The sequence below is a fragment of the Apium graveolens genome, chromosome 10, assembly GCF_009905375.1.
Source record: "Apium graveolens cultivar Ventura chromosome 10, ASM990537v1, whole genome shotgun sequence".
Lineage (NCBI taxonomy): Eukaryota > Viridiplantae > Streptophyta > Magnoliopsida > Apiales > Apiaceae > Apium > Apium graveolens.
The window spans coordinates 216,064,263-216,136,351 of record NC_133656.1 but is presented as its reverse complement, the minus strand read 5'-3'; the positions used below and the strand labels follow the sequence as shown (position 1 = coordinate 216,136,351).

The window sequence follows — 72,089 nt, the reverse complement described above, 5'->3', positions numbered from 1 at the left end:
TATGCTAGCATGGCAAGTTCTAAACCCTTAATTTCACTTTTGCTTCATTAAAGATTAACACACTATCTTATAAGTTCGCGACGCTCGTAAGATGAATAAGCGCAACCAAAACTAGGTTATCATACAATCACCACACACTAAGGCATCGAAATAAATTAACTAAAGAAATCCATAAATAAATCCGTTAGAACCCCACGATAACGATTAGCCCATGATCGGACTCATCATCAACATGGGTTCCGATGAAAGCATGGTATAGTACACGTAGTCTTTATACTTAATAAAATCAAGTACGAAATAATAGTAAAGGTTCACGAATAAGAAAACTAGCATCCAAAGTTACAACTTAAAATAAAGAATCCCAAGAATAAACTAGATGTTCTTCGCCTTGGTTGATTTTGCGCTCTACGGTCTTCTTACGCCTTCTCCTTAAGCTATGGTACGTCTCCTTATAAAAAACGAGCATAAGTTATGTTTATATAGCAGCCCACGCAAAGTAGAAGTCTTCTAGATCAAAATTTCATGAGAAACAGGATTTTATGAATTCGACCTGGCGCGGCCGCATGCTTGACCAGCGCGGGCGAGCTGCATCTCTGGACTCCTGGCGTGGCCGCGCGCTATCACAGCGCGGGCGCGCCGTCTCTCTGGAAAAAATGTTGACTTTTTCTTTTCTTGCTGATTTGAGTTGGTCTTTTCACAAGCTTTTATTCTAGACACCATCCTAACACCTTATTAGTACTAAAACCATGCTAATTCACCTGGTTACCTGGTAAATGCCTGAAATGCAAAAACACTACAAAAACATGTTAAAAACACTAACAACTTGAGTGCAAAACATTAATCCAAAGCTTTACGGAGCGCAATAAAATGTCATAAATGTCACTCAATATACCCCCAAACTTGAATCAATGCTTGTCCTTAAGCATAAAGAAACTCAAAGAACAAGAAATAAAAATGCATGAATGCAAACTATATGAATGCAACGATCCCCATAGAATAATTAAACCAATCAACAAGCAACATCTCAACAAATGTCGTTATTCACACAAAGATCAATCAAACCCTACAAACCAACTTACAAGCCAGAAACGTACGTGTGTGCAACTGCTTACAGATATACTACCGCAACTAGATCAATAATCATGACTCACTACTCATCAAAGCAATCGCAAGGTTATAAATAGAATAAAAGCTAGACTCAAAATAACTTATAACACTTCAATTCTTATATCGGATGTTTACATGGATTCACACTTGTTAGGTCTCAATATGTTTATAGAAGGGGGGTTGAATACAAACAATACCGTTTAATCGAATAAAATGCGGAATAAAAAAGTGAAACAAAATTCAAGTTAAATAAAACTATTATTAAACTTGAAAGGTGTTACAACAACGGTATCGTTTACAAGGGATTAATCTCAAATAAATTATTCCAAATCTAGAATAAATTCGACATGAACTTTTTCTATTTTTGTAATAAAAAGGATCAAATGCTAAATGCAATTTGAGATTAAGTTCTAGGGATTTTGATCCGCTAGATAGTTACACAAGAATAAGAAAATGATTTCTAGTGGTTAAGATTTAATAATAAGTACTAGAAATGAATGTCCTGAGATATTGCAGTTGAGAATAATAAGTTCACTGCTTTCTGTTTTTCTTTCTGTGTTCTTGAGTAGTTGGCTGTATTCATTTCTTTCTGTTGAAAATCAGCTGCTGTTGTTAAGTAAACAAAACAATCCACTTGATCCAGAAAGACTTTCGGCAAGACAATTCATTTGAACTAGAAAGACTTTCGGCAAGACAATCCATTTGAACTAGAAAGACTTTCGGCAAGACAATCCATTTGAACTGGCAAGACAATCAAATGAATTGGCATGACTTTCAGTATGACTATTGATTGTCATACCGATTGTCTTGCTAATACAAAAGATAGTCTTGCTGAATTAATATAGAATATTAATTCAAAATCAATTCTGAAAATACATAATATTAATTTAGAATTAATTAATCAATTAATTCAATTAATCAATAAATTAATCTTTGCAGATATAATTTATTTTCTTAATTAAATTATATGACTTAATTAATTAATAGAGAATTAATACTACTCTTGAACAGTAACCATTCTTCTGAAAATCTTCTGATAATTATGAATCAATTCCACACTTCAATGTTGACACTCGATGTACTGTCTGGTTCATGAGTGACTAACTTCTGTGACGTTTCTTCATGCCTTGACTTTGATACTCTTGATTTTCTTCAGACTAAATCCTTGTAATTAATTAATACCCTGACGAGATCTCTGTCACTTGATTAAATCCACAATCTTGATTTATATCACTGAGGCTTAATCCATTTCTTGAGCTTCTTCCAGTGAATCAAGTCCTCAAGACTGTAGATGAACAATGTTACTTAATCCTTTGACATATGTTACTTTGAGAGATCTCTCTGACGATAGAACCGCTATTTACTTGTTACATCCTTATTTGAGTTGAGTTAAATCCTCGAATAAACAAATAGGCTATGACATATGTCTTTCAATCTCCCCCTATTTGTTTGTTAGACAATAACAATAAATACCTAGAGGATAACTCAACTAACAAATAAGAAAAAGATATAAACAGTATTGCAAAGTAAATAGCAGAAAAGTTCTGGATTATATTTAACATTTTCCAGATTCCAAAAGAAATGTACAAGTGAATACAAGATAGATGTTCCTCTAGACTGAACATGTAACTACATTAGTCTATCTTGATTCATAAAGCCCTAATCATATTACATTAAGTTTTGAGCTTATTGAATTCAGTTGTCTTCTCTTCCGAATTCACCTTCTTCCAAATCTTCAAGCAACTCCTTGTCAAAGACACGATCCTTTTCAGAAGTGAAGCTGGCTGGCCTGACTGGTTGAACTCCAACTGACTTTAGCTTATTCCTGAACTGATCGTACCTTTTAATATTCTTTTCACAATAAGCTTGAATCAGATCAGCTGCTTGAGTTTTCAACATGGATGAATATCCAGCAGTTCTTAAGTGATGTTCCATCCAGACAAGATGCTTAGCTGAGTAGTCTTTAAGAGATTGTGAATCGAGCTGGAAGATTTGAAGACAGTCAGACTTAAAGAATCTTACCTGATGAGGATTATTGACCACTTGAGGACTAGCCCTGCTGGCAAACTCTTTGAGCCTTTCTCGAAGAACTTCATTCAATTCTGAGCTTCTTTTGACTTTGTTGAGAAGAACCCAAATCTCTGATAAAGAACGATTCTCAAACAGATGAAGTGATACTTTGAAAGATCCTTCGCTCTGACAATATACAAATATGCTCATTTCATTTAGAGATCTGTCAAAGGCAGCTGTGATCCTTGAGACTTCAGTCTTTATAGCATTCATGTACACGTCATTGTTTGGATTAGAGATCTCCAGCTTGTCCAGAAGATGTAGAAACTGCCTATCATTGTTTGTGCTCAGCTGAGGCATATCAAGTACTCTCCTAGCTTCATCCCATTTCTCACCAATCTTCAGTCTGACATCTCTTCCCCTTTCTTTAGCTTTAATGTCATGAAGACGTTGCTTTTGAAGAGTTTCTGTTCTTTGGATGTCTTTCCTCGTGTCAATAATCTGGAACACCTTTTTGAGTTCAGCTTCTTTTCTTTTCAACTCTGATTGCTTCTGCTGAAACTCTTTCTCAAAAACAGGATCCACTTGCGCTTCCTCTTCCCATTCTCCAAAATCACTTTCCTCCCCAGCTTCAAAAAAACCATCTTTATCTTCCAAGACTGATTCAGTGGGAACGTCATAAATATCAAAGTCATCTTGTTCTCCACTGTAGTAGACATCATCAGGCTTGCCTGTGCCTCCAGCAGAAGAATATTTTTCTTTTCCCTTTCCACTTCTCCCTTTCTTCTCCCCCTTAGTTGAGGAATCCTCTACAGACTTTCCCTTAGATCCTCCATGACCTCCATCACCTCCAGAGCCTGAGCCTCCACCAGACGTCCCTTCAAAGAAAGTCCTTTGTTCTTCATTAAGGCAGAGAGAATTTTCGATCAGGAAGTACAAGTGCTTCATCCCTTCATTCAGATGTTCCATACCCATCTCTATCTTCAGAAATCTGGAGGAATCCAGTGAATGATTCATTTCAACCAAGTCTTCAAGAGAAGTCATTCTTGTATGGAGAGAGCAGAAGTTTGAAATGTCTTCAGCTGATAACGTTGGAGATGCCTGGATTGAGTTAAGCTTTGGTACAACAGATGTCTTCAAATCTGATATTTCAGTCCTGATGAGAGCCAGCTGATTATTGACAGAGGTGGAAGAAGAAGACCGTTCAACCACTTATGCTTTGAATGATTGAGCCTCAGCTTGACTTTTTGCAAGTTGTTCTTTCAGTTCAGCAATTTGAGCTAACAGATTTTCAGTGTTTGTGTCTGTGTGTGCGCTCACCTGAATATCTCTCCTGTTTGATTCACTCAACTCACGTGCTTGTGTATCTCTCAATATAATTGCTCGTGAGGAGTCTTCCTGATGCTGATCTTCTGTACCTGCATTTAAAATCACCCTAGCCTCTTCAAGAGAGGTCAGTGGTGGTGCAATGGGAATTCGCGAGTCCCGATCCTCAGTCAAACCTATCTTTTCATATGAAATAGATGTCTGAATTGCTTCAGGGATAGATTGACCGAGTTGCCCTCCACTTTCTCCAGATAAATCTGCGAGTGGAGAATCCCGTGAGGGAGCCAGAGGTGTTGGATCTGGGAGGGGAGAAAATGACTCTATTAACGGTGGCTGAGAGTCAGATTTTCCCTCAGAAGCATGTGACTGCTCTTCTGCCGTAACTATGGCAGGCACTGTAACCGACTCAATGTGCACTCCTCGCTCCGTGTCCTGAGTATCATCTATTGGTCTGTTTGCTTCCATTGTGAGTAATGGAAGTGTGCTTGACTCAGTACAAGATGTCATGGCCCTATGGCGAATTTCAATAGATTCATCCTGTTGAGAGAATGTCTCTAATAACTGTCCATTGGCCATTTCAAAGTCCATGTCCTGTTGGGAGGACAAGGATGGGCTTTCAGATGCCTCAGTAAATGTTCTTCTTTTCTTGGGTGGAGGCAGAGCTGAGGGTTCATTCACATCCAACAACATACTACTTCCTACTAATCTTCTAGGCAACATTTTAGACAATGGGGGAGAAGTTGAGATAGGTTGTGACTCTGTGTTTGGCTCTATGACCTGGGATTGAAGTTGTGGTTCTACAACTTCATGGTCAGCCCTATCAACCACTGGGGGTCTTTCAACAGAAGGAGGAATAGTTTGAGTTTGAGGAATTATTACCTGCAGAGGAAGAGCATCTGATGTTTGAGCCTGGGTGGTTTGAACCACTGGAGGTTGAGCTTGCTGTTCATGACCGGGAAGATTGAAGATAGGTAAAGGAATATAAGTGGCCATGAAAGCAGATACAAGTACTGGAACTTGCATGAATTTGAAGGTTGTGTCTTGGCGAGTGTAAATCTTTTTGCTTACTGGAGGGGTTTCGGTTACTGAAGAGTTAGCAAAAAGGGCTTTATGCTCAGGTGAGAGAAGATGTTCTGCTATGAGCATGAGAAAATGAGCGTAGTAGCACGAAACCCTACGATTAGTAGAATGATCACGTAAAGCAGTAGTGAGACGTCTCAGAAGAATGGGTAAAATTAGTTTGCCAAAATTGATCCTTTGATTGAAAACAACTGCAAGACTAATATACTGAAGAGTGGAAGTGATGTTGTGAAAGTTGGATTTAGTGCAGTTGGCAAACACTTTAGAAAGTGTATCGAAGAAAATGTCCCATTCAGAAACCAAATTGGATTTAGACAACTTGGTTAAGTTAATCACCCCCTGATAGTGAATAGCATGGAAAAAGTTTGAAATATCATTTTCAGAGGGCAAATTACAGAAATTGTCCAATGGAAAATTTAACGCTCGATTGACGACTGTTTCATCAACCACATACTGTGTGTTTGCCACGGTAAATGAAAAAGATTTAAAATCATCGACCACAGTAGAGGTTGTGCAAATCAGTCTGAGCAGATCGACATTTAAAATCACATTTGATTTAATAGCAGAGCTAACAATCGAATGGTCATTTAAAAATCTAATCCACGGCTTAAATTTTTCCACATCACATTTATCTGGATTAAAATAACCAACAAGATATGCGAAACAATTTGGAAATTGAGAGCCATTTAAAAATTATAATAAGACACACACTTTCAGAATTTTAAGAGTAATATTAAGAAAATTCGAATTAAGTAAATTAATTTAATAATTCGAATTAAATCAATTATATCCGAAAAATTTAGAAAGTAATGTATCTCGTTAATGTTCTTAACTCACAAAAGCAGATATGCAAAATCACAAGACACAAAACCAAATTGAAATACACAAAAAAAACTGATTTTGGGGAAAAATCGAATTGAAGTATAAAAACAAAAAAATGGGCAGCACTTATGTATGTATATACGTGTATGTATATATAACAGGAGTGAAGTTTTGTTTGCTGAGTAAAAACTCGAGCAAGAAGTATCAATGGAGGCGGTTTTGATCTGTTCGAAATTAGAGAGAGAGAGTGAAATAAGAGAGAAAAAACTGTTGGAATTTGAAAAACAAGAGAACTGAATGATTTTATAAAACAAAAAAAACGTTAAGTAGACAACTAGTATGACAATCGAGGAAAGTCATACCGATTGTCTTCCCGATTGTCATACCAGGCAATTTGAGAAAACAAAAAATAGTAATAATATAACTGGTATGACAATCTGATAGTCATACCGATTGTCATACCAGTATAAAATAAAAACAAATATAAATTTTATTACTGGCATGACAATCAATAGTCATACCGATTGTCTTGCCAGTTATAAAATTAAACTGAATTAAAATTAAACACATATATGTACCAGAATGATTTTCAGCAAGACAATTGAAATTGTCTTGCCGATTGTCATTCTAGTATAAATTAAACTTATGCACAGACATAATACTGGAATGACTTTCAACAAGACAATTGATTGTCTTGCCGATTATCATTGCAGATATAAAAGACATACAAACACAGAGATATATAATAACCAGTTATAGAAAACTGAAATAAAGACTGATATAAAATAATAAAAATAATAATAAAAATAAAATTGCAGAGAATATTTACAAAATTAAAATATTTCAGAGATAATTATATTTTCAGTCCAAAAATAGTTTTCTTTTGAATTTTAGCAAATAAAATTCATAGAAAAATATTTTTATAGAAAATAAGATATTATGAGACATTAAAATTAACAAGTTGAATAAATAAATAAGATAAGATAATAAAAATTACATAGAAATAAGCAAGAAATTATGGAAAATATGAAAAAATAAATTTGCAAATGAATTTTTCATTTATGAAAAATTCATTTGTAAATTCACTCAAGAACAGATTTCAGATATTCACAAGTTTAATCACTAAAGCTATTCAACATACCCAATTTACCAACTAATTTGGTAAATGTGGATTCATCAAGAGGTTTAGTGAAAATATCTGCTATTTGTTCTTCTGGTGGAACAAAAAATAGTTCAACAGTACCATTCATGACGTGCTCTCTAATAAAATGATACCTGATGTCAATGTGCTTGGTCCTTGTATGCTGCACAGGGTTGTTGGTGATGGCTATTGTACTTGTATTTTCACATTGAATAGGTATTTTGTTCAATACAGAGCCATAGTCCCGTAGTTGATTCCTAATCCACAAGATCTGAGCACAGCAGCTTCCAGCAGCAATATATTCAGCCTCGGCCGTTAAATTTGAAACTGTTTGCTGTTTCTTGCTGTACCATGAGACTAGTCTGCTACCTAGGAATTGACAACTCCCTGAGGTGCTTTTTCTATCAACAACACTTCCAGCGTAATCTGAATCTGTATATCCAACAAGGTTAAAACTAGATTCTTTAGGGTACCAAATACCTAGATTTGGTGTTCCCTTAAGATATCTCAAGATTCGTTTAACAGCAACGAGATGAATATCTCTAGGATCCACTTGGAACCTTGCACATAAGCATGTAACATACATAATATCTGGTCTACTTGCAGTAAGATAGAGTAACGAGCCAATCATACCTATGTAGCTTGTGACATCTACCTTAATGGAGTTTTCACATGGTCCAAGCTTGACAGCTGTAGTTGACGGAGTCCTTGCTGATGCAGAATCCTCTAGATTGTACTTTTTGAGGAGTTCCTTGAGATACTTGGATTGACAAATAAAAGTTCCATCTAACCTTTGATTTACTTGTAATCCAAGAAAGAACTTCAGCTCTCCCATCATGCTCATTTCAAATTTGCATTTTCTCGGAGACTGTTTGAGTCCATAGATAGCCTTGAAAAGAAAGTAGACAAAATCCAAATGATCTGGATCTTCGAAACCAGGAGGTTGCTCTACATATACCTCTTCATCCAGCTTTCCATTCAGAAAGGCACTCTTGACATCCATTTGATAAACTTTAAAGTTAGAGAATGCTGCAAATGCCAGAAATATCCTGATGGCCTCTAGTCTGGCCACTGGAGCATAGGTTTTATCATAATCAATGCCTTCAGCTTGAGAATACCCTTTAGCTACCAGTCTTGCTTTATTTCTTGTAACCACACCATCTTCATCTAGTTTATTCCTGAATACCCACCGAGTACCAACAGCTTTCTTGTGTGTAGGTCTAGGTACCAGTTTCCAGACTTGTTGATATTCAAACTGATTGAGTTCATCTTGCATAGCAATCACCCAATATGGATCAGTCAGTGCTTCCTCAATCTTCTTAGGTTCCATCTCAGAAAGAAATCCTGAGAACAGACACTCATTTTGAGTAGCACGTCTAGTTCTGACTCCAACATCTGGATCACCAATAATCAACTCAAAAGGATGAGCTTTATTCCAGACAGTCTGTCTTGGAAGATTTGATCTTGATGATTCGCCTTGAAATTCATTGGGATGTTGTGTCCTACTAGTTGATCCTTCAGCATCTCCCCCTGAGTTGTTGCCATGTTAACTTGAAGATTCTTCGTCAGTTGCAGTGGTATCTCCATTGTTGCCAAAGTTTCCATCACCATTACCTTGAGTATCATCATGATTAACAGGTTCTTCACCAGCAACAACCTAGGTTCTTGATCATATTCTGATTCTGAATCTGACATATCATCAAACTTCAGTTTCTCAGAAGGATCTTCAGTTTGGATACTAGGGAGTTTAGTGTCATCAAATGTAACATTGACACTTTCAGTTACTTTGAGTTGATCAATGATATACACCCTGTATGATCTTCTTCCATATCCAACAAAAATACCCTCATATGCCTTTGCCTCGAATTTACCACGACGATCATCTCCATCCTTGAGCACGAAGCATCTGGCACCAAATACATGAAAGTATTTGATAGAAGGTTTATGTTCATTCATAATCTCATAAGGAGTTTTCATGAAGTCTTTGTTGATTAGAGTTCGATTCTGAGTATAACATGCAGTATTGACAGCTTCAGCCCAAAAGTACATTGGAAGACCTGATTCACTTAACATCGTTCTTGCAGCTTCAATCAATGTACGATTCTTCCTTTCTACCACTCCATTTTGCTGAGGGGTTCTAGGAGCTGAAAATTGTCTTGTAATCCCTTTGTCTATACAGAATCCATTGAGAAGTGAATTCTTGAATTCTGTTCCATTATCTGACCTTATTGCTCTAACAGGGACATTAGAATCTAACTCGATCAACTTGATATGATCAATCACAACTTGTGGTGTTTCATCCTTGGAGTGAAGGAATAAAACCCACGTATACTTGGAATAGTCATCAACTATCACAAGACAGTAACACTTCTTTGACATAGAAAGAACATTAACTGGTCCAAATAAATCCATGTGCAATAATTGCAGAACACCAGTTATGGAGGATGTGTCAGTGCCTTTGTGACTTGCTTTCTTTGACTTTCCTTTCTGGCAAGCCTCACATAGTCCTTCTGGGGAGAATTCCAGCTGAGGCAGACCTCTGACCAATTCTCTTTTGACAAGAGAATTCATTGTTTTGAAATTGAGATGAGAAAGTCTCTTATGCCATAGCCAACTCTCATCTGACGATGCCTTTGCATAGAAACAATTGACTTCAGGATTGCTTCCAGAGTTCATATCAGCTACGAACAGATTTCCTTTCCGGATTCCCATCAAGGAGGGTTTTTCATTTTTCTTGTGCAGAATCTGACACTTCAGCTTGTCGAATAAAACATTGTAGCCGTTGTCACAGAACTGACTAATACTAAGCAGATTGTGTTCGAGTCCTTGCACAACATACACATTTTCAATTATAACATTTCCAGCTAGCAAACAGCCATATCCCTCAGTTAAACCTTTGTTGTTATCTCCAAAGGTAACCACTGGGCCAGCTTTCTCAACCACATTTGATAATAGGGCTCTATCTCCGGTCATATGTCTTGACGATCCGTTGTCAAGAATCCACACTACCGGTTGTACCTGTTTAATGCCCTGCAATACAAATGGATTAGACCTTCTTCGGAACCCAAGCTTGGTTGCGTCCGACATACTTGTAAAATTGGTCTTTATCAGGCAAAACAACATTCTTAACTTTAATGTTCTCAACTTTCTCAATGACTGGACATTTGACCTTGTGAACAGCCTTGACAAATTTCTGTTTAGGCTTAGGCACAAATGTCTCCTTTCTAGCTTTAGGAGGACTAGCAGTCCTAGACCTATCATGCTTCCTATTATTCACATGCTGACGAGGAGTAGTCTTATCATTAGAAACATGCTTACCATTAAAATAAGCATACATCAAATTAAAAGCACAAGACATACAATCAGGAACACCACATGCTTTATGAGAGGGATTAACAATAGGCAACTTATGCATGGTAGACATGGCATTTGTGTTTTCCAACTCATGTGTGTCTGAGTTAGTCTCAGTTGCTTTCACAACTTTGACTGGAACCTTTGACACACTTGACTTGGAAACAGCTTTCTCATTAGCAAGATCTTCAGCACGGATTTCTTCTTGAATAATAAATGAGGTCTCATCAAATGGTTCAACAATTGATTCTTTATAGCGGGGTTCATCAACACCCTTAAGCACATGTGGTACTTCCCTACCTTTAGCACATACATGAGGAGGGGAGTTTATGCCTAATTTTCCAATAGCAACATTGTAATCATAACTTATTCCAGATGTTTGATTAACAGCTTGCTTATTGTAAAACTCTTTGGACTTCGAACAAGAATTAAAGTAAGCTTTAACCTTAGCCTCAAGACCGGTGATCTTGTCTTTGAGAATAGTTTCGAGTTGTCTATAACAGTCAACTCTATTCTCTAGAAAAGATACTTGTTCTTTTAATTTATCTTGATTAATGTGCACAAGTCTTAATTTATTGACCTCTTTCTCAAGGTCTTTGATTTGTTGATTTAACATTTCATTATCACGACGAGCACAATCTAAGGAACCTCCTAGATGATAAACTAATTCAACATCAGTAAATTTTACCTCTTTTCTTGACGATGAGGTGTTTACATCACTAGCCATGAGAGCAAGATTCCCAACTTCTTCATCTTCACTGTCAGTATCATCCCAGCTTCTTCCCTTTGCCAGGTAAGCCCTTTCAGATTTACTCTTCTGATTAGAATCATAAGAGTTCTTCCTAACTTGTTTTGGCTTCCTGCATTCTGTGGCAAAGTGTCCCAACTCATTGCAGTTGAAGCATCGAATGGTGCTTCGATCAACCATCCCTGTTTTGTACCCACCACTGCTGGTGTTAGAGGATGAAGATCCACCTTTCTGGAATCTATTGTAGTTGGACTTATACTTGAACTTGGGATTCCTCTTGAATCAGACATTGGAGAATCTCTTGACAATCAGGGCCATTGACTCATCTTCCAATTGCTCCAGTTCTTCCAAGGAATAAAAATCATCTCCTGATTGATTTGTAGTAGGAGGATCAAATTCTGCTACTATCACATTTTCTTCAACCTTGGAAGACTGTACCATTCTTTCTGACTGTTGAGATTGTTGTTGATATTGTGGTTGTTGTTGTTGTTCTTTAGCTACTAGAGCAGTAAACGTGCTGACCACTCTTCCTTTCCTGTAGACTTCCTTCTGCTGAATCTGCTCCAACTCATAAGTCTTTAACACACCATAGAGCCTTTCCAAAGAAATCTCACTCATATCTCTTGCTTCTCTTATGACAGTGATTCTATGTTCGAGATGAGTTGGCAGTGTTAAAAGTAACTTTTTGTTGACCTCCCTGATGGAATAATATTTACCATTAATGTTCAGGTTGTTGATCAATGCATTGTACCTCTCAAATACTTCAGTGATTCCTTCTCCTAGATTGGATTTAAAGTATTCATACTCAGAGGTTAGGATTTCTAACTTGTTCTCCCTAACTTCCTCTGTGCCTTCATTAATCACCTCAATAGTTTCCCAGATGTGTTTGGAATCTTTACAGTTCATCACATGTCTATTCATCAAGGGATCAAGAGAATCTACTAAAATTAATTGAAGGCTAGCATCCAGGGAGGCTTCTTCTTTTTCAGCAGGAGAAAAATCCTCAGGATCTTTCACATAAGTTCTAGCTTTGGTAATAACCACATCATTTTCTATTACCTCTGGTTCAATAACCATCGGAATTTTTGGACCCTTCTTTAACACTTCCAGATATTTGGAATTTACAACTTGTAAAAACAATAACATCTTCTTCTTCTTCCACATAACATAATTTTCTTTATCGAATAGTGGTATTTTAACGGTTCCTACTTTTTGTGTAGTCATTATGAATTTTTGAGTAAATAAAAATTCAAGGAGTGAAAGAATCACAAAAGTCTAGGATCTTGATTTGTTCGTTAATCAGAAGGCTCTGATACCAATTGTTAGGTCTCAATATGTTTGTAGAAGGGGGTTTGTATACAAACAATACCGTTTAATCGAATAAAATACGGAATAATAAAGTGAAACAAAATTCAAGTTAAATAAAACTATTATTAAACTTGAAAGGTGTTACAACAACGGTATCGTTTACAAGGGATTAATCTCAAATAAATTATTCCAAATCTAGAATAAATTCGACATGAACTTTTTCTATTTTTGTAATAAAAAGGATCAAATGCTAAATGCAATTTGAGATTAAGTTCTAGGGATTTTGATCCGCTAGATAGTTACACAAGAACAAGAAAATGATTTCTAGTGGTTAAGATTTAACAATAAATACTAGAAATGAATGTCCTGAGATATTGCAGTTGAGAATAATAAGTTCACTGCTTTCTGTTTTTCTTTCTGTGTTCTTGAGTAGTTGGCTGTATTCATTTCTTTCTGTTGAAAATCAGCTGCTGTTGTTAAGTAAACAAAACAATCCACTTGATCCAGAAAGACTTTCGGCAAGACAATTCATTTAAACTAGAAAGACTTTCGGCAAGACAATCCATTTGAACTAGAAAGACTTTCGGCAAGACAATCCATTTGAACTGTCAAGACAATCAAATGAACTGGCATGACTTTCGGTATGACTATTGATTGTCATACCGATTATCTTGCTAATACAAAAGATAGTCTTGCTGAATTAATATAGAATATTAATTCAAAATCAATTCTGAAAATACATAATATTAATTCAGAATTAATTAATCAATTAATTCAATTAATCAATAAATTAATCTTTGCAGATATAATTTATTTTCTTAATTAAATTATACGACTTAATTAATTAATAGAGAATTAATACTACTCTTGAACAACAACCATTCTTCTGAAAATCTTCTGATAATTATGAATCAATTCCACACTTCAATGTTGACACTCGATGTACTGTCTGGTTCATGAGTGACTAACTTCCGTGACGTTTCTTCATGCCTTGACTTTGATACTCTTGATTTTCTTCAGACTAAATCCTTGTAATTAATTGATACCCTGACGAGATCTCTGTCACTTGATTAAATCCACAATCTTGATTTATATCACTGAGGCTTGATCAATTTCTTGAGCTTCTTCCAGTGAATCAAGTCCTCAAGACTGTAGATGAACAATGTTACTTAATCCTTTGACATATGTTACTTTGAGAGATCTCTCTGACGATAGAACCACTATTTACTTGTTACATCCTTATTTGAGTTGAGTTAAATCCTTGAATAAACAAATAGGCTATGACATATGCCTTTCAACACTTTTATTCACAACACAAAATAACACAAATATGCTTATTTGATCGTGCAATGAGTGATGTCCACAAAAGACTTATACAATAATACCCATGTAGCGATTGCTAGGTTAGTGGATCCCAGAATATAAAAAGCCTTAGGTCACTAGGCACAAAGTCCCCTAAGAACTTAATAACTAGAGAATTAAATAGCCCACTCATAATCAATTAGGCATAAACACATATATATTTTTTTTCCTTTTTTTTCTTTTTTTCACAAATTTCTGAACGAGAGTGTTTCGCCCCATCTCGTTCAACCCTAGACTACTTATATAAAATGAGATGGCTACTAGCCATTTGACACCTGGCCACAACAACTAGCAATGAAATCCAATTTTCTCCAATTTTTAAATATCCATGTTAATTTATTATTAAGAGAATATCCTAAATTCTAAATATAAACAAGCGATTAAACCTCGACAAATAAATAAACCATGACCATGATCTAGCCCTCAAGCAACCTATAAGACTTAGTGAAATTTTATTGCTTCTAGCATGCAAATCAACTCGATAAGACTTAACATTACTAAATACGACATCACTATACTAGCATCAATATCACCAATCAATCGGCAAAATCATCTACGAGATCATGTTAATGTTATTATGCAAATGCATGAAAATATATGAACAAACTATCATAAAAACTACAAATAATAAAAATAAAACACAACAAAAAAACTACTACACATGGCAAACATGCAACTATATGAACTAAATTAGCAAGAATATGCAACTACATGTGACTCATACAAAACACATAAATCCTTAACTACTACCCCCAAACTTAAAATATTCATTATCCTCAGTGAAGGTAATAGCAAGGAATCAGACATACCTAATCGGAATCAGGATCATCACTCTCAAGGGGTGGAGTGTCTGGAGGTGGATACACCAAGTCCTCACCGAATACTGGCCACTGGATGTCAACTCTTGTGGCTCTGAAAGCAGTCCCCAACGCCTGGGTGAGGTCATGTGCAAACCTGCTATGGATGTCATGCATCGCATCCATCCTCCTAGCTAGATGCCTATACTGCGTCGTACTCAAACCAGCACTGCCCTGTGCTTCCTCCTGCTGCTGCTACTGCTGTTGCGATCCCGAAGGACCAGCCTCCTCTCCCAACTGAGCTCTCCATGCTGCTCGACGAGCCTGCGAAGTCCCACCAGCATAAGTCTGATCCACTGGCCTTCCACCTGGCAGATGTTCATAAAAATAACCGAGCCCCTTAGGATCGAGCTTCCCACCATACCACTTTGTCATGTTCAACAATATTGAACTATCAATCGGAGCACTAGGGAGCTGCAACTACTCTTGTGCGGGCCAACGAACACCAACTGCCACGCACAACTTCGTCACAATGGACGTATAGGGTATCGAACCCGTAGTACTCCCTCACAAGAACCTCAGAATACCCTGATGGATCACCATCCCAAGATCTACATTATCCCCCTTAGAATACCCCACAACAACCGTGCACGCTCCACAGTAATCTCATGCACATGAGAAGATGGCATGATATTAGCACAAATAAAAGAATTCCATGCACGTGCAAACCTGTTCATGCACGAAGCAGGGAACGTGGTATACTCGTTTGTGCCCTTCTTGAACTTTCAATGCGTCTCAGGCACGCACAGGGTAGCAAAAATCAAATCCAAGTTAAACTCCTCTAGAGTCTTCTCATTCCAGTTCTCCTGCTCCTCTTTCTTCTCTGGCCGCTCAATCACCATTTGAATCGCCTCAACACTGAAGTCCACCGCCATCCCCCTCACCACAATGAACCCGTTCTTATCCGTCTTAGCATTAGCATAAAACTCACGCACCACACTCATGGGCACAACAACGGGTGTCTCGCAGAAAACCACCCAGCACATCTCCAAGATCATCTCCAACAACTTACCATCTTTCCTCGATGGCAGAAAACCACGTTCCTTGGCTATAGGCTTCGAAAGCAGCCTCACATACTTGGCCTCAGCCTCAGGAGTCAGAAGTCTAGGCCTCACACTACCTGCACTCAAAGAATCGGTGGTGCTACTGCTTACTTAAGTTCACTGTCTTTTTGGTGCCATTGAGATTGAGAGAGTTTGAGAGAATAGAATTTTGTAAGAGAGATTGTGTGTTTGAGAGTTTTGAGAAGTGATGGAGAAGTTTGTGTATAAGTGTATGTATATATAGGAGATTGGGAGAGAATTAGTTATGGAAAAGAAGTTGGAATTGATTATGGGAATAATGGGAATAATGGATTTGATTTGGAGGGAGAAATTTGGGATGTGGAAGAGTAAAAATCGGGGGGGGGGGGGAATTGATTTTGTATTAAAACCCCGATTTTTTCTTCAAAAACCGACTTAGATTTTTTTTTCTAAATCAGGGAATCAGCACGGTCACACGCTAGATCAGCGTGGGCGCGCTCAGTTACTGCCATTTCAGCGCGGCTGCGCGCTAGATCAGCGGGCGCGCCCAATTTCTGGAATTTCTGCGCGGCCGCGCGCTAGATCAGCGCGGGCGCATCGTGCTACTGAAGTTGGCCCTGGATATTTTTGTTTTTCTGATTTTTTTGTGTTTTTCTCTTTTCTTTCTGCTTCCTCTATTTACTAATGTACAACATATTGGGTTGCCTCCCAAGAAGCGCTTGGTTTACGTCGTTAGCTTGACGTATAATCTCGAGATCAAGTAGACAATAAAATGGAACTAACCAACTCATGATTTGTCATATCCCCATAGTAGTGCTTCAACCTTTGACCATTTATTTTAAATGCTTGGCCCAGATCATTCACAAAAATCTCCACAGCTCCATGCGGAAACATAGTTTTGATTATGAAAGGCCCTGACCACCTCGACTTCAATTTTCCAGGAAAAAGACGGAGATGAGAGTTAAACAATATAACTTGTTATCCCGGCACAAATGACTTGAGCACTAGAACCCTATCGTGCCACCTCTTGACTTTCTCCTTGTATATTTTGTTGTTTTCATACGCTTAAAGCTGAAATTCGTCAAGTTCATTCAATTGAAGCATCCTCTTCTTACCAGCTGCATCCAAATCAAGGTTCAACTTCTTCAAATCCCAATACGCTTTATGCTCGAGCTCCACAGGCAAATGACACCCCTTACCATAAACCAACTGAAATGACGACATTCCCAATGGAGTCTTGTATACTGTTCTATACGCCCAAACAGCTTCATCAAGCTTCAAAGACCAATCATTCCTTGATGGACACATAACTTTCTCTAAGATATGCTTGATCTCCCTGTTAGACACCTCTGATTGACCATTAATCTGAGAATGGTAAGCTGTTGCAATGCGATGATTCACATAATACCTTTGCATCATGGCAGTGAATTTGCAATTGCAAAATTGCAATCCCTCATCACTGATTATGACTCTAGTAGTCCCAAATTTTGTGAATATCTGCTTATGAAGAAAATTAAGCACCACATTCGCATCATTTGTTGGAAAAGCCTTGACTTCCACCCATTTCGACACATAATCGACCGCCAACAAGATATACTGATTATTGCAAGATGAGACAAACGGCCCCATGAAGTTGATTCCCCAAATATTGAAGACTTCCACCTCGAGAAGCACATTAAGAGGCATCTCATCCCTCTTGGACATATTACCCACATACTAGCATAGATCACACTTCAAAACAAAGTGATGCGCATCCTTAAACAATGTAGGCCAGAAGAATCCCGCTTGAAGGACAAGAGCCACTGTCTTCTCTCCACCATAGTGACCTCCATAAACAGTTGAATGACAGTCTTGCAAGATCCCCCCCCCCGTTTCGCTGTACGGAATACATCTCCTGATGATTTAGCCAGCTCCTTGCCTAAACAGATATGGTTCATCCCACATGTACCACTTCACTTTATGAAGAAACTTCTTCCTTTGAGCGTACGACAAGTCGGGAGGCATGCTATTACTCACAAGGTAGTTCACAATGTCTGTAAACCACGGTTCTTCATCTTACACTCCAAACAGCTGCTCATCGGGAAAAGACTCATTTATCAATGTCTTATCCAGTGAAGTTGCACTCAGATCTTCCAAACGAGAGAGATGATCATCGACTTGATTCTCAGTACCTTTTCTGTCCTTGATCTCCCACTCAAATTCCTGAATCAAAAGAACCCATATAATTAATCTAGGATTCGAGTCCTTCTTCGAGACGAGATATCGAATTGCAGCGTGATCAGTGAAAACTGTCACCTTCGTTCCAAGCAGATAAGATCGAAACTTCTCAAAACCGTAGACAATAGCTAGAAGTTATTTCTCAGTAGTAGTATAATTCAGTTGAGCACCATTTAGGGTCTTACTAGCATAGTAGACCATATGAAATATGTTGTTCTTTCTCTGCCCAGGAACTGCTCCAACTGCATAGTCACTTGTATCGCACATCATCTCAAAAGGTTCATTCCAATCAGGTGCAGTTATGACAAGTGCCGTGATTAAACTCTTCTTCAAGAACTCAAAATAAGCTAGACACTCGTCATCAAACTTGAACGGAATATCCTTCTCCAGAAGATTGCACAAAGGTTTAGAAATTTTTGAGAAGTCCTTGATGAACCGCCTGTAGAAACCCGCATGACCAAGAAAATTGCGAACTCCCTTAACATAAATTGGTGGAAGAAGATTTTCGATGACCCCCACTTTGGATTTGTCCACCTCAAGACCCTTAATAGAGACCTTGTGCCCAAAAATAATGCCATGTCGCACCATAAAGTGACATTTCTCCCAGTTGAGAACCAAGTTGGTCCCAACACACCTTTTAAGAACGTCGCCAAGATTCTGCAAGTACTCATCAAACGAATCACCAAACACAGAGAAGTCGTCCATAAATACCTCCACATTCTGACCAATCATGTCAGAGAAGATAGCCATCATACATCTCTAAAATATGGTAGGTGCCCCACATAAAGCAAAAGAAACCCTTTTAAAGGAGAAAGTACCAAATGGACAAGTGAAAATAGTCTTCTCCTGATCTTCCGGAGTAATACAAATTTGATTATAGCCCGAATAGCCATCCAGAAGACAGTAGTACTCATGCCCAACCAATCTGTCAAGCATCTGATCAATAAACGACAAAGGGAAATGATCTTTTCTCGTGGCCTTGTTCAGCTTCCTGTAATCCATGCAAACTCTCCACCTCGTGACTGTTCGAGTAGGAATGAACTCATTCTTGTCATTAGCAACAACTATGATACCCCATTTCTTTGGTACACACTGAACTAGACTCACCCAAGAACTGTCAGAAATGGGATAGATGATCCCTGCATCCAGCCACTTAAGAATCTCCTTCTTCACAACTTCCTCCATGATAGGATTGAGCCTTCTTCATTGCTCAACAATAGGCTTGCTACCTTCCTCTAGAAGAATTTTATGCATACAATAAGAAGGGTTAACTCCCTTATATATCTGTTATCGTTCGTCCAATTGTCGATTTGAACTCTCTCAGAATTCTTAAGAGTTTTTCCTCATCACTACCTAAAAGGTCAGATGCAATAATAACAGGCAAAATAGATGCATCACCTAAAAAATCATACCTTAAGTGTTCATGTAATGGTTTAAGCTCAAGTGTAGGAGTTTCCTCAATAGATGGTTTGAGGCGCTTAGGAGATTTGTTCAGCTCCTCCATTTCAAGAGATTCAAAAGGCATATCCATCTTCTTCTTCTAGGGAGAAGCATTTAGATATTGTAACTACTCATCACCTTCATCATCTTTGCTATCAGAATTCCTCAACAAGGCCTTTTCTAAGGCATCAGACCTTAGCAATGGATCAAGTTCTGAAGTAACCACATAATCGACCAACCCCACCTTTAAGCACTCCTCATTTTCCGTAGAGAATTTCATAGCATTGAACACATTAAAAATTACATCCTGATCCAGCACTCTCATGGTAAGCTCACCCTTCTGCACATCAATCAAGGTTCGGCCAGTCGCCAAGAAAGATCTTCCCAAGATTATGGGAATCTTTTAATCCTCCTCGAAATCAAGAATTACAAAATCCGCAGGAAAGATGAGTTTATCCACCTTGACCAAAACATCCTCAACAATGCCTCATGGATAAGTAATAGAACGATCAGCCAACTACAAAGTCATATAAGTAGGCTTTGGATCTGGTAAGTCCAACTTCTTGAAGATTGAAATAGGCATCAGATTGATGCTAGCTCCCAAGTCACATTAACATTTGTCAAATGACACTTTTCCAATGGTGCAAGGAATAGTGAAGCTTTCAGGATCTTTAAGCATTGGAGGCAACTTCTGTTGCAGCACAGCACTACATTCCTCCGTGAGAGCGACTAAATCATCGAGCTTCACCTTCCGAGAGAGAATAACTTTCATAAACTTCGCATAACTAGGGATCTGCTCAAGAGCTTAAGTGAAAGGTATGTTGATGTGAAGTTTCTTGAACACCTTCAGAAACTTCTCAAAGTGCTTATCCAACTTTTTCTTCCGCAGTCTCTTAGGGAAGGGATGTGGAGGATAGATCTGTTTCTCCTCTGTATTACCCTCAGGAGGAGTGTGTTCAACAGTAGTCTTCTTTGGTTCCACTTCAGCTTCCTTTTGCACTTCTTCCTTAGCTACAGCTTCTTCGTCCGAAACTTGAGAGTGTTCAGGATTTGTAACCTTCCCAGACCTTAATGTAATTGCCTTTACCTGCTCCTTTGCTTCCTTCTTTCCTAGTATTTCAGTGTCACTAGGAAGTGTATCAGGTTGACAATTTAACAAGGCATTGGCAATTTGTACAATTTGATTTTCCAAGCTCTTGATAGAAACCGCTTGACTCTTACACATGAGCCTCAACTCCTCCAATTCAGATTTTTCATTCGACTGTTACAGCTGGAGTTATTGCCTTGGTGCATATTACGGTTGCTGAAAATCAGGGGGGGTTGTATTGCTTTGCTGGATACTGCTGGTAAGGCTGCTGAACCGCATTCTGAGTGTTACTCCAACTAAAGTTAGGATAATTGCGATTGTTAGGATGATAGGTGGTTGGTACAGGTTGTTGCGACCTCTAAAAGTTACTCACGAACCGATTTGATTCAATAGAATCGACACATTGATCAGTCTCATGGGCATCAACACAAAGCTCACAGACACTAGTGATCTGATTAACTCCATAATTAGACAGAGAATCCACCTTTATCGTCAAAGCCTTAAGTTGAGAAACTATAGCAGTTGCTGCATTTTAACTCCAAAATTCCTGCTACCTTACCCTGAGATAGTCGCTGAGTAGGATTCTGGTATTCATTAGTAGCCATCAGTTCAATTAATTCATAAGCTTCATCGTAGCTTTTAGCCCACAAGGCTCCTCCTGATGCTGCATCAAGTATGGGTCTAGTAGTAGCACCCAAACCATTATAGAAATAGTTAATGATCATCCAGTCAGGCATCCCAAGATGATGACACTTCCTAAGCATCTCCTTTTATCGATCCCAAGCCTCGCATAAAGATTCTCCAGATTGCTGAGCAAATTGAGTAAGTGTGTTTCTGATTACAGCAGTCTTCGCCATGGGAAATAATTTGGTTAAGAACTTCTGAGCAAGATCCTCCCATTTGGTGATAGACCCTGGTGGTAAAGAATGTAACCAGCACTTAGCTTTATCCCGCAGAGAGAATGGGAAAAGCCTAAACTTAATAGCATCTTCTGAAACTCCATTGAACTTCAATGTGTCGCAGATCTTGATGAAATCTCTGATGTGCATGTTGGGGTCTTCTATCGGAGAACCCCCAAACTGAACTGAGTTTTGTATCATCTGAATCATGCTCGACTTGATCTCAAAGGTATTAGCTGAGATGGCTGGTCAAACAATGCTAGACTGAATATCATCAATCTTCGGTTGAGAGTAGTCCATCAAAGCCTTTAGATTTGCTTCTGGTTCTCCCATTGCAACAAGAGCTTCTTCTTCCTTCTCAACTAAGATTTCTTCTTCAACTTTCTCCTCGACTACAACCTCTTCATCAGCTTGATCCAGTGTCCTCTTACGAGACCGATAACGCGTATGCATACACGCTCGCTAGAGTACCTGAAACACGACAAGGAATTAAGTAAGTAACAATGTCCGAGTCACTGAACTTTAACGACCAATGATGACAAACACATAAACTAAAAATTAACACCGATATCCCCGGCAGCGGCACCAAAAACTTGTTAGGGCTAAAACATGCGCTAATATTCACGCAAGTATACGCGATCAAAGTAATATAAAATAAATTCTAGCTCGTTCCCACGGGGTTTAGGTTCAGGTTAATTTCAATCAATGTATTTATGCAACACTAGTATGATTATTATCCAATGCTAAGACGAGTAACAATTTGTGGTTGTTTATACAATGATTAACTAAGAGATTATACTAAAGAACATAAACTAAGAGATTAAAGAGAATTGATTAATATATGACACATACATGGGATTCTAACTTCATTAAATACTTCATTTATTAGCCTTTTCATTCGTAACATTAGCATGTAATGGTGATGACACTAATCGGATAAAATGAAACTGATAAACGCCAACTTTCGTTGTACGAATACCATACTACCAGACATCCACAAAAGAGATAGAAGCTGAATAGACACCAATTATATTGAGACCCTGTATGTCTATAATATTTGACAACATAACGGTTTAATGCACAAGTTATCCCTCTTGATTACATAGGGCAAGTAAGAAGGTTAAAATTACCTACGAATCATGCATAACGAATACATGAACCTATGCTAGCATGGCAAGTTCTAAACCCTTAAATTCATTTTTGCTTCATTAAAGATTAACACACTATCTTATAAGTTCGCGATGCTCGTAAGACGAATAAGCGCAACCAAAACTAGGTTATCATACAATCACCACACACTAAGGCATCAAAACAAATTACCTAAAGAAATTCATAAATAAATCCGTTAGAACCCCATGATAACGATTAGCTCATGATCAGACTCATTATCAATGTGGGTTCCGATGAAAGCATGATATAATAAACGTAGTCTTTATACTTAAAAAAACCAAGTACGAAACAAGAGTAAAGGTTCACGAATAAGAAAACTAGCATCCAAAGTTACAACTTAAAATAAAGAATCACAGAAATACACAAAATCTTCTTCGCCTTAGTTGATTTTGCGGTCTACGGTCTTCTTACGCATTCTCCTTAAGCTCTGCTACGTCTCCTTATAAAAACGAGCATAAGTTATGTTTATATAGCAGCCCACGCAAAGTAGAAGTCTTCTGGATCAAAATTCCATGAGAAACAGGATTTTCTGAATTCAACCTGGCACGGCCGCGCGCTTGACCAGCGCGAGTGCGCTGCATCTCTGGACTCTTGGCGCGGCCGCGCGCCGTCTCTCTGGAAAAAATGTCGACTTCTTCTTTTCTTGCTGATTTGAGCTGGTCTTTTCAAGAGCTTTTATTCTAGACACCATCCTAACACCAAATTAACACTAAAATCATGCTAATTCACTTGGTTACCTGGTAAATGCCTGAAATGCAAAAACACTACAAAAACACGTTAAAAACACTAACAACTTGAGTGCAAAACATCAATCCAAAGCTTTACGGAGCATAATAAAGTGTCATAAATGCCACTCAACAAATATCCACCCAATAATCTGCCTTCCCCCTCAGCCACTGATCAGTGAAGATGTTTATAGATCGGCCATCATCTAACACCCATTTGAAACCCCTGTAAAACTCTTCCATATATTCAGAAATTACTGACCAAATGAAACTTGCATTACTGCCTTTCTGTGCCTTAAAAATATGCTTGTCCGGGAAATATCTTGCTTTGAAAATTCTCGCCACCAGAGACTCCGGATTGTTCAAAAAGTTCCAGATATGCTTACCTAGTAAGGCCATGTTATAACTATACAAGCATCTGAACCCCAGTCCTCCTCTATTCTTCGTCATACACATCTTTTCCCATAAGTTCCATCTAATACCTTTACCACTGTTTTTCCCTGATTTCCACCAGAAACCATTAAACATCTTTTCAATTTCACTTGAAAGCATTTTTGGTAATAAGAAGCAGGACATACAATGAGAAGGAATCGACTGAGCTACATTTTTCAATAAAATCGATTTACCAGCTCTTGACACTTTACTATCACTCCATCCTTAAATTCTTTTCCATACTCTCTCTTTAACAAAACTAAATACATTATTCCTTGATCTACCAATTAAAGACGAAAGACCCAAATATTTACTCTCTCGCAATTCATTGTGTACCCCAGAATGCTAGTGATCTTATTTTGCTTGTCTCTTCTCACATTTGAACTAAAAAACACTGCAGACTTTTGAAATTTCACCGCCTGCCCTGATTGTTTTTCATAAAGATTTAAAAGATCTTTCACTATCTTGGTTTCCTCCACCACTGCTTTAAAAAACATGAATGAGTCATCAGCAAATAGCAAATGAGTAACTGCAGGAGCAAATCTACTAATGCGACACCCGTGGATATTTTCATTGGCAGCTATATTATTCAATAAATTGGATAAACCCTCAACACATAGAAGAAAGAGGTAAGGGAAGAGGGGGTCTCCTTGCCTTAAGCCTCTACTTGGAATAATAGGGCCCACATAAGAACCATTCAGACATACCATATAATGAACCTAATAACACAGAGTCGCATCCACTTCACCCGTTTCTTATTAAATCCCATTGACCTCAGTCGAAACCACAAATAATTCCAGCTGACCCAGTCATAATCTTTACTAATATCCAACTTCAGTGCTACTTCCCCATCTTGGCTGCCTTTCTTACCTTTCATAAAGTGAATTAGTTCAAAAGCTATAAGCACGTTATCCGTAATGCTTCTACCTTAAACAAAAGTCGACTGGTTCTCCGAAATCACAACTGGTAACACCTTTCAAAGTCTATTTGCTAAGACTTTTTCCACAATATTATACAGTGCATTACATAGGGCAATTGGACGAACACCTTTGAGATTTTCCACATTCTCCTTCTTAGGAATCAATACCAGATTTGTGTTGTTTAGTTACGTAAGGAAATATAAACTCGTCCAGCCACTACTTACAACAGCGAAAGACCTCCCTTCCAACTAAACTCCAAAAGTAATGAAAAAATGCAGGTCTATAGCCATCAGGCCCCGAGGCCTTATTTGGGTGCATCTGTTTTAAAGCAAAAGTAAATTCTCAAACTTTACCTCTGCCGTGAGCATCCGATTCTGTTCTTCTGTTATGACAGGTGTCTCTGTGCTTCCCATGTGAACATAATTTTTATTAACCTCTGTAAAGACACTTTCAAAATACTCTTTCACTAATCTACACATCTGGTCATGAGAATCCACTCTTACTTCATCTTCATTAACCGAGTACGTAATTTTGTTACATTTCTTTATCTTCGAAGCTTGTTCGTGGAAAAACCTCGAGTTGGTATCCCCCTCCTTCAACCAAAATATTTTAGCACGTTGTTTCCAATACGATTCTTCATGCTCTAATAGTTCATTTAGTTTCTCCTTCTCTTCGAAATAAGTCTTAATTCCTTCCTCATCTTCATGATCTTTTAGCACATTCAGAACCTCCTTCTGACACTTCACTTTATCTTTAAACTTGTGAAAAAAATTCCTCCCCCACTTCGACATAAAAAAAGACACAAAAATAAGCTTTGGAAGAATATGAGTAGCCAGCAAAGCTTTCCAAAAACCTTTAACTTCAGCCTTAAAGCTTGGCTCTTTTAACCACGAATTTTCAAATCTGAACCTAAATTGTTTTCTAGATACCAAAGTATCAACCAAATTCAGTTCAATTGGTTCATGATCCGAGCTAACAGTATGCCTTAATTCAAGAGTACCCAACAAAAATTTATGCCACCATCCCTTTGTAGCGAAAGCTCTGTCTAATCTCTCCTTGACCCAGTTAGGCTTCCCTTTAATCTTCTTCTAGGTATACTTCCCACCAGTAAGATCTAACTCCACTAGATTACAATCCTCTATCGCCATTCGAAAACCATCCATCAACATCTGAGAATGAGGGTGTATTCCTTCCTTATCTGAGGCATAAAGTAAATCGTTGAAATCTCCAAAAACACACCATGGCAACGTATCTTTTACAGCTAGCTGTCTTAGTGGATCCCAGGACTCCCGTCTCCTGGTTCACTCCGGCATTCCGTAAAAACAAGATAACCTCCACTCAGGAGAGTATTCCCCCAAGAAAACCACATCAATATGATTAACAGATGAATCAACCACTTCACAAACCACTGACTTCTTCCACATAACAGCTAGCCCCACCTTGGCCAACCCTATTTACTGCAAAAAAACTCTGAGAACCCCAACTTTGCATGTAAATCAGCTATTACTTTACTGTCAACTAAAATTTCAGACAAAAATAGAAATGCGGGTTTATGAGACTTTACAAGGTCTCCAAGGACACGAACTGTATGAGGTTTCCCCAAAACTCGACAGTTCCAACTTATTAGATTCATAATGGATGACTAGCTTGCTTCGCAAGCTTAGCCAAATCAATTTGAGAAGATGCTGAACAATCCCAAACCAGAAAAATCAGCTTCTAAAAGTAATGTATCTCTGTTATTTACTCTCATTAAAAGATCATCTGTATCCATTGTTGATTTCGATACAGACCCACTCCTTATTCTCTTTCGATCCTCCACATCAAGCCCAACTTCCTCCTCTATACCCGGCCCATAGTTTATATTCTGAACGCGCGCCCCTAGATTTAAAATTGTCCCTTTTATTTCTTTTCCTAATATTTCTTTATATTTTCCTTTTTTAACTCCACTGCTAAAATCATGCACCAAAGTTAAGCTTTTATCCTTATCGCCAATTTCCTCCCGTGAAAGATGGGCAGTTGTTGGAACGCCCAATCTTCGCCTCCCAATCAGTGTCGTCCTCATCTCGCAGCCATTTGCTCCTCCCCTGATTCATCCATCTCCTCGGCACCGCCCGCAACCATGCCCCCCCATTATTTTGCACGTTGTTCACTTCATTTGTCAATGTTCCTCCTGCAGAAGCGTTCCTTATGGGACATCAAGCCACATATGAAACAAAACTCACCCAATCTCTCATATTTTCATGTAACCATAAACTTTGTGCCATTCTTCCTTTTAATTTTCTTCCTTATCTTTAGAGGTTTACACACGTCCACCCTAATCTTTATCCTCATGTATTCCATCCATATACTTGAATTGTTCTTCGCGTCGTACTTCACAAACTCACCAAAGAAATCACCCAGCTGCTTACCCACTAACTCAGACATGAAACCTTTGGGAAAATCATGTATTTGGACCCACATTTCTAAGAACCACAATGAGACACTCAAAGGTTCCTCTTCAGATGAGATTTTGTTCATAATCAGCATTGCATTGTCAAACACCCATAAGAAGTCCTCTCGATGATAAAATTGAAATAGGAAAATGCCAAGATCAGTCTCTTTGATATTGATCCCCATCGTTGGCTTCCAAATGTCTATCATTTTAGACGTCATGACCCGAACAATGATATTTTTCTCCGTTAAGAACCTCCCCGCAAGACATAATTCATATCTATTTACCTGCTCCTTCACATCACCTTCGAACATGAAATTCTCATTTTCCTCCTCCTCTATGTTAAGATCAGCCAATTGTTCGTCTAGATTTTAATACCGTGCCATTAGCCTCTCACAGTCCTGATGAAACAGGTTGAAGAGAAATACAAACTCTCACAAGAATATAGAGAAAACAATTAAATTCATATGGTCATATATTTATCGTTCTAGAGATTATGTGCGAAACGTAAAAAATGCCATGCCTTGATATAATTGCCAGGTTCCATGCATATGTTCAAAGTTCATCTTATATTCAATAATATTGAATAAACCATTAATTACAATAACATAAAACGAGAATACAAAGGGTCTATTTTGCAGCGAGCAAAATGATTATTATTGGATCCAAAGCCCATTTATGTTTTTTTTGCCAATAGCCCATTTATGTTTTAGTGAGACGGTTTGACTAAAGTTCTAAACGGTCATATATACATCATATATGGTATAAAACAGAAAGTTGCTCACATTGTAACTTTCTCTTAAATATAATTTCAAAAGTAAATCTGACATAAATATATCATATATATATAGGCATAACATAAATTAGTCTTTTAAATAATTTGTAACAAAAATACCTAAGTTTTATATTAATTGAATTTTATTTTTTATTTTTTCCTCCAAATAAGAAAAATATTCTTATATTTTTTTAATATATAAAATAATTAAAATACGTGGTCTATGAATGTTAAAACTCGTACACAAAATCAATGCATTATAAGAATAAAAAAATATATTTTTTATTTGTCTTTTTAATTATATATATATGAATTAAATAGTTGTACTACAATTTTGAATTTTTAAAATAATTCTAACTTATAAGTTATAATTTACCAAACACTTCAACAACTTATAATTAACTTATACTTAAAATTATTCAAACGTCTAACTAATTTATAAGTTACGAGGTGTATATCAGTTATATAACATTTTTTAATTTTAAGTCATAAATTATATTTTTTAAGAAATCCCAAACATGCCCATAATAGCTAAATAGGACAATTCTTTTGGTAAAAAATAGTAATATATATGACAAAAGTAGGACCTCGACTTCCGCAAGTGTTACAAGGTGAATCACTTGGCTTAATAAATATTTAATTGAATAAAAACAAATTAATATGTTTAATCTAAGAACATACAAACTAATATGTTAATTCATATTAATACATAACTTAAGTGACCTAACACACTCTCGGGCTCGGCGGCTGAAATTCCACACTCCACCTTCACCCCCCAGCTCCACCTGCGAACAATGGTGGGCTGGTCCACAAATTTGCTGCTTCGATCCAGAAAACGAAAAAGGCGTAACTTTTCTAAAACATCCTCACTAAAACCAAAGTGTAACTACATACAACAAGAAAAGTGTAATTACACACACCAAGAAAATGTACAAGAAGAAGAAGATGAAGATGATGGAGGCTTTAGATTAAAAACCTCAGCTTGTGGGGTCCAGCCTTTGGGAAATCTTTATTTTAGCTCATGTGCACACAATTTAAGAAACACAGGACTTGGTAATCTTCAAACCCTAACTGATGAACTTGTTCTTGATATTTTAGGCCTTTTAGATGCTACCCATTTGGCTAATTTATCTGCTGTTAGTAAATCTTTTTATATTTTTTGTACTCATGAGCCTCTTTGGAGAAATCTTGTGTTGGAGAAGTTTGGTGGGGATTTTTTGTTTGATGGGTCTTGGAGATTTACTTATGTGAAGACTTGTACGCCTTTGGTTGGTAAGGGAGGATTATTAGGGTTGAAAGTTAAGGACTTTTATTCCGATTATTTGTTTCAGAGTTGGCTTTGTGCGAATCTTGAAATGAGGCCTGAATGGCTTAAGAGAGATAATATTTTGAGGAGGAGAGGGATATCTGTTAATGAATTTGTGAGGGATTTTGAGGAACCGAATAAGCCGGTTTTGTTGGAAGGGTGTTTGGATGGTTGGGCTGCATTGCGGAAATGGGATAGGGAATATTTGGTTGAGATGTGTAGGGATGCACGGTTTGCAGTTGGGCCGGTGGAAATGAAGATTGATGATTTTTTTAGGTATTCTGATCAAGTGAGGGAGGAGAGGCCGTTGTATCTATTTGACCCGAAGTTTGGAGAGAAAGTTCCTATCTTGGATTCGGATTATGAAGTTCCTGTGTACTTTAATGAGGATTTGTTTAGTCTTTTGGGGAAAGAGAGACCTGATTATAGATGGATTATTATTGGGCCAGCTGGGTCTGGTTCGTCGTTCCACATTGATCCTAACTCGACATCAGCTTGGAATGCAGTAATTAAGGGGTCTAAGAAATGGGTGCTGTTCCCTCCTGACGTGGTGCCTCCGGGAGTTCATCCAAGCCCGGATGGTGCAGAGGTGGCATGTCCTGTATCAATAATTGAATGGTTTATGAACTTTTACAGTGCTACAAAGGATTGGAAAAAGAAACCGATTGAGTGCATTTGTAAAGCCGGTGAAGTGATTTTTGTCCCCAATGGATGGTGGCATTTAGTGATCAACCTTGAAGATTCTGTTGCTATCACCCAGAATTTTGTTAGCAGGTATTTTTAGTTTTACCTTAATTGCTTCATTGAAATTAGTTCTGTGCTGGAAAAGCTAAATAATAATGAGTGTAGTGGTACTTTCTTCCATTCAGTATTCCGCGACATAATTTCTTATAAGATTCTAAAGCTGATGTATATGAGAGTTTCACATGCTTGAAATTTGATATATTTGTGTGCTGATTCTTCCAGTTAAATGGTACTCACGAAATTAGGTTTGATTAAAGTATGCATTACATAACCAATGTTTAGGCTGGTTCAAATACTAAAAATATGTCTTTCATAATTTCATCTCTCAATCTGTGTTTGCAAAACAAACCCGCCAATTCTAGAGGTTGTACATGCTAATCCAACATAGAAATGTACTCAATTACTGTGTTTTGTGCATAACTACATTGATTTTAGTTCGTATTTCATCACATTATTAAAAATTTAATTTGAAAAATTGGTATATCATGACAGTTTTTGTTGTCCAAAGTTGGTATTTTTGTTTTTGCTGATTGGTAAAATGGCATTTCTATTTCTCTCTTTAATTTGTTTTGGTTTTTTGGAAGTTCCTCCTTGTTGAACATAATATATGATATAATTAAGGCCTGAAGGTTTGGGGCTTGTTGGAAGAGTTGGTTAATTAACCCAAGGTCTTGAGGTTGAACTCTTCCACCACAGCTGTTTGTCCAAATAAGTCCTCTTCCGAACACCTTATGTTTTTGGGAGAATTGTCTCCCATTAAAAGTCAATAGCATTTAACGGCTGTGAAAGTAATTAACAGTTCAGGTTGACAGCAAATGATAGTACAGTGATGCGATTGAAAACTTTTTTCAGCTGGTGATTTAAGGTTTGCATATAGTACAAGGAATAGCTCATTTAACCTATTGCAAACGCGTTCTTATTAAAGTACCCTAGGCATATAAAATTCGTAATATATTCCTGAAGTTATACAAAATCAATGCTCTACTGGAAAATGTAGATAGAGCAATAGTATGGAATTAGTCATGATATTGATATATACTCTATTTTAAAAAAAAAAAATATGAAAAAATAATTGATAATGACGGACCAGTGCTTTTTCCTGGATCTGGAACTCATTTACTACACTCTTCTTCATGCGGGTTATAAGTTATTGAACTTGTCGTTCCTATTACCGAAACAATATGATGATTTGATTATCATTGTGCAGGAGGAATTTATTAAGTGTTCTTGATTTTTTGAAGAAGCCGAATGCTAGCGCACTTGTGTCCGGAACAAAAGACAGGGTTAAATTATATGACAAGTTCAAGAACACCATTGAAGCAACGTTTCCTGGGACTATAGATCAGTTAGTGCAGAAAGCTGAAGAAAGAATGGAACAGCATAAAAAGCCGTCCTTCTGGGATTCGGTGACAGACACCAAGGCAGGTGCCTTCAAATTCTCTTTCTAGAGATACATCTGCAATTACAACTGCAAGTGAAATTCATACACCATGACCAGTAGAAATCCGCTGATAGAGGTATCAATGCACTTGCTGGAAGTTAAGTGCACCATCAATTTATTTATTTATTTTCTCTTTGTTTCTAATTAAAAGGTTTTGCATTTGATTGATGTGTAGTCTGTTGTAACTTTTTACATGAGAGAAGATATTTACAACAGTTTTGATGGAGGCATTTAAGAGTAGAGGAATTAATTTTCTACATCCATGAGATTAGTGAAGTCTCATTAATTTTATTGTTCTCTAGTACTTTTCTATGCATAGTTTTACACATATTGAACGATTAATATATGCGATATAATTAAGTGCAATAAAAGTAAATATTCTATTATTTAAAAGCTGAATAATATAGATTTAGTCAATTACAAAATTTAAGAAGTGTGTACAGGACTTCATTAAGGCTCGAATCCTCCATACGTGACAGAGTTATTTAGTTACCTAGAGATCAACAGAGTTAATTAGTGCTCAAATGCGGTTTTTAGTTGTGGTAAGCAGTGAGGTACTTGAAAGTGGTGACAATCGGGGCCTGGTAATCGATTGGGAGGACCTAATGCTGTGGTAGCTATATGACAAAAGTATGCTGCCGAATCAATTTAAAGTAGGCTAGGTGATTTTAACAAGCTTAGATCTTTAAAAAAGATATCAGAGTTTAAGTTTTATTCTGAACCATGATTTATCTTACCAGCCTTTCCCTAGGACCAAGTTCGGCAGATATAAAAATGGTGTAAAACAAAGAAATTACCCTGGTAACTAACATGATTCAAAATCAACATTAGTAGCAATAAAGACTGCAAAGAAATTGTCATTTTACTGAGGAGAGGAAGCCAGGAAGGTAATATTTTTGTCCCATCCATTTGTAATTTTTGTTCATCAAATTAGTTCTCTGCTCCACCAGAACCAGCACCACCCCACACCATCTGCTAGTTAATCTGACAGTCTGAGACACTGCTGTGTGTGAATATAATGTTAGATTTCATTTTCTGGTTTATTTTTGTTTATCAAATGTTTAGGGTTCAGATTTTGAATAATGCAAACGTGCAAGTCTCGAATTAAAATATGTTAAATATATGATCTTATTGGGGCCTTCCTCTAAAACCTGAGCTGGTTACTCAACATGGTATCAGAGTTTAGGCTGGCGGGAGAACTAAGGTTCGATTCCCAGCCACCCCCAACATTCTCACAATTTATCGTGGATACTAAAGACAATTAATGCTCCAAAGATGGGCGCCGGTGTTCCACTCTTCGACCCATAAATGGGCTTTCGAGTGAGGAGGAGTGTTAAATATATAATCCTATTGGGGCAAAGTTTTAGATGAGCGGGTTACTCAACAAAATATAAAGAATCATCAAAATTTGAAATAATATGTGAATATGAACTCAGGCCTATGGAATGTTTTCTGCAGTGCTCAATGCTTCAGTAGTGGCGCTGCATATTACATTTTGTGTCCTATAGTTGTTTGGCAGTTGCTTATTAACAATTGAGGTCGGTGTATTTGTATATTATTTTAAATTTTAATTAAGTGGATTAGCCACAATAAAGCCCTTTTCCTGTAAATAATTATCACTTGATTTTTTTAGCTGCTGCTTTTTTGGTGGCTATGCCTCATTTTGCAATTATGCTAGTCAGTTTGGCTTTCCGTTATTGGCATGCAAAGATTGTGGAATAAGTTTTGAGGTGAGCTTATTATGCATGCAATATCTTTTAGATAATATATTTTTATCTTGTATCGTATTTCATCTTCCACAAATTGTTAGCTTTAAGTACCTAATCAAGCTTGACCTAATGAATAATCATCCACATTGTTTGACTACCAAAGTATATTGCCAATATTACCGTGAAGAGATTAAGAGGTAATTATAGGCTTTCAAATTTCGTATACTGTTCATCATAGACTTTTGTATTCGATCTAAAGCCTAAAAGTGTCACCGTCGATGAGTGAGTTAAAAATTGTGACAATCACAATAATACTTAAAGTGACCATATAGCTAAATTTGGACACATATGCGGAATCAGAGCCGATGTAAACATCATATTGGGGCGGAATCGAGTACAAATCATGGTTTCGGTCCCTCTTATAACTGCTAAAATTCCTTTTTCGTTTACCGTTCATATAAAGGAAAAAAATGTAATAGACGCTCAATAAGCTGATCCGTTTTCAATTTAATCCCGCAACCGTCGCTTCTAAAATAGTTATGAAACTAAAAGAAACACAGAGATAAAGGGGCTAGGAAAAAAGTTGAAAGAGAGGGTAGGTAGATCTGCCAACCTTCTTCCGTGTCGTGTACAAACGTTTCGTGTATTTTCATGTATCAAATTCTAAACTCGAACCGGATTTGCATTCATGTACCCATTTGGTGACACTAATCCGGAACTAATATATTTGTGTTAACTCGGTTTAGGACATCAAAATACACGGATTATATATAAAAAATATTAATTGTTAAAAAAATATAATAGATAATTAAATGGTGAAGTGTTCACTCACGGAGTCAAGGAACAATAAACTATATTTTAGTATTTACTATTATAAATATGTTATTTAGAATAGGTAAAATTCATAATTGGTATTTAATATATATATATATGTATATTATATATTTTTTAAAATTTATTTATTTATTTCATATACTTTCGTTTCGTGTCGTGTATCTATATTGGAAACCCAAATCCGACATTAATTGTATTCGTGTTTTTTCGTGTGTACTTTTTTGTTCGTGTACCAAATATTTAAACTCAAACACTAATTATTCGTGTAATTTCATATCGTGTTTACGTGTCGTATAGCGTGCAGTATAGGGTTAGTGAGTAGTGTAATCATCGGAGATACGTGATGAAGAACACGTGGAAGAATGGATGTATTACAAGGTACTACGTGAGGTGCCTGTACTCTCCAGCAATTGATTCTCATCACACGTGGCAACTACTCCAGCTGTATGTTTGAATACTTCCTTTGTCTACCACCTTGATTACAATTAATTTAGTCGTAGTCCCATCGCTGTCACGTGCCTCACCGCTTTCCTCCACTTCACGGCACAAATTTTCTACTCATTTAATTATCCTCACCCCTCTCCTGCTTTTATATTTATATTGAAGAATGAAGAGTAGTGTTAAGTCCTTAAACTCTTCTTAAAATACTTCCCGAATGACATTATAAGGGTACAACTAGTGGTAAAATTTTATTTCTAGATGCTTAGCAGAGTCCCGCTATTATTAGAAAATTCATCAATTACTTGCACAACACATTAACATTTGGGAATAATGAACACAATGTATTCTTAATTTTCATAAGTTAATGACTTAGATTTATTGGTTGTGAGATTATTAATTTATAGAGCTTTACCTCAATTTAGCAACGAGTTATCCCGCGTCAGCAATTTCTTGAGAGCGATTAATTTTTTATAGGGTTCTTTCCTTTTAATACTGCATGTCTGCAGACAAATATCAAAAAAAAATGTCTGCAGACTGCACCTATTTGTAATTGCGCTAAGCTAAGTGTTGACGGAGGAATTTGACAACAACAAAACTTGAGGTTAGTAGCCGGAACCAAGATCTGTGATGACAGTTCTTCGTCGGAAGCGTGAACAGTAACCGATGAATCCGATGAACAGTGTTCGTCGGAAAAGATGAACAGTGTTTGGTGGTGGTGATTATTGGGGGCTGAAATTGCTTAGGGTTAGTGGTGGCTCCTTTGCGCTCTCGCTTCTGACCCCTTACAATGTGCCTACGTACCCCTATTTATAGGGATCAAGCCCACGTAGTTCTTGGGGACAACAAGAAACCTAATGGGCTTAGATTTCTTATCCTGAGGCCCAATGGAAAACCCACTGGAAACCGTCTTCTACTAGCTTTAAGAATGTCCGCCGATGAGGCCCAACCACAAAGGCCCAAGGCTCGCCCACGGCTTCGAGACTTCACGGATGAGGCATCTCTCTGGCCAAGAATAACCCTCCGCTACCAGCTGTTTCTCTAGTCCGTGGACGCAGGTATAGCCGTGGTTCACCCCAAATGTTGGACGCATCCTTGTCCCCCGATAAGGAGCCCCTACCAGATTGCAGGACAAGTGATCCCAAGCTTTTGGGTGCAGAGTGCAGGATACTCCAAAATCTCCCAACGAGGACACCCGTTGACTACAGAGACAGAGCTCCCAAAGCACACACCAGATTTCACCCCACATCCCCAATGAGGACACCCATTGACTACAGGAGGAGGCCTTCAGCCCAGGCATACCCCTGGAGGTCTCTGACCACGGACACCGCCTTTCCTGTAGATATGCTACAGGAAGGAGTTCTTTAATAGAGTACCTGCATTAACTAGGTTAGTAATAACATTCTCCATTTTCCTTAAGTCTTCCAGAGAATCCATCCAAGCAGCACATAAAAGTTGCATTTATATGTCAAGTAGAAGTTGAGGGCGCGCCCTTATATCTCTGCCTGTTGGCGCCGCCCTGTGTCACCAGCCTGTGGTCTCTTCTTATATTATTCTATATCACAGAGCGCGCCCTAAACTGTTCATCTTTAGGACTCGCTCCAATTTTGTCCAAGCCAACGAGCAAGTCTACCAAAGCAATAATGTCCAAACAATCCGTCCAAGGAGTCTTCCTTGCCCCAGGCGCGCCCTAAGGCTCACTACACTACAGGTTTCAATTAAGAAATTTCTCTCCTCCTTCTCGATAACTGGGCGCGCCTCCTCCACCTGTTCGAGGGCACGCCTTTAATACGGGATAATCACAACTGTCAATTCAGTTTCAGTCAATCGGGACGCAATCTTTGGGCGCGCCTTCTATTTATGGAAAGTCAATTTCATCTTTTTCCTAGATTTCAGGCGCTCCTCCTTTAATTCTGCTCATTTTATTAACCTTAATCTGAATATCGTTTATACCAATTTTTGGGATCATTGGCCACAAAACCCACTCTGTAGAAGTGAAAACCATTGGCAAATGCCTCATCAGATATTTCCCTCTTTTCATCAGACCAGCCTAGTTTCTGTTGCTCCTCCAGATACTCAATCCTCAAGTTGGCTGCACCCAGCTCAGTGTGGAGAGAGGTAGCCTTTTTGTTGGCAATCTCTAGCTGAGAAGTAAGGTTGACAACCTCATCCTTGAGAAAAGAAATCTCAGAATCCTTGGCCTTGATGTCTTTAGCATGAAGAAAGTCCTTGTCCCTGAGGGTATTCCTCAAAATATTGTTGTCCCCCTGCAACCTCTCCAGGCGCGCCCCCTCTTCCAATAGCTTGTCCACCACTCGAGTAGAATGGATGAACAGTTGGCAAGATGTCTTTATGGAAGCACGAGCAGCATCCCCCAAGTCCATGGTCTGCCAATGCTCCACTTCCCCATCCGAAACATAAAGAGAACCCATGGGGCCGAGAGCATTCAAGGCGACAGAAGAACCAGAGGGCGCGTCCTCCGCTCTATGCCTCTTAGGCGCGCCCTGTTTTTCTGTAAGGTCAATGATGGGCCTCTTTGGAGCAGGTGCAGTTTGAGGGATGGAGGCAGAAGTTGGAACAGATGCCTGTGCAGCAGGAGCATCCTTCTTCGATTTGGGCCTAGGCTTATCACCGGGGCGCGCCCCGAAAGACTTGGGGATTCTTGGAGGAGCCATTTCTGCACAAGACATAAAGACATATTAAGTTAAACATAACAGTCAAATATGTTGAACAATGCAATAAATAGAAGCAATTGATAGAGACAACATTGATAAACATGAGTAAAATGTTATGCCTAGAGTAACAAGGCGCACCTTAAATGAACGAAAGTTTTCTATCCAGTATGGCAATGAAGAGTTAACAAAAAAGAAGTAAGACGCGCCAATAGTGAAAAGGCGCGCCTTTATATTCTACAGTGAATGAACCTGAAGGATCTTGGCCTTGTAGGGAGCCATCCTCTGTTTCTTCTTCTTCTTCTTCAACTTCTTCTTCGCTGTCTAAATCGATAACACGAGAAACAGGAGCACCCTTCCTAAATTTTAAATATTTGCACTTCACTCCTACTTGATCAGAAAGGATTCCTACTCGCATCAAGTTGGTTCGAGTGACTAAGGTTTTTAAGTTCCACCTGTCAGAAGCCACTCTAAGGAGGGTTTCAGCTCGTTTTTTGGGCTCGCCTCTAAGGGGTTTTGAAGCTGGTCTGTCTGAAAAAGCATAAGGATGAGAAAAGAAAGAAAAAATGTAAAAATAACACAAGGGAAAAGACAAAAGGGCGCGCCCTTACTCGGTGACTTGTTGAATCTTATCCTTATTCTGGGAACGTCATACAGGTAAAAGAAGTTTTCCTTCCAGCGTTTCTCATGGCTAAGCTTGCCAGAAGAAAAACCCTTCTTGTTGTGCTGCTTGTCCACCACCAGATAGTAGTACCCATGGTCAGATTTCCTTAGATTGAAGAAATAAGCAACTTCTGCCATTGACGGTTGGGGAAAACCCAAGTCCGTATAGAGAATAAACAGAGCCAGGATAAACTTATAGCTGTTGGGAGAAAGTTGAAGTGGAGCCACATCATACAGTTCTATCACTTCCCTAAGGTAGGGATGTAAGGGCGCGCCTATACCCAAAGATACCAGCTTGGGGCTGGTCACCATTCTGGGAATTTTAAAGTTTCTCCCATAATTAAAGATATGGGGCCGCATCATGCTTAAAGGGCGCACCCATATTCCCTCCATGTCATAAAATTCCATAAGTCATCCCAGTTGCTCATCTGAACAAGCTGAGGACAGGCCCACGCAGAAAAACTTCCCATGTTCCTTCCTAAAACGCTTCTTCACAGCTTCAGTGCATGGTTCAAACTCATCCCAGTCAAAATCCAATTCACTATCAGAAACTTCCCAGTGGTGAAAAGGGATTGGAGAAGGTTCAGGAGAAGTGGAAAATTGGAAGGAGTCTTCATCAAAGAAATTTTCTTCATCACGAAGAGGGGATGCACTTGCTTCAGGCGCGCCCTCAGGAACGGGGGACGTAGGCGCGCCCTCTGTGTGTTGGGAAGACGAACTTGGGGATACAGTCCTGTAGGATACTTTAGAGGGTCCTGCTCCTACGTTGACACCCCTCTCAATGCCCCTGTATCTATCAGTGTTCAAACTCTCGAACCAATCATCATCGTCCAGCTCTGTCCTATCTGGGATTGGAGATCTATCCTTTTGGACCAGCTTCTGCTTGCCTTGCCTACGAGATAATAGAGTATTGTCCGTGGACGAGTTATCTGAGGAATCTGCCATCAATATACCCTCTTTAGAATCCCGAAGAAAGCGCGCCACCCGGGTCAGAAATTCAGGAGTGTGGTGGGCGTTCGGAGGTTGAGGATCGAAGTAAGTGTTTGGGGGCGAATAAATCCCCAAATTGGTGAGAAAATTCTTGAAAGGGTGAAAAGGAGAGGACGCGCCCTCGTCTTCCAGCTGTCAAGAAAACCAAAAGAAATGTTGAGGGCGTGCCCCATACGAAAGAATGAGATACAAAAGTGTAAAGAAAATGGGATCGATAGGTGGGGGTGTAAGAGAAGAATACTTTCTATGATCCATATCAACTCCCTTCTAAAACAAGCCCTCTCATGAGAAGGCGCGCCATAAAGAAAATCATAGTTTATTCATAAGGATGGATTTTACTAAAAACAGACGCGCCTTATTATGGGTGTTTACAGATTATAAGCTAAAGATAAGGCGCGTCCTAAGTTGCTGGTGGATGTTGAAGGCACAGAGGGTCATAAGTGATGGTCTTTAAGACATAAGGGTACTAACGATTAGAATTCTCAAAAACATCAATCTAACGGTTAAACTCAATAATTTTGGATCTAAGTCAGTAAAAATAAGGATTTATATATACATACACAGATACATACACCATTTTATATCTTCAAGAACATTCGAAGAAGTTGAAGAGACAAAGTAGCATGCAATGGGATTTATGCAATGAAATTCAAAAAAGAAAGAAGCTTTACGTACCTTTTCGAATGGAGAAGAGAATGATCGGAAAAAACTGGAGAAATGGCGGCCGAGAGATAGGATTCCGAGCAGAAGAACAGTGCCGCCGGTGGTGGAACTTTGAAAAGGAAAAAGGGGTGAAGTAAGAGAGAAAGTAAAAAGTAAAAATGAAAATGACTGATGGTGACTTGAATTTATAGGTGAAAATGACAGCTGTTAAAACTATCATGTCAGTCACGATTCCCGGAGAATAAGGAAAACCGTTTCAAATTATTTCAAATTTTAAGACGCGCCCTCCTGAAGGCGCGCCTTATAAGGTTGACATCAATCTAGAATGCATGGAAAATAAGAATATTGAATATATAAAAATCCTCTGCTATTCAGGGCGCGCCCTGTAAAAAGTATTGGAAGATTTGTTTATATAAATTCTAATAAAGGTGAAGAAAAATTCCAATCCCATTTTCAATAGCATATGGAATTTGGGGGGTAGTTGTTATGCCCAAAAATTGGTATAAACGATATTCAGATTAAGGTTAATAAAATGAGCAGAATTAAAGGAGGAGCGCCTGAAATCTAGGAAAAAGATGAGATTGACTTTCCATAAATAGAAGGCGCGCCCAAAGATTGCGTCCCGATTGACTAAAACTGAATTGACAGTTGTGATTATCCCGTATTAAAGGCGCGCCCTCGAACAGGTGGAGGAGGCGCGCCCAGTTATCGAGAAGGAGGAGAGAAATTTCTTAATTGAAACCTGTAGTGTAGTGAGCCTTAGGGCGCGCCTGGGGCAAGGAAGACTCCTTGGACGGATTGTTTGGACATGATTGCTTTGGTAGACTTGCTCGTTGGCTTGGACAAAATTGGAGCGAGTCCTAAAGATGAACAGTTTAGGGCGCGCTCTGTGATATAGAATAATATAAGAAGAGACCACAGGCTGGTGACACAGGGCGGCGCCAACAGGCAGAGATGTAAGGGCGCGCCCTCAACTTCTACTTGACATATAAATGCAACTTTTATGTGCTGCTTGGATGGATTCTCTGGAAGACTCAAGGAAGATGGAGAATGTTATTACTAACCTAGTTGATGCAGGTACTCTATTGAAGAACTCCTTCCTGTAGCATATCTACAGGAAAGGCGGTGTCCGTGGTCAGAGACCTCCAGGGGTATGCCTGGACTGAAGGCCTCCTCCTGTAGTCAATGGGTGTCCTCATTGGGGATGTGGGGTGAAATCTGGTGTGTACTTTGGGAGCTCTGTCTCTGTAGTCAACGGGTGTCCTCGTTGGGAGACTTTGGAGTATCCCGCACTCTGCACCCAAAAGCTTGGGATCACTTGTCCTGCAATCTGGTAGGGGCTCCTTATCGGGGGACAAGGATGCGTCCAACATTTGGGGTGAACCACGGCTATACCTGCGTCCACGGACTAGAGAAACAGCTGGTAGCGGAGGGTTATCCTTGGCCAGGGAGATGCCTCATCCGTGAAGTCTCGAAGCCGTGGGCGAGCCTTGGGCCTTTGTGGTTGGGCCTCATCGGCGAACATTCCTAAAGCTAGTAGAAGACGGTTTTCAGTGGGTTTTCCATTGGGCCTCGGGATAAGAAATCTAAGCCCATTAGGTTTCTTGTTCCCCAAGAACTATGTGGGCTTGATCCCCTATAAATAGGGGTACGTAGGCACATTGTAAGGGGTCAGAAGCGAGAGCGCAAAGGAGTCACCACTAACCCTAAGCAATCTCAGCCCCCAATAATCACCACCACCACCAACCACTGTTCATCTTTTCCGACGAACACTGTTCATCAGATTCATCGGTTACTGTTCACGCTTCCGACGAAGAACTGCCATCACAGATCTTGTTTCCGGCTACTAACCTCAAGTTTTGTTGTTCCCAAATTCCGCCGTCAGCACTAAGGAATACTTGAACATGCATGCATGGCATATTTTGCCGTTCCTCTTTTATGCTTCCGTTTCGTTTAGTATATGCAAGGGAGTTCAGAACCGTAGCAGTAGTATTAAGTGAATCAGGTTGGTTTAACAGATAATATTTTGGTTCTCAGGTTTTCATTTTGAGCATACATGATTTTCATCTGAGACAACCGGCCTTGCATTTTCAATCAAATGCTCGTAATTAATCAAGTGTTGCATGTCTGTCCACAATTGATCGATCAGCCAAGGTAGCAGTACCTAGTTAGTTGCTGGCAGTGACAATACAATCATGCAAATGATATAATATGATAATGACGAAACAATGATGCAATGGTGATCATGATTTACTCGATCTATTCTTCTTTAAATGAAGTAATACTCAGACCAGATGTAGAAAAATACATTTAAACCTCCGGTATGGAGATTATTACGCGATATTAATAAGAAGACGTCAAATCTACGAAGCAAAACACCAAAAAAGATGGCCAATTCCCTGGAGAAAGGGCAAATACAGAAAGAAGCAACAGAGGCCTCACATTGATGCCTCAGTGTTTCAATCAAAGGTGTAATGTCTATTGTCTACTCATAATTGGATAAGGCAGCTATGCAACTACCCATATAATGTTAAGAAACCCATTAATGTTAAAAGTAATTAATTACAAGGAATTAGCAAAAGTTGAACCACGTGTACGGTCACTATTACTGAACTCCATGAACATGATAGATATGGTCGGCTCGCAAGTACTATTCAAAAGGCTGGAATTGTATGTATGTTTATGCATATGTCTGAATCATGGAAAAGTGATCAGGGCTAGTATGGTAACTTTACATATTTGCGCTAACAAGTCATGCTTAGTTGCTTATAAGAAGGAAGAAATAGAGGTTAAGTTAGTACTGAATTAGAAGGGGAGAGATACAAGTGTTTGTTGGTAGTCTATTGGTTGCCCCTATTTATAGAGAAATTCCTTACAAAGGTATGTTTCATTTTGGCAATCAAACCATCTTCTCTCAGTATAGTAATTCTTCAGTCACATGTCTTAAATGTCTATATGTATAAACATTTTCGATAGATAAATTGTCTTTCCTTCTATTTATATTAGGCTAACACATTATGTAGAGAGTGTTTGCTACTTCACTCCACAAAAAGGTACATACTATATAGTTTTGTCTCGAGATAAATACTTGTTTTCGAGTAATAAAATTTGCCAGACATTTCCCATGAACTCAATATTTAGCATGAAGCTATAAATAAGCTCTTGAAAATGCTGTTACAGATTATTATGATTCTTTCTTGTTTGTATTGTAGCACTTTTGAATCCACATATTAGTAAGGGTGTCAGCCAAGAAGTTGCCTTTGGTGAGGGAAAGACTAGGGACATAAATTTATGGCATTTGCTGCACTTCCCTTCTCATTTTGTCTGTTAATTGTTTCTATGGAACTTGGATAGCTACAAAAAAAAATTAAAATATGTAGTTTTTCGGCGAGAAGCGTTTTTTCTAGTTAAAAACACTCACCCTCCCCCACTCAAAGACAAGTTTGAACTCTCGATATCTGTAGTTTTCCGGAGAGAGGCATTTTTTCTAGTTAAACACACTCACCCTCACCCACTCACGTGTTTGACAAGTTTGAACTCTCGATATCCTGTAAAGGGAGCGTGAGAGATACCGCTACACTAGGAAGAGTAGGGTGAGGGGAAATTTTTTACAAATTATGGAAAGGGTGATGTTAAATTTTTTATTGATAGAATTAAGTTTAACCTTCAATTTCAAAGTACTTGCATCAATCTCTTTTTAAACACTTATCGAAATGTTCAAACACTTATCAAAATTTTCTCGTACTTTTTTCCACAGACATGTTCTTTTTGCAGCAACAATTCTTAAATGTCTCTCCTCAATCAGGAAACATATTTAAGAAATATGACGTAAGCAATTCAATATTTAAAGGGTAGAGAGTAATCCAACTGACTTCATGTGAAATCTTTTGACATAAAGTAATCTAAACTTTACAAAATCACATGCGATAGCAAGCTCTTTCTACAAAGATCTAGCATAAACCCTCTTCATAGTGATCAAACAACATCAGTTTGTTGTATATAGAGCTACTTAAGTAGAAGGTCACATGCAATTTTGCAGCGTGGCCTTCCTTTTATAAATCTCTTATATGCAACTAACAATAAATAGTTCTGATACCACTTAGATGCAAAGCATTAAGTTACAATTCTTGTGGTGCAAAACAGAGAAATGGATAAACTAAGTTCAGCAACTGGATTACTGAGAACAAAATCAGATCAACTCGTTGAGACGATATCAGCAGCAATGGCAGCCATGAAGTCCCCAGCGTCAAGTGAGGGAGGGCCAGAGAATGGTGGTACCTTGTCAAGAAAGTCGAGCAGAGGAGTACTAATAGGTGCATCACCTGGGCGTGGCAGCAGTAGCAACAGGCACAATTCACACATTAGAAAAACAAGGAGTGCACAGATGAAATTTGATCTTGATGACTTGGGCAGCGGTGCTGCTCTTAGCAGAGCTTCTAGTGCTAGCTTGGGATTGTCTTTCTCTTTCACAGGCTTTACCGTGCCTGCTGATGAAATTGCTGATTCCAGGCCTTTTAGTGACGACGACGATATTCGTAAGTTCTTTTATGCTTGAAAAATCTTTATTTATCATATTATTAGCCACTAGCTAGTTTCTTTTATCTATAAACTGCTTTGATAATTTTTTTCATGAATCAAATAAATGTTTACTGTGGGTTGAGGGTAATGATATTTTCGATCAGATGACTATAAACATCACATATTTTGATATGCATGTAAGAAACTATATCCCCCTAACATTTGTAGTCTAGTTTGGAGTCATTTACCATCTTGGTAACAAAAGATTGAGGGTTCGAGTCTTAGTAGAGTCACTTGCTTAATTGCATGCGACAATGAGGGTCAGGGACCCCTGCTAAACCTATACGTGCGTGCCTTCAAAAAAGGATGAAACTGCCAACCAAAGCTCCAATCAATACAACCATACTCAACCTAATTCTTAACGACCTAGTAGAAAATGAAAAAAAAACTGGTGAAAAGCGAACCTACCTATGGACGAACAGGTAGGACGGCTATTACTCTTGCACATAACAAAGGAATCTAAATTATTACTGTGAAGTAACCAATTATCGTTTTGATGCATCGCATTTTCTTTTACAACTTACTAATTTTTTTGGGAGGTATATCTAGTCCAGTAAGTGTAGTTACTAAACTAGATTTGCCTCATCTCAGATACTATTAAGACTTGTATCATATTTGGTTAGTGCAAAAAATATGTTACAACCAAGAACCAACTGTAACATGGTATCTTGATTGCTGAATGATTTGTTTACATCAAATAGCAGCAGATGTCTAGCCAATCAATTATTGGTCCACAATATTTGGACAAAAGCTATCTGCCGGTTGTAAGCAGGGGTGACCCTGACTATAGGCAAGCAAGACTTGCGCCTAGGGTCCCTTACACTTAAGGGCCCCAAAATTTCCAACTCTCATACATAAATATATATAAAGTTGCACGACTTATGTAATTTAGGGTCCCATCAACTAATTTAGACTAAATCCCCGCGAATCTCAGGGCTGGCACTGATTCCTGATTGTAAGGTTGATTGTGATTGTGAGCCATGAAGTCAAATTGGCCAAAGTTTCCTAGTTTCTTCTTGCTGGTCCCATTGAATTGGACTTATTAAATGTAGCTGCTATGCTAGAGTATCCAGTCTCTTTGTATGTGGTTATTAGCTCTTTTGATTGTCGGACTTGATTGATCCAAGTCCTCAGGAATAGAGAAATTCGGAAAAAGTTCACTTCACACTAATGATGTCTCCCAACTTGATCTGTTCTCGAGTTGATTCACATTTGAATCTCTCTTATACCCCTTGTTATTAATCTTAAACAGTTCAACCTAACTACTTGCTGAACAGTAATGCGTACTGGAGTAACTATATGTAATGTATACAATCTCCTAATGACATATGTTTAGGCCACGAAAAATAATGCACAAGTTAAAGAGCAAGATGACATAATTTAGTCACATAAACAAGAAGAAAAATGATTTAGTTTTGATCAACTGATTTGTGTGTATTTGAACACTGTCAAGCAATCACTATAGCATAGCTGAAAAATCAATGGTTGAAGGTGCCAAGCTCAAAACACATTCTAAACTCTAAAGGGAAAAACAGTTAATCTTTAACTTAGCATCATGCAGTAGTGTTTCTAAAAGTGAGACTCCATCACTGTTTTAAAGAAATACAATTAAGATCATCTTACATTATACAAGCTTCTTGCAGCGGAAGATCTTGAAGCAGGCACTCGCAAGAAGAGGATTCAAACGGAGCCAACCTTGCCACTTTACCTCAAGGTAACATCCTTTTCATGTATGTATGCCAGCTGCTTGTTTTTCCCCCTTTGTCTACCAAACATGTTCAAGAGTCATAAATGATTTAGTTTCTACTTGAACAGGCAAGGATGGAGGTATCGATTATTAATTTCTATTAAACAGGCCAGGATGAAGGTGTTTATCTAGCTAGAGATCAACGTACAGACCAAATGAACATGGCTATCATGTCAGGTTCAGTCTTGTACAGAGTCTCACAATCTTACATGTATGGCATTAATGTAGAAGATTTTTCCTTTTAACAACAAATTAATCCAGCTAAAAATATGGGGTTAATGATCTGAAACACCAGCCTAGGAGGGAGAACTAGGTCATGCTAGATCCTCCATCTTTACTTGTTACCAAGGTTGAATTAATTTTAGTCCAGCGTATTGATCTATTTATCATCATGCCATGAAGACAATCTAAGGAGCTTCACAGTTTGTTGTTTAATGTTCAATTCTTTTAATCTGATTTTCCAACTTATGCAGTTTACTGAGGTGACATACAAAGTGATTCTCAAAGGGGTGACTTATACAGAAGAGAGGAATATATTACATGGAATAACTGGTTCAGTGAATCCAGGAGAGGTCCTGGCACTCATGGGACCTTCAGGAAGTGGGAAAACTTCACTTCTGAGCTTGCTAGGAGGCAGGGCGAAGGACCCTGCACCAGGTGGTTCAATCACTTACAACGACCAACCATATTCAAAAAACCTGAAGAGCAGGTATGCTAATAGATTTCAGACTCTCATAAGTCGATTGCCTGGTTCGAAAACTAGACCAAATTTCAAAAAAAAAAAAAAGAATGAGTAATTATTATGGCATGATGAAGTATACCGAAAAAGGAATCTGTATAAGAAACAAAACTTTGTAGAATACAGACTAAGTTTGACAGGCATAAATTTCTTAAAACAAATGAGAGATCGGCTATGTTATCAGACGAGAACATAATGTGTAATGTTGTATTACAAACTGATAACAAGTATAAGAACATACAGACCCGAAAATATTGTATGGTGAGATTATTAACAATTCAACATATATCCGTACTAACCTTCAGGATTGACGTGAATCATGAAATTACAGGGAAAAAGTAATTTGTGCTTAGAAGTACTTCAAAGATACTATGCAATTATATGACCCGTGACTAGTAAGATCAATGTATTGCACATTAACTCCTAAATTATGAAGTTTGAGTCTTATCATTTTATTTGAGATAGTCAAAATGGTACTCTTTTATGGAGACCTTGCATAAGTATACAGAAAGTTTGCCTCAATAACCTAATGTCTACATAAACATGTATTGTACTTCAAATAACAATGATTACCTTGCAGGATAGGGTTTGTTACACAAGACGATGTACTGTTTCCTCATCTTACAGTGAGAGAGACATTAACATATGCAGCTCTTCTACGACTGCCAAAAACATTATCTAAACAGGAAAAGGAGCAACGAGCCGCAGATGTAATTTACGAACTTGGATTAGAGAGGTAAGGTTGTTTTCCTTATAACACTGAATCTTTAAACTCATACAACGTGGAGCCATCAATGAATTCAGGCAAACCATTACAAAGCTGAGATCAGAACTAGAACATGTTTTCTCTCACGTGAAAATTGATCAATGAGGATTGTATTGTACTCAGGTGTCAAGACACCATGATAGGTGGTTCTTTTGTTCGAGGAATTTCAGGTGGAGAGAGGAAGCGTGTTTGCATAGGCAACGAAATAATCATTAACCCTTCCCTTCTGTTTCTGGATGAACCCACTTCGGGGTTGGATTCCACAACAGCTTTGAGGATAGTTCAAGTGTTACATGATATAGCTGAGGTAAATTTTACTTGAAGTCCTGTATTTCAAAGGCTTCTGCAGAAATTAATAATGTTGATGATGCTATGATAAATTTGTGATTGTTAGAAGTAAAACTCCATGTATAATTGTCAGTATCTTATTTCAGGATGGCAAAACAGTGATTACTACCATTCACCAGCCATCCAGCAGACTCTTTCACAAGTTTGACAAGTTGCTCCTCCTTAGCAAAGGAAGCATGCTTTACTTTGGGAGCGCATCAGAATCTATGGAATATTTTTCATCCATAGGATGCTCTCCTCTGATTGCCATGAACCCTGCTGAGTTTCTACTGGACCTTGCAAATGGAAATCTAAATGATGTTTCCGTCCCATCCGAATTGGAGGACAGAGTACAGATATTAGGGAATTCAGAAAGAGAAACAAAGAATGGAAAGCCATCTCCAGCCGTCGTGCATGAGGTGAACAAATCAATTATTTATACTATAAGCATAATTTAATGACGAGTGAAAATTAAGTGCTAAATGAAAAATCATTTCATGACACATTCAATCATGCAGTAATACGGTTATGTGACAGTTCTGGTTTATGCAGAGACAATGGTATATATTTATTCCTAATCATGCTTTCTTTCAAAATAGTATCTCGTGGAATCATATGAGACCCGAGTGGCTGAAAATGAAAAGAAAAGACTTCTGGTCCCTATACCGGTTGCAGAAGAAATAAAGTCAAAAGTACATTCTGCAAAGCGAGAATGGGGAGCAAGCTGGAGAAAGCAGTTCTCCATTTTATTCTGGAGAGGACTAAAAGAAAGGCGGCATGACTACTTTAGCTGGTTAAGAGTTACACAAGTTATCATGACAGCAGTAATATTGGGGTTACTTTGGTGGCAATCAGGTGGACATAATGCAACAGATTTGCATGACCAGGTAGCGATAGTACTCGTATAAATATGCAAAACTCCTTAAATAAATTTAATAAGATTGATATACAAATATCTTCATTTAAAATATAGTAAAAATTGTGCTCATATAATAGAACGTTAATTTTCTTGTCTACAATGTGATTGGTTTTCAGGCAGGGTTGCTATTCTTCGTTGCTGTGTTTTGGGGATTTTTCCCGGTATTTACAGCAATATTCATGTTTCCTCAAGAAAGAGCTATGTTAAACAAGGAACGAGCAGCAGACATGTACAGACTAAGTGCATATTTTCTGGCTAGAATCACGAGCGACCTTCCGCTTGACCTTTTACTGCCATCTCTATTCCTTTTGGTTGTCTATTTCATGGCAGGCTTAAAAAACAGTGTTGAAGCATTTTTCCTAACCATGCTTACAGTTTTCCTCTGTATTGTTGCAGCACAGGTATGACATTATTTCCTTTGTCCAAACACCAGCAACTTACAACACTAGTAGTTTCTGTAATACTTTATTACAAAATGAGTAAATTGTCAGGGGCTTGGAATAGCTATTGGGGCTACGTTAATGGATCTGAAGAAGGCTACTACTCTGGGGTCAGTAACAGTGATGACCTTCATGTTGGCTGGTGGCTACTTTGTGAAGGTTAGTAGAGGACAAAAGAAGCTACTATAAATTTTTTACCACCTTTCTTTCTTCGAGTACCATTTTAGCAAAGGTCAATATAACTGAGAAATACATTTTGGCTTTACACTTTTTGCAGAATGTCCCAGTATTCATATCATGGCTCCGGTATCTCTCGTTCAATTATCACACTTACAGACTCCTCTTGAAGGTGCAGTATGAAGACGTGACTCAGACAATTGATAATGTAAAAATAGATAGTGGCATAACAGAAGTATGTGCCTTGTCAGCTATGATTTTTGGATACCGCCTGTTAGCATACATAGCACTGCGAGGTATGAAGCTACACTAAGGAGATTAGAGGATGAAGATGAACTATCACATGAACAACTTACAACCTGAAGAGCTATACGAAAATGAGGCAAAACAATACTCTAGATCCAATCACCGGTCAGGAACTTGTAAACTATATTTCTCCAACATATTTTAGTGATGTTTTAATTTAAGGACTTTAAAACTCCAGTTTAGGGAATCGCTTTCCACCAAAATGTCACAGCCTCATGACGATAGATCAAGTGTAGAAACTGGGAAAACAATTGTATCTTTTATTTACCAGACTGTTGTTGACATTAATTATACTTGATTGTATTTCAGAATTAAAGTAGTTTACTAAGTATAGTACTATAATTGTCTAGCTTTGCTATAAATAATTTTTGATAATACATGCACTGAAGTATCAATAATTCATTGGAAATCACAATGACGGCATATAGGCAACATCTCAGTAACGTACAATCCCCTTAAGGAAGTTTTAAGAGTTCGACTCCTGGTTTGCGTGATTTAATCAGAGAAAGCCACACACTGGTAAAACAAGTGCCATATTTATTTCAACACACTTGTGACCTACAAAATGATCAAACTAGCAGAAATGTACACAATGAAGTGATAAAACAGCAAAGTATGGTTCAAAAAATATGTTTCATTTTTGCTAGGTAATAAAAAACGCAGTGAAATTTGTTACTTGCAAAAACATCCAAAAAAAAAAAGGTTTCCTAAAAAGGGCCCAACCGGGTTCGAACCGGTGACCTCTTGATCTGCAGTCAAATGCTCTACCACTGAGCTATGGACCCTTGCGTGACGCAAATCGTCTTTGTGACATAAGATCTTTTAACTAACCTAATAAGAGAAAAGGATATCAATTTTGATTGCAATTTGCAAGAGATCACTGCAATAAAACATAATCAATGGCTGCATTTAAAGATTTGTACCAAATTAAATAAACTATTAATTCTACAGCTGTTATCCAGTTTGGAGGTTCTTTGCTTACTTGACCAGTTGTCCATGTAAACTGTGAGTAGCATTAACACAAAAAGTCCCAAGCTAAGCAGTTGATATACACAGTTAGTGGTGCTAATATATCGATTAAGTTAATCACTCTCCTAAGCCTAACAAGTTTTGGGGTTGGTAGTTGACCGTGAAACATGAGAAAGTGCTGACTCAAACATCCAGGATCATGGTAATCTCACACGTGTCCTGGAGAGAGGAATATAATAAAATTTTAATATTTTTAATAAAACTATATGGTATCCATGCATGTTACTTATCCAAAATCATCTTTCAGTACCTAACTTAGCTTGAAAGAAACAATGGCATTGGCAATCTGCTTCTTACACGAGTAAATAGGACCAACCTTGGAAAGAGTAGAGCCAAAACAAGGGAATCAAGAAATATGAGTGAATGATGGATTAAGCTCATATACTGCAACAGGTGATTAGTTAGTTAGTGGCACTCTTACTCTCTTACATGATGATGAGGATGAGATTACTAGCGTACGGAGTTGTATTTGTGTGTATTTCATGTGCTTGTTTCATCTTTCTCCATCTTCTACTCCAACCTGTCTTCTACCTCATTTAAAGTTAACATGTAAATGCTCCTATTTGTGTTTGTATCTGTTCCTCAAAGTGTTTGTGGCGGTGGATGTTCGCCAAGTAAGCAGTGACCTGGTTCAAGACACCCTTGAAGACAGATAGTATCCCAATTAGAGCAAGTGATTGTCATAGTTAAAATGAGATTGTATAGTATTTACGGTACTTTTTAACGTTTACCATGTGTAGTCATGATACCAAAATAGGTTCTAGCTAGACATTATTATTTTCCTGCATCTTTCTGCTTCTAGAGAATTTTACTAGTGCATACGTTTGAATATTTCTAATTACATCCGCATTACAATTTGTTCAGATTTGATATTTTTATCTGGAACAAAAGAACAGATTCTTCAAACTTATTCTTTGGAAAAATGACGAACCCAACGTGTGAAAGTTGAAATTGGATTTCACATTAAAATTATGGTACATGTTCTTGAAACTTTTTTATTAAAAAAATATTGAAGATGCTGAGTAACCAACTCAACCTTTTCATTAGAAAGATGTGTAAAGATATTCAATAAATTGCTCATCTAAAATTTAAGATGTCATAAAAAAAAACCCTAATATCAATAAGAAAAAATGGATGGAATAGTAAAATACAAGTTCTCTCCCGTTTAAGTTACGAGAGTAAGACGCCGGTAGGTCGTATAGTCATCACTCATCAGAGGATATGATAGAAGTTTGCGTGAATTAAACACGCAAGTGTTTCGTTTATTTTGTTCCTTTTAGCTAAGGGACTTCTTCGTTTGTTTTCGTTTTCGTTTTCGTTGGAAGAGAAAATTTATTAATTTGAAAGCGAATTAATTTCCGATTTTAATCTCAACAAGTTTGCTTGTTATTTTGAACTACATTTTTTTCTTTTTGCTATTTTCAAATACTTTTCCTTTTCTGTTGAATTTTGTTTGCTTCCCAACACTTGGGTGTTTTTCTATAATATATTTATGTGTGGGTGTAAAATATTTAAATATACATCTACATGAGTCCACATTTTTAAATAGAGGTATAGAGAGAACTCTAATCTTGGCCATCCATTTCATCTAACGGTTAAAAACAAACAGTGGCATTTTTGTAAAATACATAAAATTCAAAGACATTTATTAAGCATTAAAATCTTGTCCATAAACGGTTATAATCTAGATTCTTTCAACCATTATAGACACAGTATACAAAACTCACAAATCCAGACATAAGCTTCAATCGAGATATAGTTGACTAAATCTCAGTTTAAAACTCACTAAGTTACGAAATCATTCTATTTTATTAAATTTTGAACTATATTTTGAGCATTCGATAATTATGATTCCATACTAGATCAAATTTTGCATCGTTTATTCATTTTTCAGGTAAAATCCAGCTCAAATCAGATATTTTGGAAATGCTTACTCGATTATGTATTGTATACTCTGTATACTTATATTTTAAACATTTTTGTTGTTAATATTTGAAGTTTAATATTATGATTCTGAAATAGATCCAAATTTTGTTCATGTAATTCGATTTATTTAGTGTTTGTTCTATAATATAATCAACATATGCTTCTGCATATGCATTTTGTGCTCTATGGTGAAAGCACTATTTGTCCTGTTCAATGGAGTGGATATACAGTAGAATAATATAAAATATTCGAAGTTTAATATTATAATTCTGAAATAAATCCAAATTTTGTTCATGTAATTCAATTTATTTAGTATTTGTTCTATAATATAATCAACATATGCTTCTGCATATGTATTTTGTGCTCTATGGTGAAAGCACTATTTGTCATGTTCAATGGAGTGGATATACAGTAGAATAATATAAAATATTCGAAGTTTAATATTATGATTATGAAATAGATACAAATTTTGTTCATGTAATTCAATTTATTTAGTGTTTGTTCTATAATATAATCAACATATGCTTCCACATATGTATTTTGTGCTCTATGGTGAAAGCACTATTTGTCCTGTTCAATGGAGTGGATATATGTATTTTGTCCTCTATGGTGAAATCACTATTCTGTATATGCTAGATGTCTTGATGCTATCCAGAGAATAGGGCATCTGTAGATGAACTACTTAATGTGCATGAGTTCCTGAGGTTAAATGTAGGGATGATGAAGACATTCTGTGATGTGGTGAAAGGAACAAATCCTCATTTAGTCCGATTTCTCTTGATCGAGATCTTCGAAAGAAATAATCAATAAAATCTAAAAAGAGTTATCATCTTTCGTTTCGTCACAATGGCACCACTTACACAACTCTGGAACTTATCGGGACATGGGGGCCTGAGTACAGCCAAACTGTTCAATGGAGTGGATCTACAGTAGAATAATGTAAATATATTGTTCAACATCAGATTTATTTGGCATAGTAATTTTTTACTATTCTGTAACAGAATTAGTGTAAACAGGATATATTAAGTGTAAGTTTTTTTTGTTTTAAAGCACATAAGCATATTGAATATAAATTGAGTGTTATTTGACATCTATAGTAGAAGATATTTAGTCTTGTAAAGTAATATTTGATTATGTACACATGGTTTAAGAATTTGCTTGTTTTTCTCTCGGGTCTGACAAGTAAAACATGAAAAGAAGGAAAAGACTAGCAGTTATACTCCATCAGTAATGTTCAATACCCTTAAATGAAAATAAGTTTGGCAGTGACATGGCCTTAAACATTTGCTTGTTGTGTTCTCCGGTCTGACATGTATCATGGTTTTATGCACTTTTGTACATAGTCATGTTAATTGATATATATTTGATGTAATTAAACAAAATTTATGTTAATCGTTAGTGTTTACAGTTGTAAATTGATAGATGTAAATGCAGGTAGTCATTCAAGAAGCAGAGGAAATAAAAAATTTAAAAATTCTGAATCAAGGAGAGCTACAATGAAAAGGAAAATGAGAAACAAAGAAGGACAATTGAGCACAAATAATTTTGATATATATTTGAGGTAATTAAACAAAACTTATGTTTAATGTTTGTTCAAAAGGATAATACTGTCAAATTTAATCAAATTTTAAGTTTTCTTTCATAATTTATTAGTGCTTCCATTCTCTTGAACTTGTAATACTAATATTAGTTCTTGTGTTAATTTCATTTCTACAGTAGATTTATATTCTACTGAATTACATATAATAATCATAAACAAATTATGTGAAGTTTGGTATTATATTCTGCTACTATGTTTGATTTTTATAGGGGCATGTGGAAAACAATATTGAAGAACAAAATTGCAGGATGTACTTTCATAGATACATTATGGTTCAGAAATTACATGTCAAATACATGTAATTCAAGAACAGATGCATTGCGCTGGATATCAAATGAAAAAGTTTTCGAAAAGAGATATGTGTTCATTCCAATGTGTGAAGGGTAAGTAAATATTTCTTATAAACAAACATAATAGAATATAAAACTGTTTAAATATTGAATTTATTTTGACAACAGGGGCCATTGGAATTTGCTTATACGTATAATTTGGACAAGATCGTAGAATGCAAAACAAGACCCTATTTGTTGCTGTTGGACTCATTACAATTAACAATCTCAGATAAGCTTAAAGCAGAGCTTCAAACGTAAGTTACTTTATTTGTTTTTGTGTTGTTAACTTGGATTTTCTGACATCTTTAACTGCACAATTGTACTAATCTTATTAAAAATTTAATATATAAATTTGTCAAGAATATTTACAAAGAGGATGGAAGGGTTGGAGCTGAAGCAGTAGTCAAATATCCGTTTGGGATTCCAAAAGTCCCACAACAAACAGATGGTTCAAAATGTGGGCAGTATGTTCTGTATTACATATACAAATTCTTAATGTGCTGTCCACAAAATTATAATTGGGAAGAAGATTATCCAGGATTTGTAAGTGGATTACAAATAATATAATTGTTTTTTAATTACTACACTGTATTTAATTTGGTTTCTTATTTTGTTAAAAACAGATGAATGAGAACTGGTTCAAAAGTGATGATGTAGATGAATTTTCTAAAAATTTACCATCAATGTTTGAGACTATGCTGAAGGAAACTGAAGACACAAAGGATGATGATGAAGATATTCAAGTAATTAAGATTAGAGATATTTCAAAGAAGAAAGAGAACAATGATAAAGAGAGTAATTTTTAATTACCTCATGTTTCTGGTATTTGCAATATTGAACAAAGTGAGGCACTCATGGCTTTATGTATATATACCCCAGAAAGTTCTCAAGACAAAACTACACCAACTATACAACCATGTAAGAATTAAAATTTTCAATTACTAGCATCAGAAGTAAATAATAGCCTTACTAACATTTATATCTCAATATTTGTTTACAGCTGAAGAAGAGCATAAATTTAATGAGTAGTCGTTGAAAGAGATTAGAAAGTCTGAATTCGAGCATAAAAAAAAGAAAATCAGAATCAAAGTGATGGCACATCGAAACTTAAGTGACTCAGAGGTTCATTATGCACCCCTTTTCTTAAATATATTGTAAAAAAATCCATTGGACAAAAATGAATTGTATTGTATTAATATGTAAATGTTAGGAATATGTGTATTAGTTTGATGATAAGTTAAAGAAAACACTTAAGTAGAGATCTAGTGTTTGTAGCCTCAACGGATAAGACCATCTTGGCTATCCGTTGAAGGAGTAGCTTTACTTAGCAATAAGTTCAGTATTGTAGCACATTTCATACTCTGGATTCAAGTTGTAATTTTTAGATGTTGTAGGAAAGTATCAGTCATGTTGACTACTAGTGGATATGCAAATAGGAGGGCTAATTGTAAATATTTCATTCCTTGTAATTTTGTATAAGTGAAGAAGTATCAACTGATATTGAAGACCTTCAACGGATAAGAAATAAAGGTTCAACGGATGTCTCTAATGCTTCAACGGATAATATCCATCAACGGATACGTGCTTCAACGGATAAAGACTTCAACTGATAATGCATCAACGGATAAAGTTTCAATGGATAAAGCCTCAACGGATAAGGTATCAACGAATGAAAGCTTCAACGGATGCTTAGTTCATTAGCAGTTGATAGTGACAATTCATAAGCTGACAGAGGCACATTGGTTGACAGAGACAAACTGGAATGTGGAAGCCTCTAGGAGGAATCAAGAAAATGCAGCATTTCCATTCTGATGCAAACAAGGAAGTATTCAAAGATCAACAGCCAAGCCTAAATTGTATTTGATAGAGAAATGAAGAAGAAACATGTGAAGAACCTTTTTAATTGTATTTTACAGTTTTGTCTTCACTTGTAATCTTGGTGATATATAAACCAAGTAGCAGCTAGTAATTAGATAAGGAATTTTCCTGAGCTGTTTAGAAATATCCAGAGAGAAAATCATCTAGTTTGTACTAGGAAGCAGCTGTGATTGAATTCTTTGAATCACAGATTTTCTGAAATAACACATCTCTGGTGGAACAACAAATCCACTAGAAAAGTTTTTAAGATCTTTGTGTTCTTTACATTTGTGTTTGAATATATATATGTCTGCATTGGCTTCAAGCAATTCACACACACTTGTTCTCAAAAACACTTAGCCTTAGAAACTGCTCAAAACTTGAAAAAGTTTTGAGATTTACATTCAACCCCCCTTCTGTAAATCTCCTTCTCTCCCAAAATTCTCAAGTGTTTTTCTGCACCCTCTACTCACAACAATGGCACCAGTAGTTAAAATTATGTCTCAATCTGGATTTGTTTATGAAAAGAATAATTTCGTAGCCTTGGTTGAAAAGAATGAAGCCCATTCTGATTATCACAAGATGATGGACTTCATCAAAAACTGCAAACTAAGCTATGCAATGCTGGAAGCACCAACCATCTACTGTGAGGTGATTGAGGAGATTTGGACAACTGCAGAGTTCAACTCCACAGATATGACTATTGCCTTCTCTCTCAAAGGTAAGGATTATGGCATTAACTGTGATGATATACAGTCTTACTTTAAGTTGCCTGAGAATAATGCCATGACACCACACACTGATGAAGATGTATCTGCTATGTTAGATTCCATAGGCTATGCTTTTGATTCTGCTAGTTTAGGTAGTATTAGAAGGAAGGGCCTTAGGAAAGAATGGAATTTTCATGGAGATGCCTGTATTAAGGTTTTATCTGGGAAGATTAGAAATTTTGATGCCATAACTTCATCTCTTGTCAATATGCTCTATATGCTAGTTTCTGATAGGTACTTTAATTTTAGCAACTGTGTCATGCTAGAATTAGGTTCCAGATTAGGTAACAAAGCTAATAGACCACATAACATCTACTATGCTAGATTCTTTATGTTATTGTCTAACCATGTTGCTGAAGGATTGGTTATATCAAATGAGAACAATAAACTCAAATGCTAGGCACAAGAGAAAAGGGTCCTTGCAGACCTTGTGAGAATGAACCTCAACATCCAGGTGCCATTGGTATATTTGCCAATCATGAATGCACCACAGGTAAGTGAGGTAAACACTTCTATAACTCCTACTGTTTCCAACCCCATTGATTCTTTGTCTTCCAGTGTGGCAATGGAATCTGTGTCTTTGTCCAAACAGATTCCTACCAAAGCCACCAAAACTAAAACTTCAAAACACAAGTCAAAGAAAACCACCTCTGTTGTCTCTCAAAAGACAACAGTTGTAACAACTACCATAAACCCTGAAGGGAGTGAACAGGGTGTGAGTGGTGAGAGGATGGGTGAACATCAAGAAACTCCCCAGGATAAGGTGGGAGAGGTGAGTGGTACCCAGCCATCCAAGCCACAGTCTCTCAAAAGACTGTGGTGGTTCAAAAAGAGTCAAACACATCCCTAGTTGCATCCTCCCAAAAGGGTGCAACTATTGAAAATTGTCCCCAACCAGGGACACAGAACAAAAGAGGGAGGGACACTGAAGCCACACATTCACCAATCAAAGCCTTTTCAAGGAAGAAGAAGGCCAAGACCCTAATTTCCACACAAGGGGCACACACAGCACAGATACATCCACCTGTATCTTTGCCTTCTCAAATTCAGCTTGATATGATTCCAGCAAATGTGGAGTCACAACCCCATTCTCTCATAATAGAAACACATCAATCATCAAACTCTTCATCACCCTCTCTGGATGTGGATATGATATTCACATCAATTCCTGATTCTCCCTCCTTAAAACTCAGGGAGGAGCCCCACTCAAAACCTGATGGTCATCATCTTTTAGATGATTTGTTGGATCATCAGCCAATTCTTTCAGATATGGTTGAAGAATCTGTGTCACCTCACTTAAAATCAATTCACACAGATTCAACAATTATGTCACTTTCCATATCTACATCTTTTCCTTCTTCAACGGATATCTCTCATCCGTTGACAAGTGGTTGTTCTTCGACGGATAAGCTTAACAACAGTTATCCGTTGATACCATCAGTTTCCACTTCAACGGATACTCCCTATCCGTTGATGGTCTCTACACATATAATAGAAACAACTCCAACTGTAGAAGACATGGTTACTGTACAATCACTTTTAGGTTTGAGGGAAGGGAGTGATATCTTGAGTGAGAGGCTGGGTTGCTCCCAGGCAAAAGGAGAGGTTGAGAGTCTTCATATGCATGCTATTTCTTCCATCATGGCAAAAGTAAGTGATAGGAGTGCCACCTTAGAAGGTGAGGGTGAGGGTGTGAGGGTGTGTGTGAGCCAGGGGGAGCCCCTGATGCAAGAAAATAGAGAAAATGAGAGAAAGGCAGGTACAGAAGCTATAAGGGTGGATCCAGCCATTGCTAGTGAGTTAATGATAGTGGATGATGCAGAAAAGGAAAGACAATTTCAGCAACATTACAAAGCTATAATTGATAACATTTCCTTGGATGCTGACACTTTTACTCACCCTGTTCCAGCCTATCAATTATTGGCTGCTCAGGGCAATGTGGAGGCAGAACAAACTTTAAACATTGTACACACTTCAGAATCTCTTCTCAGAGACAAAGCTGCTATTAACAGGCTGCCTTCTCAAGCTGGTGAGCCATCTGAAGAATTTGGAGTAAATTCTAATGATGATGACTCTGATTCTTTGGATGAGAGAATGAACTTAGGGGGAGTAGCAGGCCCAAGTTCTGTTCCAGATCTACCTGATTGGGCATGGGCAAAGGCATCTACATCAGGAGAGTTTGGTGTCACTTTGGTCAGGCAAGTAATGACTATTCAGAAGGCCCTTAAGGAGACTACAGATGATGTTACCAAGACAATTCTTCAAGCTCATCTGGACTCTCTGCATCTCTTGCAGTTGCAGCACTTCAAACAGAATCTAAGTGTGGATGAACTCAAGCAGGACATTGCTGATCTGAAATCCTACAATGCTGAAAAGTTGGATTCAGTTATGCCTTATGATACTATGCAAGATTTGTTGGGGAGATTAAGGAAAGAATCTGATGCTGACAAGAGGCTGGCCAGATTGGAAAACAGAGTTCAGATCATTGAAGACTCTATGGTCACCATTCTTCAGAATCAACAAACTCAGACAAATCTACTAATGTAGCTGACCAAAGCATAAGGCTTGACCCCTACCCTTGATGATAACAAAAAGGGGGAGAATAAAAGGGAAGGGGAAGGAGAGCCATCAACAACAGTTCAAATATCTCAAGTGCTAGTTCATGCCATCACCACCTCTCCAACTATTCTAATCAAAGGAAAGCTTGATGGAATTGATCTAATCCAGATAGCAGCAGCTGAATTGCAAGTCAAAGAGCAAAGGTTGAAAATTGATGAAAAGATGCAACAAATTTTTGGTTCTACAACTTCTAAATCACAATCTGTGAAGCATAGCACAAAGGTGGAACCAATTATTATGGAGCTCAAGCCAGTAAGGAGGAATAAGGTTGGAGAGACTTCTTCCAAGAATCTGAAACCTATGGTTCTCAAGCCCAACAACAAATCCAATAAGGACTCTACAAAGAATCCTCTAAGCCTTGCTCAAATGAAGGAAGTGGATTTTCCTCCTCCAAAACCTGATGAAGACAAGGTTTTGGGTGGAAGTATCATAAAGCACAAAGAGACCATGAATGTGGCTGTAAGGAGGAACATGGTTATTATCTTCAGAGAGGGAAAGAGCATATGTGTAATGCAAGGACATCCCAAATTCTCAATAGCCAAGAGGGAAGAAACCAGAAGGTTAAAGGAAGAAGCCAAAAAGCTAAAGGCTGACAAGAGAGCACAAGCAAAGCTTGAAAAACAGCTAAAGTCAAGTCAAGCTAAAGAAAAGAAAGAAATTGAAGACAAAAGTGAAGATGAAGATATGGGGGACATGGTTGATAGTGATATGGAAGAAAGAAGTAAGGAAAAAGAAGAATGGCAGAAAGAGAACAGAAAGAAGGCCAATGCAAAGAGAAAGATGGTAGATGAGACTGAAGAAACCCAATCAAAATCCAAACCACTACCTTCTATTCCTGAACCCATTGTGCCTGACCCCTTCATAAACATTCATGGTGAAACAATCATTCCTAAGGAGGAACCAATTGATTGGGACACCATCAAATTGCCCACCTTCTTAACCTCTTCTCCACCATCAAAGAAGCAGAAAAGAAGAATCAAATCAACACCCTCTAAAACCTCAATCAAATTCACTCAGAAGCCTAAGCCTAAGCCTCAAACCTCTAAGGATGATTATGTTCACATTTGTGACATAAAAGAATTTTCAGACATTAAACTCTATCTGGATGAGCTGGAGGAAGTAAGGGGAATAGCTGCCTACAGACAGCTACCAGAAAGACTATTGTTCAAATACAAAGGAAGTGGGCAAAGAACTTGGCCTCTCTACAGGATTCTGAATGAAGGCTACTCTACCTTGGTTAGAGTCTACTCAGCCATACAAAGGGATTCTGGCTTTACCAGGATTGCCAAGACTGAGATTCTCAACAAGATTGCCAACATAAGGAAAACTTGGTGGGAGCCCAATGCCTTGCCTAGAACATTACTCATTCAAGAAAGAGGAATTACAGTTCACAAATCACCTCATTGGTTGATGGAGTTCAGAGACAACAAAGGAGTCAGAAGATTTTTCAGACTTGAAGATCAACTCAAGATTGCCAGTAATGAAACTCTCAAGGATATGCAATCTAAGTTGGACATCAATGAAGAAGATGAAGCTGAGTTCTACAGACAACTTCAACTTCAAATAGAGGAGAATGACAGGAGGCTAGGAAAGAAAACAAGGGATCAAAGGAAAAGAAATTAATCTGCTCAGGCTAAAGGAGCACCCTTGGAAACAATGTAATTCTTCAATTCCATCTCATCATACACATTTTTGCAGCACTTTTGAATTTCTGCTTAATTACAGTTAATATATTTGTCAAGTGTTTTGTTATCATCAAGCTAAACCCAAATTTATGCCTACAGTTCTTGTAGACATAAATAGGGGGAGATTGTTAGGAATATGTGTATTAGTTTGATGATAAGTTAAACAAAACACTTAAGTAGAGATCTAGTGTTTGTAGCCTCAACGGATAAGACCATCTTGGCTATCCGTTGAAGGAGTAGCTTTACTTAGCAATAAGTTCAGTATTGTAGCACATTTTATACTCTGGATTCAAGTTGTAATTTTTAGATGTTGTAGGAAAGTATCAGTCATGTTGACTACTAGTGGATATGCAAATAGGAGGGCTAATTGTAAATATTTCATTTCTTGTAATTTTGTATAAGTGAAGAAGTATCAACTGATATTGAAGACCTTCAACGGATAAGAAACAAAGGTTCAACGGATGTCTCTAATACTTCAACGGATAATATCCATCAACGGATACGTGCTTCAACGGATAAAGACTTCAACTGATAATGCATCAACGGATAAAGCTTCAATGGATACAGCCTCAACGGATAAGGTATCAACGAATGAAAGCTTCAACGGATGCTTAGTTCATTAGCAGTTGATAGTGATAATTCATAAGCTGACAGAGGCACATTGGTTGACAGAGACAAACTGGAATGTGGAAGCCTCTAGGAGGAATCAAGAAAATGCAGCATTTCCATTCTGATGCAAACAAGGAAGTATTCAAAGATCAACAGCCAAGCCTAAATTGTATTTGATAGAGAAATGAAGAAGAAACATGTGAAGAACCTTTTTAATTGTATTTTACAGTTTTGTCTTCACTTGTAATCTTGGTGATATATAAACCAAGTAGCAGCTAGTAATTAGATAAGGAATTTTCCTGAGCTGTTTAGAAATATCCAGAGAGAAAATCATCTAGTTTGTACTAGGAAGCAGCTGTGATTGAATTCTTTGAATCACAGATTTTCTGAAATAACACATCTCTGGTGGAACAACAAATCCACTAGAAAAGTTTTTAAGATCTTTGTGTTCTTTACATTTGTGTTTGAATATATATCTGTCTGCATTGACTTCAAGCAATTCACACACACTTGTTCTCAAAAACACTTAGCCTTAGAAACTGCTCAAAACTTGAAAAAGTTTTGAGATTTACATTCAACCCCCCTTTCTGTAAATCTCAATGTTAGTCCACTGGGAATAACAGTAAATTATTTAAATATATTGTAGGATAATGACATTGTTCTGGAAGATTTGTTATTTGCTGAAGGGGGAGAAGAATTAAGTCCGAAGATTGTAAAAGATTTGCCAAAAGATGATGAAGTAAAGAACTCAGTGGAGGAAATTTTAGACATAAATGCTGAAGTAATTTTTATAACCTTCTGTTAACTGCATATAAATTCACATGACTTTTAATAATATATTTTATGATATTTTTTTCATTCTATCAGGAAAGAAAAAATAAAGGAAAAAGAAAGAAAAGAGGCACTTATGTCGGTAGAATGCCAGAACGAAGATCACCGAGGCTAATGACTCCAATTAGCAGAGCACAGAATGAAGAAATGAAAATTCTAGTAAGAAGCATCTATGTCCTATCTTAATGACATTTATGATAATATCAATTGTATTGACACAGTTTGCTTACTTCAATTAGTTTAGGTTTTTTAAGAATATATAGTTTACTTTCATTTCTTGGTTGTGATAAAGCTTATGATAACAACACTTTTCTTGATGCTATATATTTTTTCATGTAGTTTGTGATAAAAGATATAGGATTGTACTTTTAGTTGTTAATGATGTCGTCATAATACTGAATGGTACATATATAGGTTATATTTAAATATGAATCTAAAATTATATATTAAAAAACTTTTTGCTTGTTTATTGTGTATCGGAGTCGCCGATGTGTAGAAAAGAAAAAGGAATGTTTATTTGAAACTGATAGTGATTTTGAAAAGACTCCTCCAAGAAAATCAGGCAGAAAAGAAAGAAGGACGAGCATAAAAGAAAGAATTGAGAGAAGTAAAGCCACTTGTGATGATGTATTCAATAATTTAATACGTAAATTTATAGTGTTTAAATCTGATTTTTCTATTAGTTGATTAAAAAATAATAGTATACCTTTAAGTTATGTACTTTACATTTTTCCTATTATTCTTCTATTAGGCTGAACCTGTAGGGGTATCAAGAGGTAATACAAAAAAACAACAAAGGCAAAAGAATGAAGTAAAAAAAAGAAAAACTCCTATGGAGGTACTTTATATTTATGTTCTTTTACAGAAGCTAGTATTCTCATGTTCCTATGGCAACTTTGATATCGGTCAGAATGAATATAATACAGATTTTGTACGACTAAATATTGATTTTTTTTGTTCTTTCAGGCTGAATATACAAAGGCAAAGAAATAAAGATGTGAAGAATTTGGTAAAGAATCAAAAGATGTACCAGAAGAAAAGCCAAAAATATTATTAGTAAGAGCTTATCCGTCAACTTTCTCAAAAGTTGTAAGTGGACTTTCAAAACATCAAAAGGAATGGGTGACGATGGTTGGGTTTGGTCCACTATTATCATTTGAGTTGAGAACCATATCCCGTGAGATTGGAATCAATGTATTATGGTGGTATGACCACAATAACTCTGAAATGCTTTTCCCTAATAATAAAAGCATCAAGGTGGATGAGGAAGATGTAAATTTGACTTTGGGACTGCCAAGAGGTGAACAAGTTGTTCAATTTGAGAAGGATAGATCTGTATATAAAAAATGGAGGGCACAATTTAATAAGAAGAGGATAACTGAGTTGATGGTGGCTAATGCAATTGGAATGTCCACAGAAGCTGATGAGAAATTCAAACAAAATTTCATGGTCCTCATGACAAATCTGTTCATAAGGATGGATAGACTGCAAAAGTCAGCCAATATGCACTCGGATTCAAAGGAAATTATAAAAATGCAAAAAGCTTCAATTGGTGCAAACCAGTTTTAGATAATATCAAGGAAGCACATGAGTCATGGTGGAAGAATCCACATTCACAATACTATACGGGTTCACTTGTCTTCCTTCTCGTAAGTAAAATACTAAAATGTTCTCCCATCATGACATATTATTAATAAATGATCTAATTTCTGTTTGGTTTTATATTTCAGTTTCTTTACCTCGATCGAACAAAACATGAACAAATAATTGCAGAAAGGACACTACCACCATTTATTGGATGGAAGACATCATTAATAGCAAACCGAAGCAAAGCTGAAATGTATGATGATAGTTTCGGAAAAGGACAAACTGTAAGTTCAATTTAGAATTGAACGTATAATTCAATAACTAGCTTTTATGTTCTAAAAGTTTATTATAAAACAAAGAGTACTTTATTTAGTGCTTTATATTTGCAGGTTGAAAAATTCTAGACACAAAACAAAGAAGGGGAATATATTATGAAGAATACTTTATCTGATCAAGATCAATTAACTGATAAAAAAAATAATGACCCAAGTACAGTACATCTTGATAACCAAACTGAGGTATACAAAAATAAATTTCAATTACATTATAAAATCAAAAATTAACATTTTGAATTTCAATTTATAATTTTTTTGTATAAAATGATAATAGGTGTTTGACAATATTCATGTTGATGAGGAAAATGAGGATTGGCAACAGAGATTCAAAATAGATCATATTGACATTGTTGAGGAATTTATCAACAAGGTGAATTATCTTCTCAAATGTTTTCCATTTCTCTGTATAACGTATATACAATGCCTGTAATATATTGTGGAATATTCCCAGTGGCACCATACTATAAAATCTTAAGTGTAGTATAAGATTCTATACAGGGATTGTAGTCTAAAATGCCCGTAATATAAGAGTCAAGTTACTCTGTACCGGAGCAACAGTCATGGTTGATAACTGACTCGCTACAAATCAGGTTTGCTCCCGCAATAGAAATAACTGATACGAAGATCTCGTTTACACACTTTCCTGAGTTTAAAATATACTAGGACCTAGGAAGACTATTTCCCTAAAGCCTCTCTTTTCATATAAATATATATTTTGGCTCTTCTAAAATGGAAACATATAACACATTCTTTTTAAACCTTCTTTTTCCAAAAATTCAGTAAGTTTACATAGGTTGGTTGAGTCACGAGTGCAAGGAGACAGAGAGTGGCATAATTTTTTAGGCGGGCGTACTAATACTAACTATATCTCAAAGCAGGCTAACACATCGTGTATTATTATAAAATCTTTTGGTTGAGAGATTTATATAGCAATAGCACCAATTTGATAATATTAAGTAATTTGATAATATAGCTTACCAATGTGATATTACGTACATGCATAACTGTTTAATAGAATGTAAGTCGCATATGTCAACAGAAGGAATGTTCTCTAACAATTAAGCTTAATGAAGACCTGACTTATTAACAACAATCACATGTACTAAAATGCTAAGCGTGGTGATGTTTACATACACACCTACATAGGTCATAGTACAAAAACACTAACCTTTTGCATGTGAAGTATGACATCCATAGATGTCTAGTTATATGCAATTAGCTCTTTTGCATAAGTTAATAGAGAATCGAGATATCAAGTTACTGTTAGAATGGTGGCATCAATAAAATTTTGTGATACCATTCATTGGACCTAATGTATCTTAAAGCATTCACTGACAAGAAGTAAGTATTTTTAGATCTTCTCATACCTGAGTGATTGTGTCAGATACCAATCTCTGTTCTGAACGTATACAATTCTACTTATCATGATTATAATATGCAGTTATACTAATTTTTGAATATATACTCGGTTTAGTTGTTTCGTTTCTAATTTATAAGTGTTGTTTGGTTTTTAATTTTACAGGCGAGCGTAGCTACCAATATTAAGCATTACTAATTAAGTATTAAGGATTCGTGTATATGTACTCGATTATGCACATGTAATAGTACCTTTTTTATCATTCTGTAGTACATAATTGACATTGTTTACAATATTTAATATTTAGTACATGACTGCAAGGGACTAATATGCTTATTTTACATTACTTACTCTACATGAATTTGAAGTAAACAACATTTGGAGAACTCCAAAAGAAATAATTCAAGGAGTAAGGTCAAGCCTCTTCATTTCAGATGAATAGTTGATTGACAGTGATATTATGTCAATTGCAAAGGAAATTGAAAAAAATCATACTAACAATGACATTATCACGGAGCAGGTACAATGTGGTTGTAAGTTTGATTTATAATTTTTTTTATATTTTACATAATTGTGCAATTAAATTATTTCTTTTTATGGAACTAGGAAATGATATCACAACTTGAGGTGGAATTAACTCAAATAGAGTCAATCCATGAAAAAATCAAGAAAAGCTTGAAACAAGCAAACATAATTTTCCCAAACAGCGAAAAGTGGAAAGAGCTTCAAGAAAATATTGCCAAAATAAGTGGAGCTGCAGAAAAAAGGTATAACAAATAATTAAAATAATACAAAATTTTTTATGTAAGCCCTGCTACAATTCATCCTTGATTCAGTCACTATTAATCTTAAATTATTAATCAAATAAAATTTGTTTTTCTCAATTTCCAACATTTTTTATGTTTTTTTTCTTGTAAGATATATATCGAATATGTAGTTGCATTTTTGTCAAATTATATTCTTATGTTTATACATGATTAAGATGTAACTCTTATGTTTATATCAATTTTAATGAATCTGTATAAAAAGAATATCATATTTCCAGTTTACAAGAATGACTGTGTCTACTCTTTTAACTTCGTTAATGACTATTATGTTTAGTAATTATAAATCATTTTTCACTTTATTAATTTAATTTAATAAGATGACATTAAATTTTTATTTCGGAAACAATATTGAACTACATTGGCCAGAATCAAAGTGCACTCCAAATTTGTGTGTGTGGACCTGAATTCTCAGAAAATGACGGGAAAGTCATTGATATATTAGCTCTGAATGATTTTGATAGAGCCTACAATAAGCTACATGACATAGATGATTTCCTTGGGGAACTTACAATTGCTGGTCAAATTGTTGATTTTGTTAGATGTGATAAACAAATAGAAGAAGTAGTGTTCGGTATCAACAAACTAAGAAGGGAGCACAAGGTCAGCGAATTCCAGAAATCTCCATTTCTCAATCGAACCATTGACTTCAACAGGACTAAGCTTACTAAAGCAGAGGATGAAGTTTGGATATGGATCAATGCAAAACCAGAAAAATCAATGTAAGATAAATATAAATTCTCTTTGATTATGAATTAATAGAACCACTTTATAATTCAGGGAAGAATTTTATATTTTTTGAATATATATTTGTAACACTAATCCATTATTCAGGGAAGAAGTTTTTTTTTGGAACAATGTAACATGCTTAAAGCACCATATCCAAAGTTTACAGTTTGGCAAAAATATCTATACAAATGTGGTAGATACATATATAGCCATATTGAACAAGGAATAAAAATATAGATCAGTTGACTGTCCTAATAGATTCTTCTGCAACACAATGACCACGGTAATAATTCTTTTTTATCAACTTGCATAGAATAACATTATACTATTTCATACAACAGTCAGTCTATTGTATTTTTTTTAAGCTAATATAATCTTTGTAATTGTTCTCCTCCTATATAATATATAATTTTGAACTACTGGTTTTTTATATTACTTGATATATACTGTTATGCAGACAAATTCACACACAGATCAGTAATAGAAAGCAAAATCTCACTGATCATGCAGTCACACACTTTTGCACGTGAGATAGTCATTAAAAACTTAAATTAAAAATAAAGAAACAAAAGAATAACAGAAACAAGAAGGAATAATATGGAATGCATGTTATTAATACGTGGATTTATTTAAAATGTATTCTGCAGATTGGAACATTGACATCCACAAATCCTGTTTGAGCTGATAGTATGGACAAGCACATGAAATTTGTGAGATTCCGTTTGTTGGTGAGACTGCGTAACTGTATGAACAGTTATGTGATAACTCAACACGATAACAACACTAGAACATGACAGGTTAATAATACTACGTCTACACAAGAAATCAGGAAGAATGAAGACAAGGCAAATACAAAGAATCAGAAGATTAGAAGAAAGCGTGAAGTCTGACTACAGGTCACTGAAAGAAGTTCATTAATATGATCATGCCTCAGTGAAGAACAAAGGTTAGAGACTTTCAGGATTTCAGAAATATTGAAGATTCAGTATACAAGTGCTACTGGAAGATTTCAGTGTATTGGCATTGATTGTTGATAGACAGTGTTCGAAGCATAGGAATCTGAAGAATTGAAGACAGGGTATAGACAGAGGTTAATGAAGACATTGTCTAAAGTACCAGAAAGGATTCCAGTGAAAGTACAGTTGTTTATTGACAGTCAGTGTCTGAAGCAATAAAGTTGAGGCAAGCTTAACAATGTAATCAAGGCTATAATACGAAGACCTGAATCGGGGTTAGTCGTCTGTGAACCAGACCAGTTGCACAAGGCGTCAACAGCTCGTTAAAGGAATCTGGGTATTATTTATAGAAGAATTGTTAAGTTGAGGAACGTACTTGGATTGAACATTTATATGTTAAAGTACGAGAAGAGGTGCGCGGGGTATACAGCTAAATAGCTCAGGGGACTGACGAAGCTCAAAGTTTAATTGTTAAATTAAATAAATTTATTTAGTGGACTTTAATATAATTTATTTAATAAACTTAAAATGATTTATCTTATAAACTTTAAATAAGTTTATTTTATAAATCTAAATTAGTTTATTTATATAAGTTATATTTAAGTTTATTTTATAAATTAATTTAATTACAATTTAAACTTAAAAAGAAAGAAACAAAAAAAAGAAAAGAGAAAAAGAAAAGAAAAAGAAAATAGAAAAAGAGAAAGAAAAGAAAAAGAAAAAAAAGAAAAAGAAAAAGAAAAAGAAAACAAAAGAAAAAGAAAAGAATAAAAGAAAAAGAAAAAAAGAAGTATAAGTAACCTGGGTGACATAAGGTCGCCACAGGTGAACTTAATCTGTTAAGTTTTTGTTTAAGTATAGTACTTGGTCGCCACACAGGTTAACCCCCTCCCTGTACCCCTGTCGCCGCAGAGATAAGAAAAGAACCTGTCGCCACAGAGATAAGAAAAGAACCTGTCGCCACAGAGCTCCTCAATTCTCAGCCACACAATTTTATTGTGTATAAAGTCTACACTTTGCAGCAGAAGATAATCATCCATTCATTTTATTTTTTGTACATCTTCTCTCCCAAGAGAGTAATGAAAATGGCAGCGGAGATTTACAGAGGAGTTCAAGCTACTTGAATATATGTTTAACTTCTCACCGAAGTAACGTTATAATGCTCGATTTAATTCTTGTATATTCTAAGGGGCATTATAATCGTTACCCGGTAATTAAATCCTAGTACAAACAAAAGTTAGATTATTGTATAGGATTTGATTTGTAAAACTTTGTAGGAGTTAGGAACTTTATTGTTCTTAGATTGTATCCGGTTAATTTATTTACGAGAGTGTAGCAACACCCTCGAGGATTTATATACGAATATATATTTCCCCGAATATCTTGTGTTCCTCATTTTTATTGTTCCAAACACTATTCCTCTCAAGAACACGTAACCACTAATCGAGCACTAAATATTTTATCCGCTAAAGATTCAAAATAATTTTTAATTTAGTGATTATCGTATTCAACCCCCCCTTCTACAATAATTCGGGACCTAACAATTGGTATCAGAGCTGACTGATTGATACACAAATCAGGATCCGTAAAAAAAATATTTTATTAATTTTTCATTTACATAAATTTATATAGTAAAATTGATTTAAAATTTATTTTATAAATTTAATTTAAATAAGTTGATTTATGAACTTAATTTAAATAAATTTAATTAAATTAATTTACTATTTAAAATTTAGTATTTTAAATTTTTTAATCTAAATTTATTTTCATTTTCTAGCTGCCAGTTTGGTTAATTCTTTAAGCTTCCATTTTCTTTTCAATCAACATGTACATTTGACTTCGGAAAGCTTCAGGTTATCAACTCCTAATTTGTACGCGTTACAAACAAAAGGCAGACTTAGCAATTCAGATCCTGCCACTTCCATTTTCTAAGTCACGCGCAGAAAAAGAAGTTGGCTCGACGGGAACTCACGCGTGCAGGACTACACACGCGCGGAAAGGTACCTCCAGGCCAGTCACGCGATAGACGCGCAGGAAAACTGAATGTTTTTGTCGCCACACAGGGTAATGTCGCCACAGAACTTTAATAATTCTAAGGCAGTCATGTGTTGCGACCTTCTACTCCTAGTCGCTATACAAATATACTGCTCAACAAATTAGTCGTCGCCATAGAAGAATAATAAATTCTATTGCGACCTCAGCTGTATCTAATCGCCATAGGAGCTGCCTGAGTCACCACTTGTTAATTTTTTTTTTCTTCCTATAATTTTATATTTTTGATTTATTTATTTTTCTGTAAAATTTAAATTTCTTAAATTTTTTTTTAAAATAATAATTTACTTTTTATTTAATTTTAAGAAAACTCAAAATTCTTGAAAATTAGATTTTATGTAAATATTTATTTTTGATTAATTTATTTTCTAAGAAAATTAAATAAATTTAAATTTCTTAATTTAATTTTTTCTTAAATAATAATTTACATTTTATTTAATTTTTAAGAAAACTCGAAATTCTTGAAAATTAGATTTTACGTAAATATTTATTTTTGATTAATTTATTTTCTAAGAAAATTAAAATATTAGAAATTTAAATTTTTCTTAAATATTAAATTAAGGGTACTCAAGGATTGGTAGACTCAGGATTCCTCCGGGCTTTTAAAGTGGACTTTAATCTTTTGAAAAAAACGAAGATCATGTGCTATTCAAACGGAAATTATAGATAATGGTTTTCTTACTCCAATGAAAATGATTTCAAGACCTACAGACGAAAATTGTGGAACCTCCTCAAAGGCTTACTCCATAGGATACCACTGGGTTTTCAGACGCAGGAAATGAATGAAATTTCTACGAGTACAATTTTCCTCGGAGATTTTAAGACAACTCTACGATTCCAGATTTTACAGTCACACAGTGTTTTGTACCAATGCTATATTTATCCGGAATCAATGAGATCAAACAGGCAGGAATTGTGGAGGTCAGAGAGAATAGCGGGGACAAACAAACATCTCAGTTACATGCAATAAAGTTGGAACATCGGGACAAAATGTAAGAGTTACTGATAGCTGAATCAAAGGAAGCTCAGGTAGAAGTACTTGAGGGACTGGACGTCAGGGCAGTGTTTCACTTGTCAGGGAAGTTTGGTCACACTGGATTCAGATAGAATACAGAAGCTATATCCAAGGATCAAGCCTATCTATTTCGAAGCAGAGACTTTTACAGATTCAGTTCAAGAGGTGATTACAAGACTAAGAATGGGACAGATACAAGATTTGATAGCTACAGTTATGTCAAGCAATATGTGTCAAGTAACTATTAGGGGTTTTACTACAACAGAACAAGAAGCTTGACAAACAAG

At 36.7% G+C, this 72,089-nt stretch overlaps 3 protein-coding genes and 2 non-coding genes across 10 annotated transcripts; 3 read left to right on the top strand and 2 right to left on the bottom strand.

Annotated features, from left to right (window-relative positions):
• The first annotated feature begins 21,613 nt into the window (after positions 1 to 21,613).
• Positions 21,614 to 21,720, top strand: LOC141694276 (small nucleolar RNA R71). Its single transcript, XR_012563596.1, has one exon. It is a non-coding gene; the product is annotated as a small nucleolar RNA R71 (small nucleolar RNA).
• Positions 21,721 to 23,801: 2,081 nt separating this feature from the next.
• Positions 23,802 to 27,086, bottom strand: LOC141691795 (uncharacterized). The gene is made up of 7 exons (XM_074496551.1): positions 26,726 to 27,086; positions 26,123 to 26,222; positions 25,459 to 26,008; positions 25,249 to 25,342; positions 24,910 to 24,974; positions 24,441 to 24,823; positions 23,802 to 24,213 (listed from the first exon to the last, which is right to left on the bottom strand). The coding sequence occupies exons 1-7, from the start codon at positions 27,084 to 27,086 to the stop codon at positions 23,802 to 23,804; spliced, it is 1,965 nt and encodes a 654-aa protein (XP_074352652.1).
• A 1,858-nt stretch (positions 27,087 to 28,944) lies between these two features.
• On the top strand, positions 28,945 to 32,012 carry LOC141692783 (arginine-specific demethylase JMJ22). The gene is made up of 2 exons (XM_074497722.1): positions 28,945 to 30,310; positions 31,488 to 32,012. The coding sequence occupies exons 1-2, from the start codon at positions 29,025 to 29,027 to the stop codon at positions 31,726 to 31,728; spliced, it is 1,527 nt and encodes a 508-aa protein (XP_074353823.1). The 5' UTR covers positions 28,945 to 29,024; the 3' UTR covers positions 31,729 to 32,012.
• A 10,436-nt stretch (positions 32,013 to 42,448) lies between these two features.
• Positions 42,449 to 49,982, top strand: LOC141690358 (ABC transporter G family member 22-like). 6 transcript variants are annotated; one of them, XM_074495154.1, is made up of 11 exons: positions 42,449 to 42,570; positions 43,834 to 44,225; positions 45,912 to 45,982; positions 46,489 to 46,724; positions 47,335 to 47,490; positions 47,644 to 47,827; positions 47,955 to 48,266; positions 48,447 to 48,734; positions 48,883 to 49,167; positions 49,258 to 49,365; positions 49,484 to 49,982. In XM_074495154.1, the coding sequence occupies exons 2-11, from the start codon at positions 43,838 to 43,840 to the stop codon at positions 49,694 to 49,696; spliced, it is 2,241 nt and encodes a 746-aa protein (XP_074351255.1). In that variant the 5' UTR covers positions 42,449 to 42,570; positions 43,834 to 43,837; the 3' UTR covers positions 49,697 to 49,982. The 6 variants fall into 6 exon arrangements, with proteins under 6 accessions (XP_074351255.1, XP_074351256.1, XP_074351254.1 ...); XM_074495155.1 differs by lacking the exon at positions 42,449 to 42,570 and adding an exon at positions 42,627 to 42,743; XM_074495153.1 differs by lacking the exon at positions 42,449 to 42,570 and adding an exon at positions 43,499 to 43,518.
• A 420-nt stretch (positions 49,983 to 50,402) lies between these two features.
• Positions 50,403 to 50,474, bottom strand: TRNAC-GCA (transfer RNA cysteine (anticodon GCA)). Its single transcript has one exon. It is a non-coding gene; the product is annotated as a tRNA-Cys (tRNA).
• Positions 50,475 to 72,089: the final 21,615 nt, after the last annotated feature.

What these genes read in the sequence shown, in the direction of transcription:
- LOC141692783 (XM_074497722.1), top strand. Translation starts at nt 29,025, where the DNA reads ATGGTGGGCTGGTCCACAAATTTGCTGCTTCGATCCAGAAAACGAAAA. An exon ending in ACCCAGAATTTTGTTAGCAG is followed by an intron (nt 30,311 to 31,487) that starts GTATTTTTAGTT and finishes ATCATTGTGCAG; the next exon opens with GAGGAATTTATTAAGTGTTC.
- LOC141691795 (XM_074496551.1), bottom strand. Translation starts at nt 27,086, where the DNA reads ATGAGGACGACACTGATTGGGAGGCGAAGATTGGGCGTTCCAACAACT. An exon ending in TTTAGAAGCTGATTTTTCTG is followed by an intron (nt 26,223 to 26,725) that starts GTTTGGGATTGT and finishes TTTATGCCTCAG; the next exon opens with ATAAGGAAGGAATACACCCT. An exon ending in TTGAAAGTGTCTTTACAGAG is followed by an intron (nt 25,343 to 25,458) that starts GTTAATAAAAAT and finishes GCTTTAAAACAG; the next exon opens with ATGCACCCAAATAAGGCCTC.
- LOC141690358 (XM_074495153.1), top strand. An exon ending in TCTGTATTGTTGCAGCACAG is followed by an intron (nt 49,168 to 49,257) that starts GTATGACATTAT and finishes GTAAATTGTCAG; the next exon opens with GGGCTTGGAATAGCTATTGG. An exon ending in CTGGTGGCTACTTTGTGAAG is followed by an intron (nt 49,366 to 49,483) that starts GTTAGTAGAGGA and finishes CACTTTTTGCAG; the next exon opens with AATGTCCCAGTATTCATATC.